The sequence below is a fragment of the Alternaria atra genome (assembly GCF_907166805.1).
Source record: "Alternaria atra isolate CS162 genome assembly, contig: 25, whole genome shotgun sequence".
In the NCBI taxonomy this organism is placed as follows: domain Eukaryota; kingdom Fungi; phylum Ascomycota; class Dothideomycetes; order Pleosporales; family Pleosporaceae; genus Alternaria; species Alternaria atra.
Genome location: NW_025091323.1, coordinates 508 through 71,681, shown reverse-complemented (window position 1 = coordinate 71,681; position 71,174 = coordinate 508). Strand labels below are relative to the sequence as shown.

The 71,174-nt window shown below is 46.5% G+C and overlaps 6 protein-coding genes across 6 annotated transcripts; 5 read left to right on the top strand and 1 right to left on the bottom strand.

Moving 5' to 3' along the window:
• Positions 1-11,238: 11,238 nt before the first annotated feature.
• ALTATR162_LOCUS5066 (uncharacterized protein) lies at positions 11,239-11,862 on the top strand (the record flags this gene model as incomplete). The annotated part of the gene is made up of 3 exons (XM_043312683.1): positions 11,239-11,371; positions 11,423-11,482; positions 11,528-11,862. 3 exons carry the CDS (start codon positions 11,239-11,241, stop codon positions 11,860-11,862), a joined length of 528 nt encoding a protein of 175 aa, XP_043168618.1.
• A 25,700-nt stretch (positions 11,863-37,562) lies between these two features.
• ALTATR162_LOCUS5065 (uncharacterized protein) lies at positions 37,563-39,359 on the top strand (the record flags this gene model as incomplete). Its single annotated transcript, XM_043312682.1, has 1 exon — positions 37,563-39,359. One exon carries the CDS (start codon positions 37,563-37,565, stop codon positions 39,357-39,359), a length of 1,797 nt encoding a protein of 598 aa, XP_043168617.1.
• Positions 39,360-43,883: 4,524 nt separating this feature from the next.
• Positions 43,884-44,531, top strand: ALTATR162_LOCUS5064 (uncharacterized protein; the record flags this gene model as incomplete). The annotated part of the gene is made up of 1 exon (XM_043312681.1): positions 43,884-44,531. One exon carries the CDS (start codon positions 43,884-43,886, stop codon positions 44,529-44,531), a length of 648 nt encoding a protein of 215 aa, XP_043168616.1.
• A 2,073-nt stretch (positions 44,532-46,604) lies between these two features.
• On the top strand, positions 46,605-47,613 carry ALTATR162_LOCUS5063 (uncharacterized protein; the record flags this gene model as incomplete). Its single annotated transcript, XM_043312680.1, has 2 exons — positions 46,605-46,926; positions 46,976-47,613. 2 exons carry the CDS (start codon positions 46,605-46,607, stop codon positions 47,611-47,613), a joined length of 960 nt encoding a protein of 319 aa, XP_043168615.1.
• A 2,151-nt stretch (positions 47,614-49,764) lies between these two features.
• Positions 49,765-55,875, bottom strand: ALTATR162_LOCUS5062 (uncharacterized protein; the record flags this gene model as incomplete). Its single annotated transcript, XM_043312679.1, has 4 exons — positions 49,765-50,636; positions 50,691-51,164; positions 52,247-52,364; positions 54,280-55,875. The coding sequence occupies 4 exons, from the start codon at positions 55,873-55,875 to the stop codon at positions 49,765-49,767; spliced, it is 3,060 nt and encodes a 1,019-aa protein (XP_043168614.1).
• A 413-nt stretch (positions 55,876-56,288) lies between these two features.
• On the top strand, positions 56,289-59,886 carry ALTATR162_LOCUS5061 (uncharacterized protein; the record flags this gene model as incomplete). The annotated part of the gene is made up of 3 exons (XM_043312678.1): positions 56,289-57,421; positions 57,470-57,539; positions 57,595-59,886. The coding sequence occupies 3 exons, from the start codon at positions 56,289-56,291 to the stop codon at positions 59,884-59,886; spliced, it is 3,495 nt and encodes a 1,164-aa protein (XP_043168613.1).
• Between the last annotated feature and the right edge of the window lie 11,288 nt (positions 59,887-71,174).

Below are 71,174 nucleotides of genomic sequence, written 5' to 3'. Positions count from 1 at the left end.
AATTTGTTAGTAGTATAGCATAATTAGAGGAATAATCCAAGAAATTACTTGATCCCTAAGCCTTGCCTTACAGTGCTAACGGTAACCTATTACAAAGAAGCTCTTGCGCTTAGAACTATTTATCGCTATGCAGCCCTTGCAACACGCTACCTGTCGCGTAGGGAACTTAGAAGATAATTGCATGCTTTAAATAAACGACATGCGCGAAGCGGAAACCAATTTCGGTCGGTACTGTAACCTGTTTGATTTTCAGCTATAGCGTTAACCTCTAATTACCGTAGTGAACAGTAATTGCGACTTCACCCCTACACGCAGTCGCGCAACGATTTTGCACAGCTCTACTTTCTGTACATGTTATAGCGCTTAAGAAACGTAAGCTGCTTACTAATAGGCGGGGGTTCGTCTACAGCATAGGTCTTGTAATAGCAGATATAGTAGCCTTACGTTAAGGTGCGGCCTTAAATCGCAGCGTGTGATCCCTTAAGTGATTATGCTTACCCCTAGGGGTACTTTAGTCGTAGCACAGTAGTAAGCAGCGAAGTTTAGTAATATCCCCTGCCTATAAGCGAGAAATGCCCCTTAGCAAGATAAGCCAACTTAACAGGCACCTTACCCTTCCCTATAGACTTTTAGAGATTTAAAATTGCTATGCATCTACATTTTAGACAATTTTGCCTCTTCTACTACATTGCAGTAGAGAAAATAGGATGGTTGTAGTCGAGCTGTAACGCTAACCAGAAGTCCGTTTAACACGGAGATAAGCGAAGAGTACATGTTCTCTAAGCTTAAGCATCCTGAAAATCAGGGACGATGTGCACCTTAGTGGCATTAATCGCCATAGCAGTTGCGGATAGCGAAAAATGGGGTTAGTAGTAATTGAGCAGGGGTAAGAGCTAAAGTGGTTCCTAGCGCAGCGCGCTACAGGACTGTCGTTGCGACTACAACTACTGTATTTTAGTTATTACAAGATACAGGGCAATAGAGAAGTACGTGAAGAGTAAGCGCGCATACATTGCAAGTCTATAAGTGAGTGTAGTAAGGATTGGTTTGGATTAAAGTTAGATTCGTCTTAGTAAGGGGCATTTCTCGCTTACGGGCGATGCACGTTAAGAACAGATTGTATGCGCAGTAGGTTAATATGCATGTAGAAGAAGCCTACATCTTTGTTAGTAGGTTTATTTAGTATTGTGCAAATATCTGCTGCTAATTTGTTCTGTCCAAATATGCGAGGCCCTTACTTACTACTAGCAATGCTCTAGCTACGGTATATACGCTCGCAGCCTGCTATGCACGCACAAGATCGATTACGCTATTAGTAAAGGAGGTTAGAAGCGTTACGTATGTCGCAGAGAGGTATATAGTATACAGAGCTCGTAAACTTTTAGGAATTAAGTTGATTTTGTGGTACTACACATGCTGCTTCCCGTTGCTTACACACGTTGTAGGCGCACCTAGTAAGCCTGTGTTATTCTTAAGTGTATAGCAGACGAGGTTACAGTACGACAAGTACAGTACTTTAAGGTCGAGAGATTAGAGACTCTTATTGCTGACCGACATAAAGACCGATTTTCTATGCACTGTAACTTTACTTTCTATTAACGACGCTCGCTGTATGTACACATAGTTAATGATGTCGCGCAGTTTCTGTTCATTTACCTGTGTTGTAGTTGCTTGTTTTCTCTTTAGCTACTACACAAATTTAATGCTCTAACTAAAGATTACAGCCTTTATCTAAAGAGTTTAAGGCGCTGTCTCTTACAGGGAAGGATATAATAATGTATTAACTACAGTTCTAAGATTAGTACTACATAAACTGTACTGTATGTTTGTCATGCGACACTCTATGTCCCCTTAGGATGCTTAGCGCACAGATGCTAATTATGCTTACAATTGTGCTCGTAATGTTGTTTATAAAAATACTTACTACTAGCTCCGTCTTATTGTTAATCTGTTGCTCTTTAGACTACTACCTCTAGGTAGCATCCTAATACTCTACTAGGACTGCAATGCGTCTAGTAAGAGGATACACTGTAATAAGGAACGAGAGGGTAGAACTCGAAGGCAGGATTCTAGTAGCTATTTAAGATAGTATAAGGTTCTTAAAGAGGTTACTTTGTAGAGAATTACTGTAAGATCTTTACGCTGTTGCTAAAACATCGATAGCTACTCTTGTTGTTAAGATAGCGTAGTGCAAGGGTAGAGGGAAGGTTTTGTTGTTCCTCACGTATGTGGCGCGGCGTTATCCTGTAATGATCGGCAAATAGTAATATTACATTAGTGAGTATAAGCAAGAATACCGTCCTTTAATTATTTATAATCGTACAGCCCCTGCACGTCGCTTGTATAAGCTAAAACCTAACTACAGTTAGCGCAATGTGCGTAGCTGCGCTTATCCTCTTAAGATAGTTACTCTATTCTCCTACACTACATTAACTACCTTAGAGGGCAAGGCTTACTACCTACACGAACTACGATGTAGGACTTTGCCTAACATGTTGCTCTAAAAGGGCTTGGGATACACTAAGTTAAGCGCTTTGTGCAGCGATATCCTAGTAGGCCATACTAAGATAGACGGCCGGCATACACGCCAATTGCCGCAAAAGTGTTCTAGGCAAGAAATACAGCCTCTACCTTAGCCTCCTATGCGGCAAAGTTAATTAGAATCATGCTTAGGCGTGTTATGTTTGTATATCCTGCTGCCTCTACTTCCCCTATTAATGTCTTAATAGAGTCTAAGACTGCTTCTAGTAATAGAGTCTTTAGAAAAATAACCTCTGCTTCCGAAAATCCTGTCTAAAGCTAAAATAGCAGGCAGGATAGGAAGAGGACCGCAGTTACGCTCCTTTTACTGTTAAGGTCTATCTTGCAGCTGTAGGCAAGAGTGGTAATTAGGAGGGATGAGCATACTCGCTCGATTCCTTAGGAATTAGCGTTATAATTTCTTATGCCTTAGCTACTATCCTTTTTGTGTTGTTTAAAAATTTACTTTTATTCTAAGTAATTCTTAGTCGGCGAGCCTGTTATGCAATTCTCTTCTATCACAACGCATAATAGATTAAGCCTAAACAACTAAATTTCTGCTAACTACTACGTATCGTCTAGGAGTACTGTACTAATAAGAGGAAAACCATCTTAGTCGCAGAGAAGCCGTGTTATTAGTAAAATAGGCTGCTGACCTAAGGCTGCTTTAAGCACTTTCTTTGCCTAGCTTTAATAGTTAGTTATCTAATTTAGCTCTATATAGGCTAAATCTAAAGTCGATATATAACTATTCCTTCCTTAGCCGCTTTAATAGATATACCACAGAATTTATACTTAACTGTTTTACTAGCTAATATCGCATCGCTCTAATTTAGCTATTGCAACTACGTTTAGCATGTCTGTTGTTCTAAGCTCTAGCCTAGAAGGCAAAGTTGTAGTTGTTACGGGCTTAAGTAAGCTGTGCTAATATCGTTATTTCGGCAAATTAGACTAATTGATGATCTAGGCTGTAGCATAGGAGCAGCTATAGCTCTCGAGCTCGCCTAGCGCGGCGCTAGGGTCGCTGTTAATTATCTTAACAGCGTAAGTAACGCTAAGCAGGTCGTTAAAAGGATTAAGGATCTAGGAAACGGTTCTAATGCTGCCCTCTTCTAGGCAAATGTCGATAACGTTAAAGAGATTAGAAAACTAATAGACAACGTTGTTGCCTATTTTAGTAGACTTAACATATACTGCTCTAATGCTAGCGTCTACTCTTCTAGCTATTTTAGCAATGTCAAAGCGGATGATTTTGACCGCACCTTTACAACAAACACTTGTGCTTAATTCTTTGTTGTACAGGAGGCGTACAAAAGAATAGAGGTTAGCGGCTGGATTATCTTTATAAGTTCTATTACTGCGCAGGCAAAGAGCATCCCTAAACACGCGGTATATGCTAGCTCTAAGGGAGCTATCGAGTTATTTGCACGTTACATAGCAGTAGATGCTAGGGAAAAGAAGGTTACAGTTAATTGCGTCGCTCCTAGTAGTATTAAGACTAACATGTTCTACTTAGGCTAAGATAAAGTCGTGCCTAATAACGAGAAAGGTAACGTCGATGCGTATATATTAAAACTTTCCCTACACAATCGCATAGGTAAGACTTACAATGTGTCCCGCGTTGTTGCCTTTCTTGCCTTACAGGACGGGGAGTAGGTAAACGGAAAAGTCATTAGCATTGATAGTAGAGCTAACATGTGAATGTAACAAGCTTAAGAACACTCTCTTTTAATTAAGATGTTGCTCAACGATTAAGTCTGAACACGAGGCAGCAGAGAGCAAAGTGCAGGAGATCTAGTATCCGTAAGACAGCAACTAGAAGACATAATAGTAGAGGATACTAAGCTTACTAAATATGCACAATTCTGTCCTATAGTTCATCTGTTTACTTTCATGTAACTACCTGTAATTCTGCTGTTATCTTAACGTAGCGTGGATCCCGCTTCCTATATTTTACTCTTACCTAAGTTCCTATGTCACGAGATGCTACGAGCACGTGTTTAAGAGCTTACTAGAAGCGTTAATTGTGGCTACGTACGATATCTAGTGTAATACAAGACGTTGCGTAAGGAAACAGAATTAGCATATACAGGCGGTAAGAAGTTATCGATGGGGGCCGTGCGCATAGCGCTAGGCCCGGCCGGCCAATTAGCAGAATCCTGGTGCTTGGCGGAGCACTCGGATTCTGTAGCGCGTTCAGTGTCAAGGGAACCACAGTAGTTACCGTAACATCCTGTCTCCTATTTTCCATTCGCGGCTAGTGCGCTCGGTTTTCGCTAGTGTAGTTAATAAACCGACCGACTTAAACCGGAGGCTTTAGTCGGTCGGTTTGATTTAATAGGTAGGCTTTGTCGGTTAGTTTGAGTTAGTTTAATAGAACGTCGCCCGTTAGTTTGAGTTTAATTAGGTTTGACAGCTTAACTTAAAGAAGTTAGCGGGCTGCCTAAAAAGGTAACTATCTATTTAGAGTGTCCTAAGTTTGTATTACGTTAGCATCCGTACATTAAGTCTACTACAATACTAAGCTGTTCCTAAGCTAGTGTTTCTGAAGCTAGGCCGCTTTGATAGTCTCGGGCGATAGCCTGTTACGCTTGTCTGTAACAAACTTCTTCGTCTAACTAAAAACCCTCTTACACTCAGAGCTTATGCTAGGTATTGAAAACAGGTCTAACGCCATCTTATAGAGGACTAGGTATTTGTGTCTATAATTATGCCACTACGTTAAAGGGTTAGGACAATCGTTGTCTTCTAGATAAAGTTCCCTCTCCTAAAAAGCGGTAAGTTCGCTAGCGACTTTAGACCTTTTTTGCTAGCGAATTAGTAAACTGCCTTTCCTCTTTCTAAAAGAGCTGTAATTGTTAATTACAGAATGTCTATCCTCGCTGTCTTCGTCACGCGCTAAGCTAGCCTGAGCTTAAGCTTCTACCTTGGCCTAGCGCTGATATTCGTTATACAGGCTTAATACAACCGTCTTTATGCCCTTAAACTAAGAAGGCTTTCTTATCGTCCCGTTCTAGTGTTCCTTAAAATAATTGTAACTGTAGGTAGGGTAGAGAGCTAGGGCGGCGCGATACACCGGCGTCATGTCTGTCAGCTTATAATATTCCTTAAGCTTTACCTAGCTACACTTAATTCCGCGTTTAAAGTAAGACTCTAGTTTGTCGCAGTATAAAGCTGCAGCATTGTTAAATGCAATGAACATATAGTCTATCGTCTTAAGAGTCTCCTAAACAGCGCTATGGCTACCTCCTTTGCTATCTCTGTTTGCATTTCCTTCTATAGTCTTTGTAAGGATATAAAACGGTTCTAGAAAGTCGCGGAAGCGTTGCAACTCGGCCCACCCTTCAGCATCGAGGAAGTCTTTCGTTAGGTCTTAGTGCCTTAGGTCGTTTTTTAGCTTTTGCTAGCGAATTTAATAGAGTTCTAAAGCGTCGCGAAGCTTAAGTGCTAATAAACTGTTAGCTTTAGAGTTAGAAGGACTGCAAGCCTAAGGTATTAACTTACTACGTTTTACTATAAGGTATACTGAATTCTAGCGCGTTTTGCCGTTAATAACAAGGTTAATAGTGAATATTATATCGTCGCTTGCAAGCTCGTCTTAAAGATCTCGAAGGACCTGTCGCCGTTAATCTAACTAACGGATATAGGTAGCAAGATTGTAGAGTCTGCCGACAGCCCCTTTTTGGGCCTAGATTTCGAAGCAGGTTTCGTCGCTGGCACCTCGAAGTTCGTCCTCGAATTTGCTTACGTTTTTACCGAAGATAACTGCTCGTACAACGAGATTGATGATATAGCTAATACAACGCAAGCGTTGTTTGTTAACGTCTATAGGAAACTATAGCGTAAGAGCCTCTAGACATGTATCGTTGGTGCTAGCGTTGTTAAGGACGAAGTAGCCTAACTTCGAACTTAGCTCGTAGCAATTAATAACCTTTTTAATATAGGTCGCGATATTCTCGCTAGAATGCGGACTAATCACGCGTGGTAGACTAATAAGGACGTCACGTTTTAAGCCCTTGCTGTTAACGAAGTGGCTTACAATGCTAACATAGTTAAACCTATTAGAAGCAGTCTATAAATTAAAGCTTAAGTGCACTAAACTTTTTGCGTTTTTGATTAGGTCGAAGACGATATTCCTGCGCCTCTAGAACGCATTATGAATCTAAGTTGATACAGACGCGTGAGACTCGGGCAGTAACTAACTAGCGAGCTCGCCGCCGTTCCGTATTAGCCACTAAAGACGCTTGCTAGATGCCTAACGAAGAGTAACGTCTTCTAGAATAATCTAGTCGACGAACTAGGCTTTCTACATAGACTCATTAAAACGCGAAGGAAGCCCTAATCTAGTACTTAGACTAACGCGATAGAGGCGCCCTGCATATTACTAACGACGCCGCAAGTAAAAAGGGATTAGCAGGCAGATTTGGAAGCTTACCGGATAGAGAGATGCGGTGCTTACGGATCAAGTGCTTCGCTGCGTAAGAAGTGCTAGCTGCCGAATACAGAGCCGTTAAGTAACTCTTCTTTAGGTGGCAAAGCTTACAGAGCTAATACCGCGCTCCTTCGTGTTCTAGGCTAGCGCCGTGTTAGAATATCTATAATTCTTTGGCCTTGGTGTTAACCACTCGCCTGTGGCGAGGCCTTAATTTTGCGCCTTTAAGCCGCATCGAGCCGTGCTAGATATTCGTCTAGTTAATATCAAACTCGCATTAAACCTCCTTGTTAATCAATACAGACTTAGAGGGTGTTAGGGACGTCTTGGAAGCGTTATCGACGCGAGCAACCTGTGAGCCAGATGGAAGAGAAGATATAGCAAGGCTAGTGTCTCTGCTAGAGGTTATATCGAAGCGACAATATTTAGCTAAATAAAGAAGTTTATAGAAATGGGGCATACGGAGATAGACAATGCAATATACAACTACAGCATGGACGAGCAAATTAAATTTGGAGGGTGTTTCTAGAAAGTTCGTTTGTTTACCTATACTAGGAAATGGCCCAAGAAGCCCCTCGTACTAGTAATAGCTATAGCAAATCCGCTATGTCAAACCGACCCAAACGCAGTCAAACCGACCGCTCTTATCGGTCGGTCGGTTTGATAACGAACTAGCCGTCGGTCGGTTTGATTACTAATCAAACCGATTGAATCGGTTGGTCAAACCGTCGGTTTGTTAACTACACTAGTTTTCGCTACCGAGTTGGACCTAGCATAAGGGCCGAGCATGAACCCTGATTACCCTAGCTAGCACTGCTGCTCCTTAAGTATAACTAATAAAACACTTGCCGAGAACCTATTGAATACATCGCGTTGTTGTTTCCGCCTTTACGTCTTTGCGCATGTGATTTTTTGTCTCTAACCTCCTTCCTTACGCAACGAACAATATCGTAGGCCGATGTTAGCTAATGTGAGCGCAAGAGTAGCAGATATCCCGATCTTGAACAACTTCTAATTCGCTGATATCGGCCTACTAGGTTGTCTATCGCGTAAGGACAAAGGGTAGGAAATTTCGTCAAGCTTAACGCTACGTAATCGTATAGCAACAGGAAAAATAACAACTATAACTTTAAAGAGCTAAGAGTTCCCACACAAAGGAGCAATCCTAACTGCTCAAACTTCAAAAAGCCAATAATTAGCGTGTAAAGCGAGATAAGCTTAGAAAGATAAGAAAGAATAAGCTATCTGCATAACTTAAAGCGATTAAGAATAAAATATGTTATTTGCGGAACTATACCACGGCTGTTCACAAGGGTCAAGCCTCAATCACTACCAACTGTAATTAATCTGTCTATCAATTTATTGTTGTACTAGGGCTGAGCCAAGCAGGCAATAGCATAATTCAGATAGAACTGCTTACGCTAACTCGATACTTGCGATAGCGTAGAAGGAACTACACCATGTGTCGCAGGCCAAGCGCTGTTATGAATATAAGCTTTGTTGCCAATTGTGCCGTGCGATGGTCTTAATACGAACAATTTAACACATCTACTCTTCTAACTTTCTACTGTATACATAATCCTCGTAGTCGCTAGGTTGTTGCAAGCGCCTCGCTACTGCCTACACACTGTAGCCTCGTTACATTGCTAAAAAGAAGTAGCAAATTAGCTAAGATAGTAGAAGCGCTAGAAAAAGAAGCTAGAGGACGGCAGCGCATAGAAGATCTGGAAAGGCCACAACTCGACAACTACTCTTACTAAGTTATTACCCTATCGAATTAATTAGAGGTTCTCCTAATACACAACGTAGAGACAGACAAGGCTAGTGCAGCGCTAGATGTTAACGTAGGCAGCTTTAGCGATCCGCTAGATATGCTAGGTATCGCACACGCGGTAGAGCACCTGCTGTTTATAGGGACTAAAAAGTACCTAGAGGAGAATGCCTACAGTCAGTATCTAACGCGCCACAGTAGATACTCAAATGCCTTTACATCCTCTACTTTAACCAACTACTACTTCGAGCTTTTATATCCTTCGTCCACGCCTGCGTGCAGTTAAACCGCATTGCTGGAAGTGTCACAAACAAACCTAGCAAGGTCTAAAGATAACTCGCCGCTATAGGAAGGGATAGATCGCTTTGGCTAGTTCTTCATTAGCCTACTATTCTTAGAAGACACAATTAATCGCGAGCTTAAGGCAGTAGACTTAGAGCACAAGAAGAATCTCTAAGATAACACTTAGCGGATAATTTAGCTTAACAAAGCATTAGCTAATCTAGGCTATCTGTACTACCGCTTCTTAACAGGAAACTACAAGACTCTACACGATAGCCCTGAAATGCGTAGTGTAAGAATCCGCGACGAGTTCATTAAGTTCTATTTAACGCACTACTTAGCGAACTGTATAAAGTTAGTTGTCCTAGGTCGAGAGAGCTTAGATACTCTAGAAGCATAGGTAGAGCAGATCTTTGCTAGAGTGCCGAACAAGAACCTAGGCCAGAATCGCTAGGATATGCCCGTTTATACCGAGAACAAACTACTAACGCAGACCTTCGCTAGACTAGTTTTAGAGTCTTAGTTACTAGAGCTTTAATTCGCGTACTGTAATAAAGATAAGTTTTACGAGTTACAGCCTTTAAGATATCTTAACTACTTGCTTAGTTATAAAGAGCCTAGCGGTATCCTTGCGCTTATTAGGGCAAAAGACTAGGCGAGCGAACTAGGAGCTAGAGGGTGCACTCTTTGTCCTAGCGCAGGACTGTTTACTGTCTATATTTTGTTAACTAAGGAGGGCCTTAATCGCTACAAGGAGATTACAAAGCTTATGTTCTAATACATAGGACTTATGCGCGATTAGCCGCCTTAAGAGTAGGTTGTTAAAGAGCAAATGCAGATTAGTTAAGTAAAGTTCTGATTTAAGGAAAAGAGCCCACCTAGCTAAACTACAAGTAATCTAGCAGGCATTATGCAGGGGCCGTACGACCGCAGGATGTTGCTTAGCAGACTAGCTACTATTAAGAAGTTTAATGCTAAGCTAATTAGCGAAGCTATGTCTTATCTCTAACTAGACAACCTTAGGATAACGATTGTGAGTTAAGATTTCCTAGGTAGTTAGGACTAAAAAGAGAAGTAGTATAGTACAGAGTACAAAGTCGAGAAGATACTAGAAGACTTCCTTGCCGGGATAAGAGAAGCATTCGCGGGCAAGAACTAGCTAGCAGAGTTACATTTCCTACATAGAAACAAGTTTATCCTAACCTAACTAGAAGTAGAAAAGAGAGACGTTAGACAGCTAACTAAGGCGCCTAAGCTTATCTGCTATAACGACAACGTGCGCGTCTAGTAGAAGAAGGACGATTAGTTCTAGGTACCTAAGGCTCATGTGCACATCTACTTCCGAACGCCTATCGCTAGCGTTACACCTCGTACCACACTGTTATGCACGCTCTACTACGAGCTTGTGAATAATGCTCTAGCTGGATGTTTATACGACGCTAGCTACTCTAGACTAATGTACAACTTTACTAATTACATTAGCGGCCTTTTAATTAATGTTAGTAGCTATAATAGCAAATTAGATGTGTTGCTAGGGAAGATTTTGCTCTAGGTACGGGATCTCGAGGTATCGGAAGACTGTTTCTAGATTATCCGCGACCAGATGTTGCGTTACTTACGCAATTTGGAGTACGAGCAGCCCTCTAACATGATTGGCTCCTACTCTAAATAGTTTAAGAGCAAGAAGAGTGTAATAAACGAAGACCTAGTCCTAGAGCTTAAGAACGTGACCGCGCGTGATGTCCAGCAATTCTTCCCGCAGATCCTAGCGCAATGTTATGTTAAAGTCTTGGTACTTAGCAATCTGTACAAAGAGGAAGCTTTGGAGATTACTAATCTTGTAGAGCGTATTGTCAAGCTAAGGGGACTGCCAGCGAACCAGGTACCGACACCTTAGGGACTTATATAGCTATCTGGAAGCAACTTTATCTACAAGAAGCAACTTAGGGACCCTAGAAACGTTAACTACTGCATTAAGTACAGCCTGTATGCTAGGCACCGCTATGACAGCATTATGCGCGCTAAGCTGCTGCTTCTTAGACAGATAACGGACGAGCCTTGCTTTTATTAGCTTTGTACTATCGAGCAGCTCAGCTACGTCGTGTTCTCTAGCCCTAGCTTTTACGACATTTAGTTAGGTTACCGCATCCTCATCTAAAGTGAGAAAGAATGCTAGTATCTTAAGGGTCGCATCAAGAACTTCCTTAATACGTTCGAGTAGACGTTAAACGACATGAGCGAGGAGGACTTTAAGAGCTACAAGCGCGCTATAATTAATAAGAGGCTGGCGAAACTAGAGAGCTTGTCGTCTGAAGCTAACAGGTTCTGGAATTATATTTATAGTGATTCGTATGATTTCCTGCAAGGTAGGCTAATTCCGACTCTCCTACATTAGTATAGGATTAATAAATGTACAGCTAACGTTAACGCCGCGACTCTTAAGAAGCTTACAAAGAAGGATGTGGTCGACTTCTACAGTTATTACATCTCGACATTGTCCTCTTAGCGCTCTAAGCTGTTAGTGCATCTCCTAGCACAGGCTAAGGCAAATAAGTCTTCCCTTAGTAAGAAGAAGGCTGCCGCTACTGCTGCGTTCAAGATTATCCTCGCTGAACACAAGATCGCAGCCAACGACGAGGCTTTTCAGACCTGCACTAAAGACGCGTCGTCTAACGAAGCTGCCTTAGATGCTGTTGCTAGCTATCTTACTAACAACCTTAGGATAGAGAAGGGAGTTGCTAACAAGGTCCTTAATGAAGCCAAGGCTAAGCTAGGTGTCGCAGACTCTGGTCTTCGAGCTGCTCCGCAGGCTCTCGATGTATCGCAACTAGTTCTTATCAAGAATGTACACGCCTAGAAGGCGAGTATGCAAGTCAGCTCTGCTGTGCGACCAGTACGCAACCTAGAAGGGTTTCTCGAAGTTACCCCAAAGCTATAAGAAAAGTTGTTGCGTTGAAGATTCTTCTAAGATATAACGTATCGTATCCGTGCCTACAATGCGCAGTAGTGTCTGTGAAGAACGCTGTTGCAGAGGCACGTGCGATATGTTATCGTGATGACTTTCATACTAAAAGGTTGTTAATGAACACAGTGTGTAGCGCTTAACTTTAGCCGCCCGTTGAACGAGGTGCGCCTCTAACGAGGACTAACTACTTAAATAACGCGTAGTGCACTGGCGCGATAAGGAGCTCGCGAGCTACATAGAAGAACTAACAGAGCGACACCTTATGCCTACAGGACGAACAGACAAGAACTTTGCTGCCCTAGTTATTAGAAAGGAGCTACGTGAGAGCCGGCTTACCAGCTTTATCGGCCGCAAGGACACACGCTTATTACAGCCTGCTAGTAGCCCTAGAGCTTTTGCAAATCAAAGGAAGCCCCCTTGTCTACATCTGTTACTAGGTCTATACTAAGACGTGCATCTTGCTATAATTCTATACGAAGATAGCATGTCGCGAACTACAGTACCTGCGCAGCTTGCTCTTACAGTTTGTAGCCAACTGTTAAATAGCTATAGATCTTCTGTCTCTATGCTAGCAAAATCCTGCGCATGTATTTGGATTTAACTTAGTCTTAAGAATAGGAAAGCTAGAATAGGTAGCGGGAGGCACACGGCTTCTAAAATCTCACTAGACTCCAAAGCGTACAAACAAAAGCCTGCATTAGCTTCTAAAGTAAGACTTCGAAGCGGGAGGAGCGAGATATGATGTACGAGTAGCAGATGTGTGCATCGTAGTAGTACCCTATTTGCCTAGTACTAGCTTCTACATTTAGTTAAAGGTTTGTTAAGTAGAAAGCTAATGTCAACTGCTAGCTAAGCGCAGGCAGAATCTATGAACTTATAGAAGATAGGAAATATATCTGCAGGTTTCAAACGCAAGGAGCAGTAGATAAGAAGAGTACATAAGGCACTTAGGTTAGCGTCTAGGACTGATGAACCTAATAGGCGATAAGGATAGGTAATGTAGGTTTATTACCGACTTATGTGTCTGTTGTGTGTTATGTGGTGTAACTATAACTTAAACGCCGCTTCTTCGCTAGCCTAGCCCTAGCGCAATGTCTTCTGCGCGGCCTCCTTGCTATAGCTATGCTTAACAGAGCCTTATTACTCTACCCCTTCTTTTACTTAAGCGCACTCCCCTTATTATTAGTTCTTGTATAGAGTATAGTGCAACTATGTAAGGGGCTACGCAAAGGTTGCTAATGCCTAGTAACAGGATTGTATTCGATAAAGAGGAAAACCTATCTACGGTGCTGCGATATTTATACACGTCAAGCTTGTCGTTCGCGTAGTATCTCGAAGCTTCTAGAGTACCGAGGACACTCCGAAGGTTCTACTAAGGATCGTTATAGCATCTAGGCTCTAGCTCGTTACAGACTACCTTTGTTTCTAGCTTTAACCTTAGCCTTCGTGTTCTTAGCCTTTGTATTACGCAGCACCTCTACTACTTTGTTGTAGCCTTTAGTAGATGCTATTTGTAGTAGCGTCTGGCTATCCTTGTCTCTAGCATTAGAGTCTGCCCCTAACCTAAGTAGCTCTTTTACTACTCCTAGGGAGCCCTTAGTTAATGCTGCGTAGAGTAGAGTGCAACTATCGCTGTATAGAATGTTAAGGTCAGCCTCGTGGCTAAGCAGCAATGCCTTTATCTTAGGACAAGGATAAGCAAAAGCTATATAGAGTGCCGTAGAGCCTTCTTCGTTTCTAGCATTCGGGTCTGCCCCCTTCTCAAACAGTAAGTGTATTATACGCGTATCGCGACGCCTTATAGCTTTAAGTAGTGCCCTAATACAATCTTCGCCTTTAGTATTAAAGTCCGCCCCTTTTGTAAAGAGCTACTTCGCTAAATGCGAGTAACTATAATCAAGTGCTACAATAAGTAGGGTGCGCCCTCTTTCGTCTTTAGCATTAATGTCTGCCCCTTTACAAAATAGCATTTTTACTACGTCTCTACTATCTTTAATAGAAGCTGCGTGTAGTAGGGTACAACTATTGCTATAGCCGTTTACAAAATTAACGTCTGCCCCTTCGCTAAGCAATTCGTTTAATACACTTGTAGAGCCTTTAGTGCATACTATGTAGAGTAGAATATTAGTTAGTTCTTTAAGCGCTACGTTTAACTTTTTAACATCTCTATCCTTCGCTGTTATAAGTAGGTCTATAACGGGACATAATAGCCACTGCACGTAATTTCTAGCGTTTCTGCCTATTTTTTGCTTTAATCGTACCGATAACCTAACTATAATCACGTTCTAGAAGGCTGTACTGCGAGGGTTGTTAAGTATGGCTAAGGGCAGAAATCACGAGGAGATAATACTTCGACAGCAAATAGTTTGTTAGAGATGTTATTAAAGACGGCTGCGAATAGGATATATAGTAAACAGAGGTTCTGCAGAAGCTATTTACGTGTAGGTCAGCGGTTATTTGCTTACAGTAACTAACTGTAAGCAGATAACTGCTAACTGTATAAGCGTCTTTAAGCTTAATGGAGCTGTTAGATTAAATGCTAAAAATGAGCTTAGGAGAAGTTGATGATTGCGATGATGGATTATGTCTTAATTATTGTTGTTTTTCGTTAGTCTGTTCTCTCTCCTTTTTGAACATAAACCTAATACGTTAGTAATACCTAGGTAATACATAGGTAATACCGTCTACGATGCAGTATCGCTTACTTTATCTAACATACCCCCTTAGCTTAGAAACTATTCTAAGCTAGACAGGAGCTGCTTCTGTTGTCTTCTAACGAACCTAGAGGTCGTGTGCAAGAAGCTTCGATCACAGTCTAGCTACGCCTATTTAACCTCTAGCTTCTTAATTTAGCTTTAGATCTCTTTAAGGCGTGTTGCTGTTATTTCTCCGCTTTTTATGCGCTCTGCAAGACCTATTTAGCCTAGGAACTGTGCCTATTTATTAGCTAGCAGCGCCTTTGTAAAACTATTAGCTAGCATGTCGTCTAATTAGACATATATAACCTGAATACTTCTTCTTAACACCTCCTGTCTTAGCTAATAATTGTAAATGTCTACATGCTAGAGCTTAGTTTGCAACCGTGAGACCTCTTTGTTAATTAGCTAGATAGTTTAAGTGTTATCGCATTGTATTGTGATTGTTTCCTTAGGCAGATTAATTTGCAGTTCCTTAACTAGTCGTGATATAAATATAGCTTCTTTTACAACTTGTAATAGCGCAAGAAGCTTAGCTTCTGTCGTAGAGGTTGTAACTATATCTTGCTTACTTGCTTTCTAAGCAATTAAGCTACTAAATAACTTAATTGTATATCCCTGCGAGCTCTTTCTGTCTAGTGTGTTATTAGCAAAAGAGGCGTCGCTCGCGACTTTAAGTCGACTATCCCCGCCGAGCTTAAGCGCTCGATTTCTAGTGCTCTGCAGGTAGAGGAGAACTCGATCGGCTGCATTATAATGCTCCTGTCCTAGATTCATTAGAAAGCGTGCTAGTCGTAATGTCGCGAATGCAATATCTAGACAAGTCGTTACAGCTGCAAACATTAGGGATCTAATCTTTCGCTAGTACTTATTAATTTCTAATAGAGTAGCTAGGCCTTCCTAAGGCTTAAGTTCAATAGCCGCTATTAGAGTGTCGTGTCTAATGTCCTTTCTGTCGACTAAGCGACTAATCTTATCTGCGTACGCGGCTTGTAAGAGCTAAATCTTACGCTGCTCTTAGTTTCTAATAACTTTAACTCTAAGAAACTATTAAAGATTATCTCTGCTAGTTATTAAGTACTTGTCTCTAAGACGTTAAACAGCTTATTGAACCTCCGTCTCTATTTGCTTGCTATAGGCGAGAATAATGTCGTTGACGTAGAAGAATATAATAATTCTATCCTTAATTAGACAGCATAGCTTGTAGGGAACGACTTAAAAGTTTAGGGTCTTAAGAGTCGATGTAAATTCCTTCTGCTAGAGGACTAGTAATATTCGGAGCCTATACAAGGCCTTGTTAACTTGCAGCACTGTCCTAGGCTTCCGATAGCTATGTAGCATTCTTATGTAGATCTCTCGGTCTATTGCTGTATAAACGAAAGCGTTCGTAACGTCGTACTGTCTGAGCTCAAGATCGAAATAAGCAGCGATCGCTATTAGCATTCAAAACGACTAGCTCGCAAGAGTAGCTGCATAGGTTTCCTAAGAAGTAATATTTCTCTGTTAGTCTCCTCAGACGACTAATTGCGCCTTACAGCTCTTAAAGCGATAGTCCTTGTCGAGCTTGTAGGTGTACACCTACATGCAGTCTAAGATCTGTTAACCCTTTACTTTTACTTTCTTTACAGGCACTTTAGACTATAATTTTATCTGCTTATAACTCTTAAGATGCACTCTCTAGGCTTCCTTCTAGTAGTCCCTAAGCGGATGTCCTTCTACCTGCCTCTAGGTTAACAGTAGCAGTAGAAGTTAGTTAAGATAAGGCCTTAGTCCTTGTGCCAGCATTCGTTTCATTTGAGCTTTATCTACTAGCCTGCCTTCGTGCGTTCTGATGTACCTAGCCTATGTCCTAGCTATAAATGCGGCCTTCTATAGGATAGTCTTTGATAAGGCATCTAAGTCCTTAGTGTCTTCCTTATAAACGCCTACTAGCAGATGCGCAAGCAGAGCTACTAGCGGTAGAGTTACTAGTGGCGTAGGATAGGTGTGCCCTATCTTCCTTCCTTAGTAGTCTCCTAGGCTATTATGTTCTTAGGTTAGCTTAGTATCCTGTGTTGTATCGTCTTTAAAGAAAGCTTTAGTCTCCAGTTGATCGTAGGTAGGCTCTAGAAGCTTAGCGGATCTTACCTATACAGCTATCTTATTTAAGGTGCTGTGTATAAGGTTGTCTATAATGTCTTCCTTCTTCCCGTTAAACACTGTTTCTTTATTAAAAACTACGTCTTAAGTGCTAATTACCTTGCCTATAGTTAGAATCCAGACTCTGTAGATATTAGACGACTAATATCTAACTAGGTATCTAATCTAAGCTCGCGGATTAAGACGTTAGAGTCGTAATCTGCCTTAAAGGGTGTTATTAGTTAAGGCAAAGGCCTTGCAGCTATATGCTTTTAGGTGTACTAGGCTCGGCTTTCGAGGTGTTGTTACAATGCCGTTTTGGAGAGCTGTAAATGTAAAGAAGACTTCGTATGGTGATTTCTAATGATTTGAGTAGTTCGGCGTTCAATTGTATAGATACACCGCTGCCTGTGTAATCTCTAGCCACAGCTGCCACGGCAAGTTTGCGTCTAGCCTCATCGCGCGAGATTTGTCCTTAACTACACCCTCTAAGCGTTTAGCACTACCGTTCTGTGCTTAGGTATCTAGAGCTAAAGGCTCGAGTCGTATAGCTTGCGCGGTACACTATCGTGCTACCTCCGGCTTCGTAGTTGCAATCTTACTATCGCATTTAATCACTTTAACAGCAATGTTGTACTACTTCTTTAGGAACTAGACAATAATATCTAGGAGCCTAATAATTGACTTCCTAGGTCGATTGTCCTTGAAGTAAAAGTCCTATAGGATACCGGAGTATCAATTAGTAATAAGCATTTAACTCTTCTCCTTTGTCGAGCTTCTCTCCTCATACGAATGGAAATTAATAGCTAGTCTTTCTCTAGGGCCTTCGTAGTTTGATCGAGACGCGCGTCGAATTTGCCGCTTAGTTTTGGCTCTTCCGCACGCGTCGCACTTAACTGTTGTAACTCCCTTAATGCGCACCCCCTTAGATTGCTAGACTAGGTGTTCGATAGCTGCCGGCCCTAGATGTCCTATGCGTTTATGCTAGCGCATCGCATTAGCTTTCTATAGTGCTCGCTTCGCTCGAGAATTGATTGTTCTTGTGTAAAAGACTGCCTAGAATGCGTCTTGTTGCTTAAGTATCTATTGTCTATATGCTTCTTTTAGGCATGCGATCGTTGAGTCGTCTCGCCTCTTAAGAGTCGTTAGCTTATTCTTATTGTCCTACTACACGCCCTGTTGCCTAAGCAGTCTAAATAATACTAGATTGCATAGGATTTCTAGACACTATGCTACATCTTTTAGCACGAGCCTAGTTAGTCTATATAGACCTCTTAGGTTGAGCTACACTATTCTATATCCTTGTATCTAAATTCGTGTGTTCCTAGCTAGTATGCAATCCGCTGTAACAGGAGGACGCAGGCTTTAGAGTTGAGTTCGGTCGTTTGTGACGTAGATCGTTAAGCCTAAATTAAGGATAAAGGAGTGTCGTAGTAGGTAGTCTAAATGCTCGACTTAGAAAGATGCAGCAATAAACGCAGCATTAATTGTTGTAATCTTCTAACCTTTAAGTTAGTTAGTAGATATCTTAGGCGTAGGAGTATAAGAGTTCTTAAAGCTTAGTGTTTGTGTTCGTTGTCTTTTCAATGCCCTTACTTGTTCCTGTACATTAGGATCGTGTTGTAGGCGTAGCTTAACTAGCTCTAATATTAATTCCCTTAGCTTAAACTAGTCTAGGGTATTGTTATTGTTAATATAGAGGCAGTTAGTAAGAAGATAGCGTAGTCTACAAGTAAGGCATTTTGTGCCTCTAGCTGCCGCTTTATCCTAATTCTAAGACTGCTTAGATATAGTTAATTAACTAGCTAGGCGTTTTTTTAACAAGGACTTCCTCCTTAACCCCTATTTAGGTTAGTTAGATAATGCGCTATCAGGCACGAGAGAGGCGTCCCTGTCCGTGTCCTAGGTAGATACACTACTGCTAGCGAGATATGAAGCTTCACTTATAGTAAAAGCACCCTTCTGCTGTCTCCCTTTTGGGTAGTATAAGCTTATGTAATCTTAGAAGCGTTTTATTATTTCTTTTTAATTTATTCCTAGCTCGCGTCTCCCTTAGTCTTAAAATGTTAGTACCTAGTTAGGGCTGACCTTGCTAACTGCGTTTAGGAAGTCTTAGATCACATAATTGAGTTTTTAGACTTCTCTAATTTCTTTAGTTTCTGCGATAGTTACTGCGTAATTATACTTAGTTAGCTAGCTATCCTAATGTGTTAGTTGTCTTATTAGCTTTAAAGCTGCAATGTATTAATCCTAAGCGCGCAGTTGTTCTTCTTTATTGTTAATGCCGACTGTGCTCTTTAGACTAGCTACCTATTCTTAGATTAAGAGCTTTAGTCTACAGCACGTCTTCTTTAGGTAGACAGAGACTGTTGCTCGAATGTAGACTAACAGCTTATCTAACCTTACATCTTCGTCTTTGTAGTTTGTTGCTGCAACTTTATACGAGTTAAGTCGCGTCTTGTAGTAATCTATATTAGTTTTAAAGGCAGTTTGTCTACTATTTATTAAATTAGATGGGTTCGCTAGAGGCCGGTCTCCGATCGCCGCCCGTTTCTTATACGTTTCGATGTTTAGCTCGGTTAGAGGGGTCGGCTCTGTCTTCAGCACGGCATCGCTCGTAGGGTCGACGAGGTGCTAAACCCTAAGTGATAGGCATCTAGCTTCTAGCTGCTCGTACTAAGGCTTCCAGCTCATATAATCTGTAAGAATAATGTTGGAATCGCGGTTTGTTAGTTGCGCTATTGCTCTCGCGTAAGGTTAAGGCAGTAGGACTCTTAATTGTTAGATTAAATGCTAAAAATAAGCTTAGGAGAAGTTGATGATTGCGATAATAGATTATGTCTTGATTATTGTTGTTTTTCGTTGGTCTGTTCTCTCTCCTTTTTGAACATAAACCTAATACGTTAGTAATACCTAGGTGATACATAGGTGATACTGTCTACGATGCAGTATCGCTTACTTTATCTAACAGGAGCACAATCCGTGTAAAAATAGGCACAACGCTACAGTACATTTGTTAGCGATTGCGGCTTGAATAGAAAAGAGATTGTGTTCCCCACGAAGACAAAAACGTACACATACGTAAAGTTCCCACCTAATCCTTCGTTCTTTACCTCTCTTATCTCTTCTTGTTTAGTTGCACACGAGATCGCGATACAAGTCGCCAACTGTCCTAGTCATTGCTTAACTATAAACTTCTAGTCCTCAGATCGAGCAGATATAGCGATGCTATTGTCCCACCATAACCTACTGCCTCTTACCTAGTATATAATGCTTTGCGAGTCGAACCCCGAATTGCAGCGTGCGCCTCCTCCCCGTTGCATTTGAACGTAGCGCTCTACGCGGTAATATACAGTATAATATGAACATTATGCTCGTTTTTCTGTCGCTGCTTTTAGGCACTCCTCTCGCATAACGTATTGCACTAAGTGACAACCCTAACAGTACGTTTGCCTACTCGTTGACTATATAGGCCACATATAGCGACACGCACGACTACGTTAGTTACTAAATCGTCTGCTCTCCCGTGTTATATTAGCGCGCAATATATAATATGTTCGGTAATAGTTAGACGGACATTTAGTAAAGCAACATCTGGGGTCCTTACGCGATTTTAGGGACAGCCTTACTAATGTATGCATAAATATATAGTACAAGACATCACGGTTAAGAGACTAGCTTCTATCCAAGTACAAGTTAGGAAATCAAGAAGCTGATTACTCTACTGCTCGATTCGGATCCATAATCCGCGCTAACTCCAACATAAGGCGATAAAGATATATAGTAAAATCCTTCTTTCGCAGTGCCTTCCTATGCTACTCCCAACCTGCACGAGCTATCTCTTTCGCTCTCCTCCTTCTGTCTTCGTAACTCGTTATGTATCGCATAATCTCTAGTAAGTCGTCTATAGACAGGCTAACGGGGATGTAATGCACCTAAGGTACCAAGCGCTCGTCGTGCCATTCTCGCAGAATCGTCTGCTTAAGCACCGCACTCTCTAACTGCAGCAGCGTATAGTATCGCCTACTAAACGAATTTCCGTTAATGTCGAACACAAACTAGGACTAGAACTGCCCGCTTTGCTCCTCTCTTCCACTAGGGTTAAAAAACTTCCTTTGTTCTTTGCAGTCCTTCTCGTTACATTAGAGCACAGCCGTGAATTTGACATTATATAGACTGCTGTAATTTTTAACTGCATTATAGGGTGTCCATACCCTGTAGTTGGACTGCTTAAGATACTTGTAACTGATTTAGTTAATGGTTTAAACTAGCTTTACAAACATTGTTAGTAAGAATACTGCCAGCTACTATTAGAGCTATAGCTACCCGTTGTACTGCTAGCCTAGTAGAGATCGTTAGTCTTTTCTTCCTAAGGAGGATCTTCTGCTTCCTTGTAATCCCCTTAGTCTATCTTATCCGTATACTAGGGACTAGGATACACAATGTTACTAAATGTCGAAGGTGCTGCTTGCGATAAGATAGGTACTGGAGCCTTAGTAGTTAGGCCAGTCACGGAGGAGGAAAAGAAGCCGTACGTAAGTCTAAATTCGGTGTGCGAGCAGACATCTTTTGCGCGCAAAATATCCTAAATAAACGGAATTCTGTAGTTAGAGATAGTGGGTCTAGAATTAATACTAGATGCGACCGAGCATAGACTATTAGTTATATCCCACATAGGGTTGTAGTTTGCGTCCTAAAATAAGGGATATAATGGATTACCCGCATCGAGCATATGCCGCGTAGTAGTAACCCTAGGTTCATCTAATAGATTAAGAGCAAAGTCTACATTAGGGATGTTATGTAACACTTTATAAAAAAGCTCTCTAAAGTTATTTACAAGCTAGTCGTTACTTGTTCTATTGAATCGTCTGCTCGCGAAGCCGCACTTGCGCAGGGAATAAAGATTAAGTTTTGTCACATGCTGGATATTTTCGAGCAAACGGCGAGGTTCGACCTTCTAGAACGGCTTGAGGTCCTCGTGGATTATATTGAAGTTATCGATCAGAGGAGATTGTTTAGCCTTAGCGTAGGAAAACTACTTCTCGAATCCGGGCAGTAGTTCGCGCAAGTACTGTCTTTGGTATTTCTCTACGGCGGAACGAAGCGTTTTAGACTGCTAAATCTGAAGATTTGCAAAATCTTTGTAAGCCTTTAAAATAAGCTCCTTAGCGGGATGATGTGAGTTTAGGGGTATAGTGCTAGTCGACACATGCGGCCATGCTGCTTTGGGTAGAGAAAGAATTTGTGTTTCCATCGACGTAAGCCGCACAAGCGATAGCAAAGGCCAAATAGCGAACATGTATAGTATTAAGCGTCCTTTAGTACTCTTTAGTAGGAAAGACACGACTTAGTGTAAACATAGAACGGCAATCTTTGTACAGGTAAGCGTCTGAAGTATTCCTACTAATGTAACTACGTCTAGGGTAAAGGAACTAGCTAAAGATGCGACGTAGGCCTAGATTAAGGGCGCAACTTCCTAAGGTACTTCCTGTGTCTACTTAGATTAGTAGGTAACTAATAGCAGATAGAGGCAGCTACACATACAAACTAGAACACGGCAGTCTAGTGCACAGCTTTTAAAATGCTAGCGAATAGAGCTTTAGCGATAGAAGAGGTGCCACAAAACAGTAAGATTAGGATAATAATGACCAGCACGGCGCAAAGCCTAGCCGCACGTAACGAGATAGAACGTATCGCAATTACAGTTCTTAGCTAAGTTTCTCTACTAGTACGATGGTTTTCCTAGTTAAAGACCTTAGTAAGCGATCTATAGATCCCTACAAGGCCGAATGCGGTAGGAACACCAAAGACTAGACTCGCAGTAACGTGTTTTATAAGCGAGTCGTCCTTACAAGCGAGTCGTCTACCCTACTAACTTTGATCACCTTTGAAGATTAAATCAGTTATGCCTCAACGCCAACAAGCTCTATTGCGCTCATCTGAAGCTGATATGCAGCTTACTATATCATCTCTTAATAGCCACCAGATCAAGACTGAGAGAGCTGCTGCTCGCGCGTTTAACGTCCCTCGAATGACGCTACGCGACCGACGCGCTGGCAGGCTTGCACGACGCGATTGCCAGCCCAACTCAAAGAAGCTACCCAGCTAGAGGAGGAGGTAATTATTAGACATATACTCGACCTTGATCAGCGAGGATTTGGGCCTACGTATACAGCTGCGCGCGATATGGCTAATAAGCTGCTTGCTGCGCGTGGCGCAGGTCGCGTTGGCGTCCACTGGCCGCGCAACTTTGTCAAGCGTACAGACAGTCTTATGACGCGTTTTAATCGATCGTACGATAGGCAGAGAGCTCTATGCGAGGATCCTGTGCTAATCAGCCGCTGGTTTAAGCTGGTAGAGGAGACAAAGGCCAAGTACGGCATCTGTGATGAGGACGTCTACAACTTTGACGAGGCTGGCTTTATGATGGGCAAGATCCAGACTCAGCTAGTTATCACAGGGTCAGAGAGGAGAGGCAGGCCAAAGACTATCCAGCCTGGCAACCGCGAGTGGGTGACGGTAATTGCTGCAATCAACGCTGCTGGCTGGACAATCCCACCGTTCCTCATCTTTGCTGGCAAGTATCACCTGTCAGCCTGGTACGAGGAGGATATCCCACGCGACTGGGCTATCGCAGTTAGCGACAACGGCTGGACAACCAACGAGATAGGAGTAGAGTGGCTAAAGCACTTTATTAAGCATACTGAGGGCAAGGTAGTTGGAGCACGCCGCCTGCTTATCCTTGACGGCCACGAGAGCCACCAGTCTCTTGAGTTTCAAGAGCTCTGCAAGGAGAGCAATATCTACACGCTCTGCATGCCAGCTCACTCATCTCACCTACTGCAGCCTCTTGACGTAGGCTGGTTCTCGCCTATGAAGCGCGTACAGCCGTGAGATTGAGGCTCTAATGCGCTACAATATCAACCATATCACCAAGCTCGAATTCCTGCCAGCCTTTAAGGCAGCCTTTGATCGATCGTTCACCTTAGCCAATATCTGCTCAGCTTTTCGAGGCGCAGGCCTAGCCCCTCTCCAGCCAGACGCTGTTCTATCAAAGCTCAACGTGCAGCTGCGTACGCCTACTCCACCAGCTGCTCTCGCAGAGTCTCCCTGGGAGGCTCGTACACCAAGCAACGTACGTGAGCTTGAGGCTCAATCAACGTTAATACGTGATCGCGTGCGGCAGCATAAGAGCTCATCACCAGCCTCGATTATTGAGGCGATTAACCAGCTTAAAAAGGGGGCTGAGGTGATGATGCTCTCAGCCGAGCTTATGCGCGATCAGATTACCTGCCTTGAGAGAGCCAACGAGGCAGCAACTAAGCGTAGGCAGCGCAAAAAGAAACGGATACAGAAGCGTGGGACCTTAACAAAGGGAGAGGGAGAGGATATACTAGCTCAAAAGGAGGCTGACCAGCAGATTGAGCGTGAACAGCGTCAAGGTAGTGAGCGATCAGGCCTTAGCCGCCAGGCTATTGCGCGCTGCAGGAGGTGCAGGGAGACTAGGCACAACTCACGAACGTGCAAAAAGGATGCTGTAGATACTATTTAATCTACTATATTAATTGCTTTGTTCTACCTTATTACGTTGTTGCGTTGCGTAGCTTTAAAGGTGATCAAAGTTAGTAGGGTAGACGACTCGCTTGTAAGGACGACTCGCTTATAAAACACGTTATTAAAATTTAGTATACATGTTATGATAAGGGCAGCTCCTATCCTAAACGTAAACAATGTGTATCGTGTGTATGCGAACAGCGGTTTCTGCAGCCAAGAAAAGAGCAAGGTGTAACGTTAAGCGATAAAAGCAAAGGCGACTGCGGGCTGTTAAAGGTATGTTAGAAAGCTTTCTAAAGAAAAATGTAGCTAAATCTTACTGTAATCTACGTAGAGCTTACGACTAAGGAAAGCGCTGCTATAATAGTTACAGAAGCTGCGAGTATCTAATAGAGGTACTTAATCGAAGGTTCTACTTCTATAGTCTTACTCGTCTATAAGACTATTTGGAAGCGCGATAAAAACCCAGAAAGGATAGCGACGAGACCCTAACAGATCACTTCAGCGAACGCGAGGGCGTATCTATCTAGATTTTGAGGGCAAAACTAGGCTGTTAGGAGTGCGATCGCTATCGCTCTAGCTGAACTACTAGTTCGAGTCGCTACTAACTAGCTCATGCTAAGACCAAGGATAAGTTGTATTAGGTAAAAAAGGTAGGCGGTACTTGACACAGCGATGAACTGACGTTTAGATTACCTAGTACAATTAATTTTCTATTAGCACAACTCTTTAGACGCTGTAATGTATTAGCTAGGACAGAACGCTTAGATATATTAAGCGCTTGCGTAACATTATGTCCGTTACAATTAGGGCCTTAGTTGATTTGTCCTATGCAGACGGTTAAAGCAGTAACAGTGCGATAGCATCTTTCTCACTTAGCTTCTCTATTAGCTAGTCTGTTTACTAACATCTAGACCCTCTACTTATTAGCAGCTATAGCACGACCAAATTGCTAGATACTACCCGCAGTTGCAGAGTAGGGTCTAGTTCGTCTAACATCGCCTATCCTAGCCAATTAGACAACTATACATACTCTAACCCTAGACATAGTCGGGCGCAGAGACTTGCAGAGGACCTGCGGCAGTAGCAATAGCACTTGTTTGCATCGAAGTACTCCTTTACTTATTTAGTTATTTAGTCGTAAACATAGCGTTATGCCTACTATCTCTTCTGCCTACTCTAAAGGATTTAAAAGACTAACTATTGTAATTTAACGCCTAGTCTTAGTAATACAGAGGAGTAAGATTGATTGAACATATCGAATAGGTCTAGGACATCTATGCGGAGCGATGTCAAGATAGGCGATGAAGACAGTAATTATGTAACTGATGTTGCATGACTAATTAGCGCTAGTACTTAGTCTTAGATCTCACCTTAACAATACGATAACTCTTACACCCCCTAAGTTTTGACAAGCGAGTCTGCTAAAAATGCTAAGAATAGCGTAGTATAGGCTACGTAAGCATAGTAAGCTTGCTAAGAAAGCAAGCATAATGAATCGACTGCGAACTAGATGTAATCCTGTAATTTAAACGAAAATAATTCAGACAAGACTAAGGCATTAGTGTAAGCACTTTGCAGAACCCTTTAGCTTAGCGCAAGCCTGTTATAACAGGAACCGTACCGCAGTAGTGCGACTTCTAACTAGTAAGTAGCTTACGCTGCTCGCGCGGCTATGCGCGCAAAACCATGTGACAGAGTGCTTAGTTTCTTACCTTAACCTTCTAACACATCTTTTCCTATTTACCTACACTTCTTATACTAAGATAAAGTCTTTGTTTGCTATTTTTATAGCTACCCTAAGCCTGCTAGCTAGCACAGTAAGTGGCTTCCTGCTACCTTAAGCGGTTATTTACATCGTTGCCTAACTAAGCCTATAGATTAGCGCTACGGCCGTACCTAGAAACTACGAGCTCTCTATAGACAGCCTCGAGACGTCTACTAATAACATAGCTGTCGGGAACTTGGAGGTAACCAACGACCGGTTCCCTAGCGTTACCTTTACAGGCACAGCGCAATCCGTTAACGAGCAGATAAAGGCGCTTAAGCCTAAGGCCTTTACTAACGTGGACAACATAGATATTGTTAAAGCGCGCTCTTTAGCTAAGCGATTAAGTGTAATCCTCTAGGGTCTTAACTATTGTTTGTTAGTAACGTATACTAACTCTGTTGTTAACAGACTAACTGCAACTAAGGTAGTAACATTCTTAGAGCGAAGTCTTGCAATAATAGCTACTATCGCCTAAGAGACCTCGGTAGCGCTACGTGTTGTGTCCGTAGCGAACTTAACTACTGCGCCTTAATAAGCTGCTCGTACAAGTGCAGTGTTTACTTATACAATAAGGTATTTCTTAGTCGCTAAGCTTGTTTTTAATTGTAGGGAGCTAGTCTAACTACTTGTTTTAGCGCAACACCCTATTCTGTGCTGCCTGTAGTAATATTACTAAGGATATAGCGAAGATTATAACAACGTGTAAGGCTAATCTTGCTACCTAAACTCCTGCTAGAGCATTAGACTTTCCTAATTACTTCGTTAGCTTAGCTTCGACTGTAAGCTGTTAGAGTATAGCAATTAGGTTTCCCTTTTAGAGCATTTAAGGCGTTAGCAAGAACCTTATAGTTCTACACATTACATGTAATAGACGCAATAGAGGTCTACATTATTATATCTGCCGCTCAGCTCCCTAGTCTGAAATAATGCAACAGCAACTCTAGGTTTAATATAACCCTGTCTAATCCTAACAAACGCGTCTCCCTAGTAGTATTATCTACCCTCTCGTAATAGAGCTCAGACTAGAGAATATGTACTCTAGTTAGTGCTTATAGCAAGAACTAGCTAAGTCCTCTTAGACGTTAGTCCGCTAAGTCTGCTATAACCTGCAACGCTTTGATTTTCGTGCGTCTTTGCCACTTTCCTTAGGTGTATGCAGACATAGTGTAATGTCGAGCTAATGTAAAAGTTAAGGTTCGTCTAGAGGGTTTAGTAGAGCCGAGCCTGTGTAACCGTAGCCCTGCGTGCTAATGCTAGGGATAAGATCTGCCTGCAGTGGCCTTAGAAGGTCTAATTTAGTAGCGATGGCGCATAGAGGTTAGGTATAGGCGTAGGTCTATTGCTACTATCAGGCAACTAAGGATGCTAGACCTTCGCGTTCCTAAGTAAATGCTATTACAGCATCGCGTGTGTTTAGCTAAATTTTTAGGAACAATTCTCGCATAGCTCTTAAATTGTTGTTACACACTACTTTAATTAGCCGCTAGATACTGTTGCAATTAATAAGCACTGTTATGTTTCCTATGCGAATTATTAAGTAAAGGAATGTCAAGATTAGTTCCGTGTTATCGTAAACATAGTCTTTGCGAAGTATAAGTCTAACAGCGGTCTTGCAGAACAGGTAACAGAGGAGTTTTCTAGTATAAGACATTAATTCGGACAGGCGCACTACAATGTCGACGGTTGCAAGACGCAAAGGGCGGAATTCTTAACAGGTCCTTCAACAGACTTGCGCTAGACTTAACTATCTTGTTTTTTAGACAGTAGATTTGCTAAAACAGCCCTAAGTAAGATCGATCGGTCTTAGGCAGTATTTATAAATTCTGTTGCGGAGTTCTGTGTTATTTCTTAGTTAACGTGCTGAGCTATACGTGTGCTTCACATACCTAGAGGTAAATCTAGAAACTGAAATAGGTGCAATGGCAATTCTTCGCGTTTACTTTGCTAATGCGCGTTTGACTTGCGCTGCTTTTGTAGGCGCATCTTCTGCATAAGACTAATAGTACCTAGTTTGCTGTTGTAGAACGAGAGAATAAAATAAAGAGATAGAACGACGAAGAGAGAAGGGGATGCCCTACTGATATACATGTTAGCGCGCGGACGAGTATTACTGTCTGTGCGCTCTGCATATTAGTAACACCCGTGCGTTAGGTTAACATAAATAACTCCTAGATAGTAGACACTACCTGTAACGCAGGCGACGCAAGATGCTGTCTGTGCGTGTGTTGAGGCTAAAAGACAGAGATGAGCTAACCCCTAAGCGACTGCCTAGAATCCCGCTAGGATTAAGGCAATTTTAATAGCAGCGATAACAAGCGACAACAAACAAAGAGTAGGATCGAAGTACTTACTTTTGACTATTTAATGTGATATTAGCCATTATCAAAAGGCTATTTTATTTACAATTACTGTGCAATTCTAGCCACTGCAGCGACATATTAGCTATACTATTTTAATAAGAAAAGTAGCGCGATTCCGCGCCTAAAGGTAGGCATAGCTGTTGTCACCAATAATATAGGCTATAGCGACTCTACCACTGCGTTAGCTCGACCTAAATCGCACACAGACGCAAACACAATGCTTTTTGGGCTCCCCCCTAGGGGCCTTGCAGGTAACATGTAAATGTCTTGCTTCGTGCGAGCTAACAAAAAAGAGTCTTTGCGCCTTCGCGTGTACGAGCAAAGCCTGCCTTAACATTACGGTTCCAGAACAGTTCTCCTACACACAGATCCGCATTACTAATAACGCTACGCAACTTAATAAGGTCGTCTCCCTACTATAAGAGTGTCTAAAGGGTCGTAAGGAACATGTCTGTATACTCGAAATAACGTCGCTAAGTTAGGCAGATAGACGAATAGCAGAAGACGGTGAGGAGGTCGATGAGTGCCTAGTACAACGCAACGGTCGACAGTAAGATAACTATGAAATCTGCATGCTAGTCGGAGACGCATGGGGACTAGTAGTGTTCCTTTTATAAAGGATGTTCGTACGGGACGTTAGTTTCCTACAGGACGTCGTATGGGCATGTCCGCAGCCTATGCCGACTTGCGTCTTAAGGGCATTGGACACCTACCCACCGCAGTGCCGGCTGCATGTCTACACCTTTAGTCTGCCTAGCCTGTACGCGCTAGAAGATCATGTTAGCCCTGAGAACTACCCGCTGCGCCTAGAGACGGAGGCAGAGCGCCTGCTAGCCGCTTCGCCGTGCCTGCATAGCATGATAGGACTATGCATTTACCTAACTTTTAGTTCGAACGACGGGAAGCTAAAGCACCTCTGTCCGTTCGCTTTACTTAAGCTGTTGTCTACGCTTAGTCTACAAGTGCGCTACGTCTACAAATACACTATTGGCAGTGAAATCCCGCTGGCCTCGACATTACTATAGCACTGTTTTTGTACATCTAAGGAAGCAGGGGGGGGGACACAAGTTCTATCCCAATAACCAAGGCCCGCCTAGTTAGCCTACACTTAAAACTCTGCCTTAGCGGTATTACACAGCCCGGTCTAGGGGACAGGCTAGACCTATCTGCTCTCGTCTTGCTTACCTTATATGCTACAGGGATATACGAAGAGAGAGAAAGGGTTAACTACGTTAGCTGCGGTAGCGGAGACGGAATTATTAAGAGCACTAGAAGAGCTTGCTATAGAGGATAGTCCCTACTCTAGGGAGCCTATTAGTCTACTAGACACGGTCTGACGCGCTTGCTATGCGCGCTGCCGCCTCTAAAGACCCTATAAGTACTTAGGGCAGGGGACGAATTACTCGCGGCTATAGTGCAGCACTACGGCCCCCAACTGCGTGTCCTTATCTTTTGCAGCAGCTTCTAACTCCTTTGAACGACAAGAGCCTAAGCTAGGTTTGTTAGTGGGTTAACGACCTACGCGTGGGGATACTGCGCACGATGGGAGACGAGGCGCAGGTTGAAGTTTACAGACTCTTGGGCGGGGATGCTAGACTTAGAGAGGCTTACGCTAGAACTGCATGTTTTTAAGGACTTTGTCTGTACAAGAAAAGCGAGCATTTGTTAGGCGCTGCCTAGTGCAGTGTTAGATGAATTACTCGCACGCTCTATCTTCTATACTGTCTAGCACGCAAGCGGTCAAGCACAGCCCGTGCTTGCACAGCTCTTTATGTAGTTAGCGGATATAAACGGCATATTAAACGGCATAATGCAAGACGTGGTAATAGGTAAATTAAATTATAGGAGCTTGTACAAGCCCTAATGACTATTGCGCTGACATAGAAAATCGAACATAACCCGCGAGGCACGCTTAATTACTACCCTGCCTTAACGAGGCTAAAGCGCGCGCAATAGGACTAGAAAGCAGACAGCTTCTACGCAAGAGACCTGGACTAGAGTGAGGCCTCTTCGGCAAGAAGAAGGAGACCCTAAAGCAAAAGCGCGAGCGCGAAGCTAAGGAAGAGAAAGCGCTTAAGGAAGAATCCGGCATGGATTTAGAAGAGGTAAAACATACTGCTAAACTAGTACTAGCCGCTAAACAAGAAGCGTTCCCTAAGTTAGAGCAAGAATATAAGCCTAAGCTAGAATCAACACTAGAAGAATACATGCTAGAAGCTTTAAGCATATTCTGTCCTCGTCGCTCTTACTACCTTTCGGGGAGCGATAGTTAGAAGTCGTGCGAGCGATGCCGGGCGATGCTAAGAGGGATCGCGGTTTAGTTAGCAAAGGAGAACATAGCAGTGTTGCTTTAGGAGTAGTAACTATTAGCATGCTAGGTCTGAATAGAGTCGCTAGTTGATATAGGAGCGGAGTATTACAACCCTAAGATATACGCACAGATTGAATTACTCCTTGAAACGGTGATAACGAGGATTGTTACTCTCACTAAACCTAACCTAGTACATAATGCTTTACGAATCGCTATCTGATTTAAACTAGACGGACATAGCGCGATTGTAAATTTCGGGTCGCAACCTGATTTGTCCTGTTTTGGTATAACGCTATGCAGCTTTGCGAGTTACACTAAACCTCTATCTAGTTATCCTATGCCTTGAAGATGATTATGTCCTATCTACTATAACTATCGCTTAACGTACCCTAGTCGAATGCTAGGAACGAGTTCCACGATGGGTATGAGATCTATTTGGCGCCATTCTTCGGGGCTTGTAGCAGTGATGGAGTGAAACCGTTGAGTTTGAGCAGCAACGCAGATCTTTCTTATATTACCTCGTTCTTGGTGTAGAAGCCACTAAACTGGGGCAGCAAGGCTGCTTTAACTATCTCGCGCTACTAGCAAGCCTAACCGCGACATGACTCGGAGACGACGTAGAGGAGCCATGCAGTTAAACTAAAAATGGAGATGCTAGATTGGTTATATACAGTAAAGTGCGTCTATTAGAATGCGGGATGTTATGCAACGCTACCAACAGGCTGCAGTGGGGACAAGGCTAGTACCCGTGGATGCTTTTTACAAGCTACCTAGCAGAAATACATGAGCGATACTATCTGCGACCCCGGCAATTCCCCAAACCGAGATTTGGATTTAACAGAGTACTAATGTTTTCATTACGTAATCTTAACGCGAATCGCTCCTAATTCACTAGTACATCTGCTGTTAGGCCTGGCTAACGATATATACTATCCTGCACCCTGATCAGTAGTTCACTAATTATACGTACCTTTTTGGTTGCAAGGCGTAGTGGTGCAGGGCTGCGTTCTTGACATCTGCCTGCAAAAGATGCTCTTTGATTTCGTTGGTCGTCAATGGGTATTTCAAGCATCCCGCAATCCGTTTAAGGATTTTCTTCTTATATTTGTCATAGTCTAAGTCCTGTCTCGATCTAGTCGTAGGGCCCTAGACAAGAAAGTCGAGGTTCGCCAGGATCTCGCGTAGGATTGGACAATGGCCGGAAAAAAAATTTGGGCGCGTGAGTTTGAGCTTCTGATGCGGCAAAACTTTATCGAGATACACGGGCGGCAGGCTTCGTGGTCTTTTCAAAGTTTGCCCGCATTCTGCACACTTTAAAGGATTCGTTATGAGCCTTTCTAATGGTGGCTAGCGCGCCTTTACGGGGCCTGCTTGCATTGATATTGCCAAGCAGGCAGCAAGGTTGACTCTCAATACAAAACACTTCCTAGTACTCCTGTGTTTTTGCTAACGTCAACATGGGTGCTACAATCTTGATTTTTGTAATCTCGACTTCCTTTCTAGCAGACTGAGCTGTCTACGGATATGTCCTGTCGCGAACGAACATGGGAGTGTTAGAGGAAAATTAGGGACAGCGTGGACAGAACGAGCGACAGCACGGTCAACAACGCGCTTTTTGGTGTCAGCGACTAATGCGCTGGGAGAACGAGAGCTGTAGAATAGATGCACATTGCACTTGTTTGTATTTAAGAACACTAGGGATAGGCGAAGATCTGTCTGCTTGTCTGTTTGACAGATACAGATTAGTATGTCACTACGTACATGAAAGTCTGTTCAGTCTCTGAGTCCGAACAGGGACAGTAGCTCTGACTTACTACGCATGAAGCCAAGCTGCATCTCGTAATCCATAGCCCGCGCGAAATAGCATGCCCGATTAGTCGTCTAGCGCTTAGATACGAAGAACGAAAAGTCAGGGGCTCTGCAGGTATATAAATAGAAGTAGTTGCACACCCAAAGTCACTACCCTTACGCAGCATATTCCCCTGTGAATTCATTACAGCCATCTGATCTGCCACTCGCCACTCTTGACACGTACTTTCGCACCATTTTCACTCACCAGCACTTCTTTAATCGACATCTAGGTTAGCAGACGTGAGAATAGGCTTAAGAACTCCAGCCTCAAATGTATCTTACAGAGATACTCAGCTCCGAAAGGTAGCGCAAGGGCGATACAACCCTTCAAAACCGCTCCCTCGTTTTCTTCAACTACTAGCGGGTACGTCACAACGTTCAAAAGAGATAAAACTTAGTTAACGTTGTTTTGAAGAGATTCGACTCCTCATCTACGATCATTGCCTCGGTTTCGGGCCGGCTACACTAAAGAGACACTATAAGACTCGCAAAAAAGACAAGGGAGTGCACGGCCTCAACCTGGTTTCAAAACAGATCTGAAAGGAATTCTATCCTCTATATTTGAATTCCAGGTTCCAGTATATCTATAAGACAGCGCCTGCCTTAAAGAAATTTCTACAGAGCTTTTTAACGCCACATCCCGAGACTATCAAGATAAAGCTTGTCATCAAGTTCAAGTATTCAACTAAGGACTATCTACCAATCTTCAAACTCATAGCCGCGAAAAAATGGGAAAGGCATAGAATTCGCTTCCAGTGCGAAAACTGGCATCCTACAACACAAGAGATTATAGATCGAGCATTCCAGCAAAAGGATTTGTGGCAAGGATCGGCTTCAAAAGTGCAGAAGATTACGTGTTATTAGAACGTTAGGACACCAACCGTACAACTACACTAGAACCCTTATAGATCATGGCAGGATGGGGATTAGCGGGGGAAAGATCGTAATGCGTAGAGCAAGTTGGGTTGCGCAGTAAGATAAGGGATTCAGCAATCACTTCCAGCTCATCAACTCCAAGTGCTTCATCAGACGCGCTCGCTTGGAAGTCCAGAAGGCGCTATCAGGCGTTAACTACGATCGGGGACTCGATTTTAGTTCCAACAGGCTCGTCAAGATCAAAAAGACTAGCAGTCATAGTTGCTAACAAGCAAGTATACTTGCAAGTATTTAATAACTCATTTGCAGATAATCGAATTAATAAATCAAATAGGAAGCTGTAAAATAACCAAACAAATTAAATACTTGTGTTATACTTGTGTTAGGACCTAACCAATATGAGGAGACGAACGAGGCCTATATTACCATCCTATCCCGCGCACTGCACTTAAGCTCAAGAGGTTGTCGTGCGTCTGTGCTAAATGCAAAACCAACTCAAATTGAGAGCAGGGCTAAGTTTGAAGCCCTGCCGTAAAGCTCATTACAACGAACACACCTAGCAGCGAAACCGCAATCAACCTCTAATACAGCCATCATGCAGCTTCGAGACATAGTGTAACGCACGACTATAGCTAACGCGAAAGCTTCTATGCTATGGAGATAGACTGTAGCGCCGCCCTACAGCCCCGCAGACCCGCTGTTAATCCCGCGTCCGACCTACCACGTTCTTGTAGTCTCTAGCACATCGCGACCAACACATATACCAAGCTGTAGCCGAATACTGATTTAGCTCGTTGAAGGAGAATGTCATAAGTTATGTAACGTCTAAAGAACAGAGTAGGCAGGTCTTACACAGCGGGCATAGCAAAAGCCAAAGACTAGCTAGCATAATACAGAACACTAAGACCCGAGTCTAGGCTCCAGCAAGCGGAGTCAGTGTTACTTAAAGGATGCTATTGTTGCAAGCACATACAAAGGTAGAAAGGGTCTGCATATCTTGGGGATACAGCTGTCGTACGGTCATACATCGAACGGCTCCTTGCATGAGCATTGCAATCACCAGGCCGGAAAGTGCTTCAGCTCGATTCCCGAGGTGATGAGGAGTTTGGATTGTCGATACTTATGAGCGCTAGGTAAGGGTAGAGCAGAGATCTGATGGTAGCTATGCTTAGTAAGGTACTACGCTATCTAAGGCTGCATGCCGTCCTGTTATCGATACTGTAATGCAATGACCTTTATGTTTCTTCGCAACGCCATCCCGTACGGACGTTCATAGCAAGGTTATGGCTGGTGCGGGTCGGCCATCGTCCTTGCTTGCGGTGGCGGAACTGCGTTACACATCGCTCGTAAGCATGCTAACATTTTTTGTGCTTCGTGGCCTCCAGATGAAGCAACCTGGAGTGCATTGCCGAAGTGTCCACCCTGCGCGTTGACATCCACGCCCTTGTCGAGAAGCATCCTCACCGCCGCCTCATGGCCTCTGACTGAAGCCGCAACGGATCAGCATCGCGCGGCCATGCTCGACTATGAAGTAGACCGGTATAGACGGTAGCATGAAATAAGGAAAACGACACGATGTTCGATGTCGCCACTAGCGACAGACACGATGGCCGACCCGTACCAGCCACAGGCGGCGCTTTTGCGATCGTGGCGGAGACAACAGCTCGCCTCTCCTATACACGAAGCTCCGTCAGTCAGGAAGTGGTAGCGCATATGTCGAGAGTCTGCGAATGGGTGTTGGAGATTTCTCCGAAGCTTTCTTCACAGAAAAGGGTGGTTCCCGTCTGGGAGCTGCAAACGACGACTTCCTTCGTCGATGCGCACTTGCGATAGAACTCAATGATGCGAAGGACCCTATCAGCTTAGGGGACGTACTTGATTTGTGCGAGACGAGATCATGTAAGGACCCAAGAGATACAGTGTACGGTACACTTGCGCTTGCAAACTGGAGCGATGCAAGAGAAATGACACTTGATGGAAAATGCCACCGACCTACTGAAAAAACGTTGCGGCCTGACTACACCAGGTCGGCACTGGATCTGGCGAAAGACATCCTGCCTTATTTCAACACCATTGATCAGACACTGCAGATCTTCAATATGCTGAAGCTTCATCTAACTGGTACCAGAATTTCAGACGAGTTGGTTAGGCGACAGCACAGTGTATCGTCTGATCTCATTGAATCTGATGATTGCGTTCTATCGTCGGCTAAGCGTTCAAGTCAAAAGCATGTACAAGTGGCAGGGGGTTGTGTACAAATCACGAGGGACGGACCTTGGAGGTTGAAACACTGTGAAGGACAAAGTGGGAGATATTGCCGCATTCTTGACTCGAATGCTGCACTATGTGGTCTCGGAAACGCTGGAATATCTACGGGAGATTGGGTATTTCCAACGTTCTCAGGTTTTGGTTTTGCACTACGGCAGATCTCCGCAAACAGTCTATTTTACGCTGTTGTGGGAAGAATTACTTGGTTGCCGCAAGCTATGCTTGACGATGCTCAGGTTACCGCTTTCATATTAGTCATAGGCATTGACGATATAGTGGCTCACTTGATGCAGAGCGATGAGTTTTGGGATAACTGGTCAGACCGTACTGGACCGAAGCAGGCGTTGCAGGTTGCGCTGAACTTGCCCTTCTGTGCACCGTCGTATTCTTCGTTCGCTGTAATACCCGGTGAAAAGCGTAAGACTTTGCGTGAAGCATTCAAGGATGATAAGAGTGTTGAGTTTATAACTATTACCCTGCTGTTAGAGTGGCGTCATAGATTATCAGAAATGTAGAGTTTGTTGAGGTCCTACCTCCACGCGACCCTCACGACAAGGGCCTAGTATATGATGCACCGTGGCATCAGCGCCCGATTCATCCCAATGAGGGAATTACGCATCCTGCCTCAAGACGCGTGCATTCAACGCGAATCAGATGCTAATTCTTTCTGGTTGTAGTCTAGTGTGGTGCCACCCCCTAATCTCCAAGCATTTGGTCCAGCGTAGATGTCCTCAACTGTCATTGATAACTAACAACAGGATTAGGAATATGTTAAACCTCGCAAATAGAAGACATTATTATTATTTACTTCTATCTAGGATTTGCGGACATATTGGTTGAAGAACCATTACAACACCACGTCCTGTGGGTAGGCGGCGATGAGATGTTGTACAAAGGATTACAGTTCAACATAGCCCACTTCGGCGGCATGGTGGACGGGCTAGCAAACAAGAGCCGGCGGTCGTTGGTGGAGGAGTTGTTGTTTGGCAACAGCAAGGCTACCAAGCCCATACCCAGCGTCCCCAGGGAGAGCATACAAGACAACTCGACCAACGAGCGGTCCAGATGGATTTTTTTTAAAAATCACTGCACCCGCATGCCCGTAGGTGGCGAGAGGTGGTTGTTTGAGCGGGTGGGGAGAGACGCCAGCATCGGAGGCGGGCTCAGCAGCGCAAGGAGATAGAGGCGCGCAAAGCTGAACGACAACGCAAGAAGGAGGAGAAAGACCACAAAAAAGCTGCAGAATTGCCCCAAAGTAGTAAGCGTAAGGCTATAAAGCCTCTGGCGAGGCCAAAGAAAAAGCAATATGGTGGTGCGGCTGCGCTTTGTGGTGTTCGTCCTGTGGAGCCGCCTCGGGCAGCCCCCACTAAGTTAGCATGCTCGCGTAGCGGGGTAGGCCAAGTCGCCCTTCGCGGCCACGGCGTCGCCATAACGCTTCAGTAACAGTGGGTGCTGCCTCTGAAGTGCTGGCGGGTTGTAGTACGTGTCAGGCTAATTTTTACGTGCGATATACTGCGTTGCTTCCAAAAATTGCAATACTCGCTGTTGTCGTGTTTCCTGGTGTTGCAGTACCCCGCGTGCGCTGCCCGGATAATTACGTTATTAAGCCTAATGTTGAGAGCGCCGAAACTTCTATATATTTTGTGAATACTTTCCCTTCCACCTTTCCCCTGCACTCAAAATCCAGGTGTTCAAAATATCTGGGCAAATCCTGGACAACAACGGGGAGGCAGACACGAGCCCCAATCCAATAGGAATCGATTCAAGGAGACCTCGATCATGAAGCGATGAGCCTATATTCCAATCTTCCTCTTGATTCGTCGAAAAGCGAGATCCGGTTGATCTCTCTGCACGACAGCGACGATGAGAACGCTCTCCTTTCTGGGCAGCTCGAGCGCGCCACCTTGAATGATGACTACTCTGCCTTGTCGTATGTCTGGGGCGATGACCACGACCGACGTCCAATACAGCTCAACGGTGTTAACACCACCATTACAGCCAACCTAGAGAAGGCTCTGAAGCAATTGCGTGCCGAGAAGAAGGCTACAAAGATTTGGGTTGATGCAATCTGCATCAATCAAAGAGACAACACCGAAAAAAGCCACCAGGTTCAGATGATGGGCGAGATTTACAAACATGCGAACATACGGACGGTTCTTTGGTTGGGTGATGCGGAGAATGATAGTCATGAGGCGCTCCAATTAATCGCCACCGCGGATGCTCAATTCTTCGTCGATTACGACCCCAGCGCCGCGTCACCAGCACTGCAGGCTTTGAAGATTCTGCTGAAGAGGGCGTGGTGGAAGAGAATGTGGGTCGTTCAAGAGATGATGCTTTCCCCAAACCCCGTTCTCAAATGTGGCGCCGACGAAGTAGATTTTGAAAGACTTGTCATCTTCAGGAACCTGCACTGGGAAGCGCAGAGTGCAGATCTTGAGCGATTCCAGCCTCTTCGTAACCTTTGGAAAGAGTGTCCGTTTACACCTATGCTAGAATATCATCGTGTGAAATGGCTTGATGGGGAGTTGTCGTTGTGGTTGATGGATGTGGCTCCGTTTCAATGCAGGTATTTGAGGGATAAAGTTTATGGACTTATGGGCCTGATTCATCCGGATATCAGAAAACAAATTACTGTTAGTTACGACGAAGAAGCTGTTACTGACAAGATGGTGTTCATTGAAGCAACATGGATCTGTTTCCATAGGGAATTACTGATACCGCTTCAGTTTGGACAGGTAGAGAAGAATACCTCTTTGGGACTTCCATCGTGGTGTCCTGATTGGAACTCAAAGCAGACACATGTACCCTTAGTTGGCTTCGAGTTTGCTCCATACCCAGTAACGAGCTCTTTTCGCCCCCCAGCTGACAAATGGCTGTTCGGAGGAGAAAAGGAGATAAAGCCTAGGTTCGCATTCTCTGGGGACAAGGAGACCCTTTTTCTCCACGGATTTGTCGTTGATACAGTTGATTTTGTCAATGGGGTTGGGACTGAAGAAACACCAGAAGTGACCGTTTACACTGGAGATGACCTCGCAATCCAAGCACAGTGTCGGCAGGAGAGATTGGAAAGCACAAAAAAAGCCTGTTTGAGGTGGGAGGAGCATATTCGAACATCCAAATCAGTCAACTACTTGGATTCTGACGGTGGCTACGAGGAAGCCTTTTTTCGAACGATAGCGGCGAACCGGACTTTCAGCCGAGAAGCGCTCGATTCTGACGTGAAGCCCATGTTCGACGCTTGGATTGGTCGAGAGATTGCTTCCGACGGTGCCTCATCGTCGACAACAGTGGAAACGAAAAGAATTAAGGACTATAGCAATTCCGTTGTCAGTCTGTGTGCGAAACGGACTTTCATAACTACAACGACTGGATATTTTGGTCTGGCACCGCAGATAACAAAGTCAGGAGACTTGGTATGCATCGTATACGGAGCAGATGTAGCTTTCATCTTACGCAAGCCCGAGCCCGAGCTTGGAGATGTACCCGGAAGCTTTATCGGGGAGGCTTATATTCACGGGATTATGCAAGGAGAGTATCTGGAGAAAGCAAAGGTTGAAGACTTTACAGCCTTTTGGATGGAATAATGACGTACTTGATCCCCCTTTGCAACGAATGCAAGAATCTGCTCGGTCGCGATTTCGATGCCGAGGGATACATATACCCCTACTTCATCCTAAGATACATGCTTACTTCGGGTCAACCCTCATCCCATTTGTGGGCCAATCGGCCAAGAGCTCGGTCCCATACTGCCTGCCTCGGCTCTGGGAAGCCCCGTGTGATAGAAGGGCCGTGACGGAACACGCAACAAATGGTAGGCCCGAGTACGCGTAGGAAGGACCGCGTCTTAGTCGTGTCTAGTATTGTAATGCGCCAACCTCTTCGCTCCATCATAAATCTCGCACCGGCGACCACATCCCGTCCCTATACTACGCGTTTTAAACCGTTCCCCATCTCACTATAGATTTGTTTACATTCGTACCCTAATACCAAGTTCTAGTATGCAAACCCTGTGCCTGCGCCGTCGCGCCCCTGCATCTTGCCAGCCATATCAAGAAAGAACACGCACGCGAGGCAACCCGCAATGCCGGCCTCGATTTCGCGATGTCTCGAGCAAGTAGACCTGCCATCACTCTTGCCAAGCACCTTCAAGAGAAATAAGACCTTCTTGACCCGAGAACTCACGAAATCCCGCGACCGTCGCCCACAGACCCGCCTCTCCCAGATCTAAAACTCTTTCGCGGCTATCAATGCACCCGCTGCAAGTACGTGCTCTTAATAACAAAGTCGTCCCAGGAATCTATAAAGCGGCACTTCGGTAAACACCGACTGCTTGCACGGAGAAAAGGACGACCTAGAAAGTCAGCGACTATACCAGAAGAAGACAGAGGGCCAATGTTCAAAGAAGTCTATTGCCAGCGCTTTTTTATTTCATGCCACCAAAGCTCTTTTTTTGTCGTTCATGTGCCGTCTTAGTTGCATAACCAAATGGCCAAACCGCAGACGCGCAAGGTAGATCTTCGGGCCATCATCAACGAGCAACTTCATGCTGGTCAACTCGAGCAACAGGTCATCGCGCAGACGTACAGCAGTCCAGTCGCAAAGACGGAGGTCTCCCCTTGGCTTGAGATAACAAGGTAGCCCCGCTACTTTGATGGTCTGGACATGACCAAGGTGGCGCCCTTAGCGTACGGGCCCAATCCCGTTACTAAGGCGGCTCTGGTCATCATAGGAGAGAGTTTTGATCGTATTATTGAACAGGCTTACCGGTCTATCTGCGAGGACCGAATTAGCGTGTTCGACCAAGCCAAGATCAACAGTTTCATATCAGATCGATCAGCTAGGCAAGATCGCATGATTATGATCAAGCTCCAGAAAGGAACGTTTCGGGCATACAAGGGGTTATGGAAACGCCTTCTCTGCTTTGTATACCGTACCAGTCTTCCTAGCCAGGAGATCCGGCTCCTCCATCGATCTACTAATGAACAACTCTGTCGACTAGATCGGACCATGAATCTTGTCAGCGACCTCCTGCATTTAAGAAGCCTAGGCGGAGATGACAAAATCTTCAAGGACGAGGAACACGAGGTGGCGAACGATATGGACCAGGCATGTTTATTACTATGCATCTCCCTCCTCGACCATACTTTGCGAGGAGATCATTTCGAAAGTGTAGTGCTTAGCTTCCTTGCCGTTCTGGGGATTGATGAGACAACTGGCAGTGTCTTTCGTAGCACGCAAAGTTACTCGCCAGACCTTTCCAAATTCATCAAGATGGCACAGATGCTTGTTGTGCAGAGGGCAGTTACTGGGATTGAGAACGGCGAAGCAGAACATCCATCTGATCTACTAGATGAGATGAGAGAGCGCTTCATGGTGCGAGGCACTCGGACTGCCTTTGATTGGGCCTATCGTCTTCGCTCGTACGCAAAGAAAGTAGCTAGTAACACGACAAGTCTTGGCTACATAATGTGGACCGAGGACGCGGAGACAGTCACATATAGAGACACCAGGCTCAGCATGGGCTCTCTTCGAGACTTTGTCGCTATACAAGTGGAGCGAACCCAGAGAGCGTTGGAAGGTCTCCTCCTCCTGCATCCAGAAGAGCGCCGAGAGGATGTTGTCCCCAGCGTCTCACTCCATCGTCTGAAAGATGACCATAGCAACAATCAGAAGGGTTGGAACTTCCTTGAGGATCCACGAAATGCAGACCAGCTTCGTGACGGAGACGACTGGCTGTTTAACAGAGTGCTTGATAATGACCGGCTGAAGGACGAGATGGTGAGCTTGACACAAGAAGAGCAGGTGGTTTGGAATAAGAAAGCTGTGCAGGCATACGTCTCTAAGCTTGATCAATTCCTTGAGCAAATGCTACTCCTCATCCATGTCACGTCTGGACAGCCTGCACGTGGTACCGAGCTTTTGTCTCTGCAACATAGCAACACGGCGCAAGGGCACCACAGGAGTATATTCATTGAAGAAGGCTTGATTGGCACGGTCACGTCTTACCACAAGGGATACAACATCACCGGATCCACCAAGATCATCCACCGATATCTTCCTAAAGAAGTCAGCGAGCTACTTGTGTACTACCTCTGGCTGGTTCTACCCTTCTCGCAGAAGCTTGACATGTTAGTGTAAAAGCGTATAGCATCACCTTCATCCTTTCTTTGGCCTAAGGGGATTGAGAGCTGGAAAGCAGGGTTGCAAACAGATAAATCGAATTCAAATCTATCCAAATCAAATCAAATCAAATCGGGTAAACACTACCCAAATCAAGTTAAATTGCAATGCCCAGATTTATTTGGATATTTGATTATTTGGATAAGCCCCGCAGATGAGGACTCGTCCAATCACTGTCCGCCGTCTGCTCAGTTGAGCCAGCCAGTTTGCGTACCGTACGGCGGGTTTGCTTTTTATCAGGGACATAGCAGGCTTGCTTTTCACAAGCACGGTTACTAACTATAGAATATATGTCGAGCCTGTGTCGACCATGCGCGAAGAGTGGCTCGGCCAATCTATCCTTCTATTCCACCGTCCATCAGAAAGCCCAGCACTCAACCTGCACCTTTACCTTCAGCTACGCACGATGAGTACACAGCGTGGATTGCCACTGCCGATCCAGGCGACTGCTTGGTGGATGATCCGATCCAGTATTGGCTTCTCCGAAGACGCCAGTATCCACGTCTGTCGCGGATGGCAATCGATCTCTTTTCAATTCCTGCGCTGTCGTCCGAGCCGGAGCGAATATTCAGCCTTGCAGGACATATGGTTACAGCCCAGAGAGGCCGACTGCAAGCGGATATTATAGGAGCAGCTCAATGCCTCTCCTCGTGGGAGAGAAGTGGGGCTATCCAAATAACCAAATAGATCCAAATCGATCCAGATCAAATCAAATCAAATCAGATCGGCCATGAGTCTAACCAAATCAAATCAAATTGAAGGTCCAAGTTGGTTTGATTTATCTGTTTGCAAGCCTGATCTTGTCTGTCACGTATCCCAGAAGCATTTCGTCTTGCTAGAGAGTACTCACTTTCTAGTCGTATTCTCCTAATGCAAACTTAAGTCTTTCAATGGCTCTCGCTCCGTAGTCTTTCCTACTTGGATTCGTCCAACTAGCGCGATAACGCGAAGCGCCCTCGCACAAGGCTTCTTATCGATCAGCAGAAGCGTCAAAGGCTGTTTTAGGAATTCCAAAAGTGGCGTAACGTGCTAATAGTGGATTACATTCGTTTGCGATATTAATATAGCTGTATGCTGTGCTGCATCGTGAAGTTGTTTGACAGCTATCGGTTGGTTGGTTGATTCCTACACCGTTTCAGCCATACCTGCGCACATGGTTATAATATGGTTACTTGGATAACTGGTCAAGCAGACGTTAGCGTCCCAAGGTCTTTTCTAACCAACCAGAGAAAATCTTGTTACTAATGATATCTGTCCGATTGGCTGAAAAGGGCTTTGGTACGCTAATGTCTGTTTAACCAGTTATCCAAGTAACCATATTATAACCATGTGCGCAGGTATGGTCGGGACCGACTTGGTGGATAGATAACACGGACCACTTTGGGCGGTCCAGCGCGGAACAACCTTGTTACATTGTCGGCGATCAATACGCTCTGATATTATAGATCACGACCTTACTACAGAACCACCATACATACTCCTTGTAGCAGACGTAAACGACAGTTAGGTCTTCTCTAATCAAGACCGAAGATAACATCTGTTGCTAGCACGATGACACTGCTGCTAATCCCAACGATTTATCAAGTGGGGGTGCGGCTGAGATGCGTAGCCCCGTCCAGCTTGCTGAGCAACACGTCAGCTGTCTGTAGCCTGATGACCGGCGTCCTCAGTGCCGCAGATGCAGCGGCGTTCACTGTGTCCGGCTTTTCAGCTGCTGCCCGATCGTGGCGCGAATACTTGTCAAGCTCATACCCCGCTGTTACGATTCCACAGCGTTCCTCCTTCGCAAACGCTCTGGACACTCAACAGCAGTCTCGTTGATGTAAGTCATAGAGGCGCCTTTCACTGTGTTGTCCATTACTCAAGCATTGCTTTCGGACACCAAGCGCGTAACATACGTCCGCCAAAATTATTGTCAACTCCTCATCATGAGTGGCGCCGAGGCTTTGTCTGTCATTGGCCTCATTTCAGGCGTGATTTCAATCATCGAAGCGACTAAAACCGTATATGATGCCGCCAAAGACGCGCAAGGTCAGCCACAGGCATTTCGTCAGGTGGCTGCACGGCTGCCACTCGTCGTCAATATCCTTGACAACGCCAGAAAGAGAGCACATGCGCTCGATGAGACCGCGCAGGAGGCATTGGAACCAACCTTAAAGTCGTGCGAAGCCAAGGCTAAGGCCCTCCAGAAGATATTCCAGAAGGTTGTTCGAAAGGATGACGACAAGTGGTACGATCGATACAAGAAAGCCGTAGGAGGTACACTGGGAAACCAGGGTAAAGTGGAGCAGTTAATGGAGGGGATACTAAAGGACGTCCAGGTTCTTGCATACGAAAAGCTGACAGGAACTGCCAGCGATGCCGAAATGGAGGAGATCAAAGAGGCGATCAAGCAAATGAAAGATATGCCTTCCTCTCTTCAGGAAGAAACTGAAGATGCTCTTTCTCAGCATCACCAGGGTAGCGGCGACAATATTGGAGCTACAGGGGGGGCGACCTTTAACCTCCACAAAGGCACTGGGGATCAGTATAATAACGACATTAGAGGGGACGCGCATTTTCGCAGTAAGAACTAGAAGCTATTAAGTCTACGTCTGAATCTGATGGGTATGATTAGTCAATTTATCTGATTCGACTTGGAAATACATCCAAGACTTGTTCGTAACTGATCCACGTGACGACAAGAAGCAGAAGTTTCGGGTGCGGGACTGTGTGGAGAACTTGCAGCAGAAGCAAGCGACAACGGCTGAGTATCCGGACAAGACCGGACAGTGCCCAGAGCTAAACCGAGCCGAAGGACCAATTTTGGTGGAAGCTACAGGACTCAAACAGTATGAGTTGGCACCCTGCTGTATGACAACCTAAGCAACATTAGTATTTCTCTGCTCTAACAAATCAAAGGTTCCGTGAGGTCCCTAAATCCGAAGAATTTGGAATCGAATGTTCGATTCGACCATGGGCATGTGCAGGCGATAAAGCTGCCTCAAAGTGCCGAAAACATCAAACAGTGTAGTTCGGCCAAGACAACCAATACGAACTTAATGCAGAAGTTGGTGACCAAAATTGGAGACTTAAGCAAAGTTCAGGACTTCGCAGGACTCAAGTAAGCCACACATCACGGCGCCAATTGCTTGGAACTTTAGCTAAAATTTGTGTAAAGAGCGCACCTACAAAGGAACTTCCAACAAACGGGCCATGAAAAGAAGTTTAAGGAGACCATTCACTTTCCTGTCAAAACTTTCTGCATCTCGGGGTGGCCGACACCTCAGGAAATCGAGGCAGTCAAGGAACGCTTTCTTGAATTCGTTGCAGACAAAGATTTCTGTTCCGCTACACGTATAGGTTCCTTCTGCGAAAAGGATAGCGATCAAAGTCTAAACGAAGACAGTATTTTCAAAATCCCCGTAATTCAGGGGGCAACGATAACTTCTTCACCGTGGTCGTTTTTCGGCAAAGTTGAGATACATGAAAAGAAAGAAGAAGAAATTGGGATCTGGCTGAATCCCTTGCTAGATGCCGAATTCCATGTAAAGATTTGGAACATACGGGTTGTCGCAACAAATAATATCGCACGGATGACTTTTGTTCATTGGGGTACCAACCAGCTATACGTCGAGTTTGACATGGCCTGTTTTAAGTTGAAATGAATAGGGTATGGTAACCTCACTCCAGGGGTGGCGGAATCCCGGTATGACTGCGGGAATTATACCCTACTTGCGTTGCTGCTAGAGGGCTGCAGAGTTCGCGTAGCGGGCGTTAGCGTCGGCTGCTGAGGAAAAGGATGAGCTCTCACTAGAGCGTAGACACTTATACATACAGTATTACGTTAAAAGTTCGGTTCGCTAACAACCGAATAGGCAGAGTTGTTAACAAGCAAATCAATCAAATGGTGAGGCCCTTATTTGCTTTAATAGGAGCGTAACCAAGTAATTACTTAGTGTTTATTTATGTGATGGGCTGGAGCCCAGTTGGTGAGTCCTCGATGATATCTCGGTCACGTGCGCGAGGCGCACTGTCTACAGAATCCGGGTGCCCCCCTGAGCACCCGGATTCTGTGCAAGCGAGCCCGGCAGAAGGTTATCCCGAGCCGCCGCCCCCTGAACGACCTTCAGAACCCTAGCTACCTGTAGTTCTCTTCTCTATCGAATACAACTCCAGTATACCTGTGCGATAGCTCCCTGAGCGTAGCCCCTTACACTAGGTGCTTAGCTTAGCACCTAGATTCTGCTAATTAGCTAGCTAAGGCCGAGCGCCGCACGCACAGGCCTTACCTATAAATTCCTCACCGCCTTTGTATTCTGCTTCTGTTTCCTTACGCAACGTCTTGTATTACACCAGATATCGTACGTAGCCACAATTAGCGCTTTTAGTAGGCTCTTAAACGCGTGCCCGTAGCATCTGTAAGGGGCTGCGCAAAGTATGCCGATGCCTGGTAACAGGATTGTATTCGATAACGAAGAAAACCTATCTATGGTGCTGCGATATCTATATACGTTTAGCTTATCGTTCGCGTAGCATCTTGAAGCTTCTAGAATGCCGAGGAGGCTCCGAAGGTTCCACCGAGGATCACTATAGCATCCGGGCTCTAGCCCGTTACAGCATCTCGTGACAGAAAGGTTCAAAACGTCATCAACAACACGAGCGCCGACATGGACCTCGTTCAAAGAAACCGCGTCAAGACTCTCGATGCCCTTCTAAGCTCAGGTCAAGCTCAGGTGCTTAATGAACTTCTTGTATGGGTTGCCGGCTTGAGCTATCAACCCTCCACCAAGTTGCTCGAAAGCGTTCTTTTTCTCACTTCTGGCGAGGAATTCCTGCTTGCAGATCAGATTGCTACTACCTACTCGCCTGTGCTCCCGATTAGCAAAGAGGGTGATGTAGGATTCAAAGATGGCCTTCGAGACATTCTATCCGCAAGCGGTACCTCCGATTCCGAATCCGCACTCACTCAGTTACATGACGAAGCGATCAGTGCGGCCGAGGTCGACCTGTGTCGCCGCGGATACTGATGCTGTTGCAGCATGGCAGGCAATTGAACCGTACCAACTGCCGCAAGTCTCGGTAGCCGACACAGGCGTCCCAAGTGCTGGAGATACTACAAAGACAAGCGCTGAAGCATCTTACGCGAACGGTGTCCCGACGACACCAGACAAGAAGTCTGAAGTTGACTCAGACGCTTCTTCATCAACTACAGCTAAGACCAAGGCGTACATCTCAGGATACATCTGCGACGGAGGCTGCGGGACAGAATGGGAGAACGTACTAGCCGACTGTCACGTCTGCAAGCACTGTCTCTGCGTACAATTCTGCTCAGCATGTTACAAGAAGCTCCAAGCCGGCGACCTACACCCTCTGATATGTAACCAAGACCACAAGATGCTCTTTCTACCGCCGTTTGACTGGGATGCATGGCGTACCATGCCGACAGACATGATGATCATGGACAAGCAGCTAGTTCCTCGCCGGGAATGGGTCGACAGGATTCGCAAAGAGTATGATGTACAGCAGGAACAGATTGACATGACGAAGCTGGAGAAGGCGAAGGAGCTGAAAGCTGCCAGTGTCATTGCAGTGCGGTGGCGCAGCAGGTTGAAGAAGATTAGGGATAAAAACACGTCGACGGCGCCTACACTTCGACGAGTGAAGACAGTCTGGTAGGTGGTTTGCGGGATGGACGCACAGGATTGTGGTCTCATGTATATTGTGCGTTCTACTACGATCCGGTCTCCTACATTTGCTGTTTTCTTACAAAAGCACTTCATACCGAGGATTGTTTGCATCCCATTCACTTGCTCGCATCATATTTTCTGATAGTTTGAACATAGATCTAACCAAGCCTCTCCGTCCAAGGTGGTTTATACGTTCCTCGGGGATCGTAACTAAAACCATAATACAGGACTGCCGCCGTAATATTGAAGAAAAGGAAGTACATCGATAAAGCAAAATCCATCGTTTCGAACCATCCGGCTTTTTCAGCGCCAACTTGCCTAAACGTAAGCGAAGCCCATACCAGACAGGTGGTGGCCCAAACTGCAATCATGAACGGCACAAGAATCTAACCCAGGGCGCTAATGACATTCAGCCCTATCCCAGGGCGCTAATGACATTCAGCCCTCCATGTCGTTAGGGTATTATTTTAGTTAGTGCTCAGATATCCAGATTCCGGCGTAATTTTAGGTACGTAGGCTCCATGGCGTTACATTTAGAAGCTGGTGTCGTTAGGTTCCCGCAGGCTGATGTGTCCAAAACTTAAGTATGTTAATTAGCGCATCAAGTTGCACTATGCGTCCGATTTGCATACCCGTCAGGTGTGTAGTTAATAGTGTTAGGGTTTGGTGTTCGTAGTTAGGGTTAAGCTAGTGGGGTCGCAGGGATACAGCAGACGTCAACAGTCTAGGGTTATAACGCTTTGCGAAAGACCAGACTCACCCTTAGCCGAGGTGACCGGGACCCCCGGAACACACCCCGCCACCCAACTTTACTAGTATAACGATGCTGGCTAGGTCGCGCAGCACTTAGTATTGTTAACCAGCGTCGTGGATCGTTTTTACAGCTCAGATTGTACTTATATTTGTCATTTCTGGTGTTTTTAAGCTCCAAAATGTCGCCCGGGAGCGGAAAACGCCTTCAGCCAGCACTTTTGCAATCAGTAGTCGATCATATTGCCGCCGGGGAGAATAATTCCGAGATTTCTCGAGCGACTGGAGTTACCCGCAAATGTATAGGCAAGCTTCGAGTGAGCTTGGAGTACTGGGGAGTGCCATACCCGCCTCGAAGTGTTCGTATTGGGCGACCCGCGACTCTCCGGCAGCGCCATCTCGACGCTCTTAAGCAGTACTTGCTTGGCCGACCGCAGGCATACTTAGAGGAGATGAGGGACTGGTTATATGACGAGTTCGACATCCAAACAACTATTTGGACGGTGTTTCGGGCTCTTGAGAAGCTTAAATGGTCAAGGAAACTCGGTTCGAAACGCGCAAAAGAGCAGAGTAGTCCTCTCCGTCGGGTGTACGCTGCACGGATCGCTCAGCACTACACTGCTGAGATGATCGTCGCGGTTGATGAGAGCGCTTGCAATGAGCGTACGGGAGATCGGAAGTATGGTTGGAGTCCTATTAACGAGCCCGTGGAGCTCGTGTATAGCTTTAAAAGGTCAGAAAGATGGTCGCTGTTGCCCACGATGACGGTGGACGGCTACCTCAGTTATATGATCTTTCAAGGCTCGATTACCTCGGGAATCATGGAGCATTTCCTCGAGTTTGAGGTGTTGCCGCACTGCAATCCTTACCCAGGTCGCAACTCAGTAATAGTACTTGACAACGCGTCTATACATCGGTCAGTAAGAGTTCGTGAGCTTTGCGGGCGAGCTGGTGTTGTACTGGAGTACTTGCCGCCGTACTCACCAGATTACAATCCGATTGAAAAGAGCTTCAAGCAGCTGAAAAGCTGGATAAAGAGAAATGCGAGGCAAATGGAGTTGTTCAACGGCTTTGATTACTTCCTAGAGTATGCGGTACAGCGAGCGTGTTGTAATATTGACTGCAGAAGCTGGTTTCTTAAGTGTGGTTATCCGCTAGATTGAGGTTAGAGTTGAAGTTGAAGTTTAAGCTCAATATTGTAGCGTCGCGGTTTTCAAAGGTCTCTAAGGTGTTGCGCAACCTACAATCACGATTGTTTTTCCTAGAAAAAATTGTAGCTACATCTACAACACTATGTCAGTCTATTCTGAAAGCACAGCTAACTTGAGCAGTGTGGGAGGCTAGAAATAATGGGGGTGGGCAGGCTTACTTGGTCGAGCAGCTCGCAACTTTATGAAAGATCTTCAATATCGCTACTTGGCTCGTGTACGCGATCTCGCTGCTTCGCAGCTTCAATACGCTCTAGGTCTTGCTCAGTAAACCCATCGTATTGCAACCTCCATCGTTTCGCTGCATCTCTTAACCGAATTAAAGCTCCGATCGGAAACTCAGTTTGCTCAACCCACAGTTTCATTGAGCAACCGTTGTCCGTATTGTCGAGCAGGATGTTGATATCCAACCTCATTACTACGCAGACGCTGCGATACATGGTTTTGATGTAACTGCTCGCGAAACCGGACGTACGCTGGCCCGCCCACCAGTCGAAGAAGTTCTTCGTATGACGAGAGATTTCTATCCAATTGGTATACTCGAACGGCTCCCATGATAGCGAGCTTTCCGGTTGTTGAGCTTGCACAAAAGCCTGGTTTGTATGCCCGGTTAGCTGCTTCAACTGGTTGACAATAAGCAGTTTCGTCAAGCTCGCGATCTCGTTATCACCACCTCCACCACTATCAACAGCGCCCCGTCGCCTAGATTTCTCAGCATCAGCGCGATCCTTAGCTCGCACAATAGCCAGGCGGACGTCGTCGGAAGGGTTGTGGACGCTGCCTGTTCCACCAGCAAGCTCGCGCGCCCACATCGCGATGATATTGCCATTAACTGGAAGGTGTTTCTCGAAGCGATCTGGCTGTCCTGGAGTGCGCGGGAGCCAGCAAACGTATGGGTGATTGCCACAATTCGCATCTTGACACCTCCACTGATCTCGTATAGCCATCGCCCACCCAGACCCAGCTTGCTCAGCTGCTACAACACCAGCGAGACCTTCCTCTTGTATCACCGTCGCCGTACGAGCTCTCGCCGGCGCTGGACGAGCTGCCTGAACTGGCGTATTGTCAGCCAGTATGAGGTCGAAATCTACATAAACGGGCTCAGTACTGTTTACGTCAACGCCCTTCACGACGTCCTTAAAACCAATCCAGTTAAGTATTTCGTTGCGCCGCAACCGCTTGTTTCTACGCTCTTTTTTGGCCTCCTTCCGCGTATATACAACCGCAACAAGGCTGACAACTATGGCAACTCTAGGCAGAACGTCCGCCAACACGCCATCAACCCAGTCCCAGGTGCCGGTGGACGTGAGCCGCGACAGGCGGATCGCTGGGTCGCAATCACAGGCCTGCGCGATCGCATTCCTCTCTAGGTCACCCCAACAAGCTCGCCAGCGTACGTCGAGCATTGGATCAAGAATAATTTCCTGTTCTGGTGTTGCGGGCGTAACTCTAGTCTCTAAAACAGCGTTTTCAGTGTCAATTTGAGCATCTCTAGTGCCTCCAACAGCGTCTGCAACACCAGTTTCGGCCTCGTCGTCGCCCTCCGGAGCTTCAATATCGCTGCGATCTTCATCGTCGTCGCCTACAATATCATCAGCTTGCGCGTCGATTGCGGACTGCGTGCAGCTAGGCTCAAATAGTGGGAATCTTGAGCTCGCGCGAGCGTTGCGGGCGGCGTCAAAGGTGTTACCGCCTTAGCAGTACCTCGCGTAGGCGTAATATTGGCTTGCGAAGGGTTTTCTGAGAGCGCCTTCCGCCTTTTAGATGCTCGCGAGCTTCCTGGAGGTGGGTTAACACCCTGTTCAAATGGCTGAGTTGCATAACGCTGGCGTTTGGCCATTGGATTAACGATTTCCCGCTCAAAAACAAGCTGACGATAACTTCAACTTCAAAAAATCTCGAAATACTCTAAAAACTGGCTTGCGAGCAGCCTTACCAGCCCCAGCCTTATCGCAAACATCGCTATACAGCTTATTTACAGTAGCGATCGATGATCCGACGGTTCCGGTTACCTCGGTTAAGGGTGAGTCTGGTCTTTCGCAAAACACCCATACCGTGCCCGTGCACTCAACGCGCCTGTTCGGTCAACGCGCCGCAGCACCCTCATAACGATACTTACAAAAATGAGGTTATTGAGCCACACACAAAAGCTGTTATTATGAGATTTTTTGGTGGAGTAATCTATAGACCTATGCAAAACTTTCCATCGTTACAGTTTTCTTCGTGGAGCAATTTTGCGGCCGCGGCTGTTGTATTTTGGTGGAGGTGTTGGTGTACGAGCCTCAGCAACAAGACTACGCTGCGCAGCCACTGCACCACGCTTTTGCTTCTTGTTTGGTGCAGGAGCTTCTGATGCCTTGCGCTTGCCCCTTCTAGCTAATTGTATAGCTTTTTGAGCGTCGTGGGCTTCTTTATCCTTGCGTCTTTGCTTCTTGCGAGCATCGATTGCCTTACGCTCTTCTGCGCGTTGCCTGTCACGCTCTTCTTTCTCCACTGCACGCCGCGCACGCTTTGCCTCATCTTCCTGCTGCCTAAGAATGCGATTATTCTCTAATCGCTGCTTCCTAGTAAGCTTTTCTGCCTCCTGTTCTTGTTGATACTTCTCAAATGCTGCTGCTCGCGCGTCTGCCTCACGCTTGGATGAAGGAGACCACCACTTCGCACTTCCAGGCCTGTTGAGATCGCGAAACATCAGAGGCAAGGTCTTGCCTTGATCCTTCTGCTTCTTCTGCTCCCGTAGAGCCTCTCTTGCTCCAGCGAGCTCCCAATTCCGGAGTTCTAGCTGCACGTGTAGCTGGTGGATGAGTTGTTCTGCAGCTGCCAGCTCAGGACCTGCATCAGGCCTTGCAATTGAGCGCAACAACGCTTTGGCACTAAGCCAGTTTGGTGAAGTTAGGGCAGCAGAGACTGCTGTTTGTAGCGGAGGTGTAGCTGGAGGCTCAGGTGTTGCTGGCTTGAATCTATCAAGGACTTTGGACGCATCTTGTGGGAACAAACCAGTAGCGGAGAAGGCTTTCTGCACCAACTCTACACTGAAAGTCTGCTGCCACGCGCCCCAGAATAGCGGGAAGAAGTCGCTCTTCTTCACCGGCACCCATCCATGAGTCTTCTGAGTTCGATTATCGAGCGCTGTAGAGTAGTTGGTTGACAGCGGCTTGAAGCACACAACGTCTAACGGCTGCAGCGTGTGGGTGGCGTGTGGCGGAAAGATTAACAGCAGTATCTTATGAGAGTCGCAGTAGTCGATAAAATCCTTTGTTACGTGGCTGCCGTGGCCGTCAATGATGAGCAACCTCCACTTTCTTCGAGCCTTCGGCTTGGTGTAGCGCTCAAAGACCTGGTCAAGCCATGTAAGGCCTAAGTCATTATCTGTCCAGCCATTTGGAGACGTCGTGAAGTGTATTGAGTGCTTTTCTGGGTTGATTGAGCTGACCCAGCTGGCCTGTACGGCTCTGCTGGCTGCCGCGTATATGATGCATGGAGGGAGTGTTGAACCATCAGCGCAAATCGTTGCCAACAGCGTCACCCACTCTCTGTTGCCATCGTGGAATGACTGCTTGAACTGCTTCTTGCCGTACAGCTTCTTATCAAAGATGCGCTTGCTCTTGCCAACGACTCCAATAGCGAATCCCTTCTCATCCATATTGTATGTGTGCTTAGCTTCCAGCTCGTACTCAGCAATTTTGCGGTGCGCAAGTTCAAAATACAGGCGACATTTATCACCAGAATCAGCTTTATGGCGGGTGCCCTCCATGGGGGTGGTCCACGCTGTTATGAGTACATCTTCGTGTCGGTGGAGGAAGCGAGTAACCCAGCTATCGCCAGGCTCATAACTAAGTATTGGCGCTGCGAAATTCTTGATCATCTGCCTCGTGGGCATTAAGTGTCGCTCTGTGAGTTTCCGTATATACTCTACAAGCTCCACCTCATCGCGTGGGTGCATGGCGCGCCTGTTGAGTCCTGCGTCTGCACGCGACGCGTGAACGCCCTGTTGCCTCCGCGTCAACGTTGATCTCCAAATATCATGTTTCTCAGCTAATTTTGTATAGGAAATATCTTCATCTGAGTCTGCTTGCTCAAGTTCTGCAAGGGCTTCTTCAACGGTCATGGTGGCGTTGAGGTGTAGTGGGTGCAAAGATGAGATGATTACTATGTTGGGGTGCGCGTTGACCGAACAGGCGCGTTGAGTGCACGGACACGGTAGCGTTGGGGACAAATCTCATCTTGGGGACAAATCTCAGCAGCCTTTTCACAAACTCTTTACAAACTTTTTAACTTCGCAAAATCAGGTCTCAAACTTGACGAATCAGAGGCTAGGGAGAACGAATTTGTAATATAAATTTCGTGTTCAAACTCTTTAAATCTCTTCAAAAATTCAACTTAATTTCACAGCCCCACATACAGTTGGAAACAGAATTAAATTCGAAATTGCCTGCGAGTCAATCTACGACACTGTAGATTGGCCCTGCGTGTCTCGGATGAAGTCTGGCTCAAACATGACACCGCAAACCCCAGTTTTCTTTCTACAACGGCTCGTCTTCCATCATCTCAGTTCCTTCAAAAGAGGCCGTCAATCTTTCCAATGGCTTGACAACGTAGCGAAAGAAGAGAATTTTCAGCTCCTCGTCACTTAGCCTATTAAAACCATACTTATAACCAACGCACATTCTTAATATGTCGCAATACTTAGTACCCACTCGAAATACCAGGTCAGTGTCCACCTCGCTTAAAACCTTCTTGCGTAGATCCCACGAGCTCAGCTTTCCCCATTTCCTAGAGACAAAATAATCAAGCGAGCGCCAATGTGCAATCTCGAACAACACCAGCCCAAGGCTGTAGACGTCGTAATAAAAGCAGTACTTGTTCGTTGGCTCGCCGTGGTACTCAGGATGCTGGTAGATCGACGGCGGAGCTACACCAAGACTCTTTATTAGGCCGCCCTGGCGAGAGTACTCGAATCCGCCGACGAATGGATGAAGCAACGAGGTCTCGTCAAAGAAGATGATATTCTGGCTGCTCACGTTTCTATGCAGCCAACCAGTGGCCTGGAACTCAGAAAAGCAGGCGACCAGTTTGCTTGCGAGCGCCAAACGGGTTTCCAAGGGCGGAGCTCCGCTTGCCAGGCGGTCGGAGAGCGATACAAACTTCACTGCAAGGGAGTCCCCGCCGCTTGTGGTGTCGGTTGAGGTCACTGGAGGGTCGAAGACGAAGCTGAATGACTTTCGATCCGTGAAGAATCCACGACAATGGAGTGCACAGAGCCCAGAAGGCTGTGGTTGCTTATGGAGACGAGCAGCGAGTTCTGCTAGACGTTCGGAAATGCGTTGGCGAACGATGGAATCTGCACCTGACTCATATAGTCGCCGCTCTATGAAGACTTGCTCCCCACCAAGGCGCGCAACTATTCGCGATCCGGCCTCCTGGGAAAGAGACAGGTCCAAGTGAATATTTTGCATCTCTATGTCCTTCCATAGAGGCTCGTCAACATTGGGACTGCCCTTGGTCGTCCGCTGCAGCTCAAATACTTTCGGCTCGATTTCCGGTCTCTGCTGAGAAAGGCTGCCGGTTTCCAACCGTAGCCCAAGAGCCTTCTGGCCTGCAAGGGCATATAGATGCGGGTAGGAATGTGCCGAGGCATTCTGGATTTCTGTGAGCAGTTCCGCATTCTCGGAACCAACGAGCTCCATCTCCCACTGCCGAAAGTCGTTGTCGCTCTTTGCTCTCTGCGACTCTTGGAGAAGCGAGATCAAGGAGTCATTGAACCGCCTCAAGTCCCCTACAAGAATTTCGAACTTTGTCTTATCAGCAACTGCCCAACGCAGCGACTTGAAAGCGTTCTCGACCGGCTCAAGGGATTCGGAAAGGGTCTGTCGGATGTGGTGTCGTTGCTTCCTAAACAGCGAGCTCTGCAAAGCCATCTCGGCTGTCCCGTCGCCACCAACGGCAGGCTCTGCCTCCTTCAGATCCTCTTTTTCAGAGTTTGGAGAGATTTTGGAGATATCAAGACCGTATTGCGTTCTCAGCTTCGCGGAATCTTGTAGTGTAGTTCTCATTTCTTGGAGTATCCCAGTGATGAGAGACGCTATACTGTGCAGCGACGGCTTTAAGGAGCCATCGCTCACGCCTGAATTGCGGCCCCAGAGCAGGAGCCGTACTTGTTCAATGACGAGCTCGAGAAGATATTTCTTTGAGACAGACCCCCGTTTATACGCAGTGGCCAGAATATGATATGCTTGAACGCAGCCTGTAAACAATTGACCCGCGAGGGACAGTATGGCAATAACCTCAGCCATGCCAGTTATGAAATAAATAAGCTGTTGGCTCTGCACAGCGACTCTGAATCTCGCAGAGTCGGGGAGAGAAAAACTGGGGGCATCAGATTGAGGCAGAAATTATTAGGCGAACTCAGACCATGAGCAGGCCAATGACAAGATTGCAGTGACATCAATTCCGTCACAATTACATCGCGTTCTTAGGTTGCACGGGATTGGCTCGACCCCGCACAGAGCCTTGCGGCTGTGCCAAATCATTGTTGAGATGGAAAGAAAAGCTGAGATCTCTCCTTGGCACGGGTCATTCCGATATTCGAGAGGCAGACTTCCCTGTGGCCCGTCTCAACTCTTAGAAATGCAAGCGGCGAACCCACGCAGTGTTCTATCCCAAGGAATACACTTCAGTTCCTCCCATATCACTCCTCAAGCTACGCATGGCAAGACCGGAGTCTTCTCGTCGATTTCAAACCCTGCCCCAACAGCCGGGCGCGGCAGCAGAGTCGAGTCCACTGGGGGCAGCTCAGAATGTTGCCGCGTCAGCATCGAGCAAGGCTAGAGCTCTCCAGGCTCTTCTCTTGAGGACCTCTGACACGATTGGAACGGCCCTCTTCAGAGAGGACAGCCGCATCATTGATCAAAGCGCCTGGCTAGACGAATGCACTGTCACCCACGTGGGGCAAGGCGGATCCTTCCTCGTCCGACGGATGGAACCGAAGTCATATCCGCCTCCAAACACCGTCTTGACAGATCACAAAGTATTTATTGTGAAGTCAATCAGCGTAGATGCAGAAGTGTCCGACGACTCGACACTCTGGGACGCGATTGATATTGAAGTGAGGGCCCTGTTACACCCGCCCTTTCGCTCTCACAGAAATATCGTCACCTTGGTTGGCCTCATCCTCGACCCGTACCGGCAAAGTGCCACATATTTCCCTGACCTCGTGCTAGAGCATGCCACTCATGGATCTCTTGCGGATTTCCAAGCCTCCAAAGATGACCCTCTGCCAATGAGGACCAAGTTGCAGCTATGCTTGGACATATCCCGCGGTCTGCGCATTCTTCACGAGTGCAATGTTGTGCATGGCGACCTGAAAAGCGAGAACGTGCTCGTTTTTGATGATGGAACAGGAGGATATCTCGCGAAACTTGCTGACTTTGGAAGCTCCTTCCTTGAAAGCAGCAATCTTGCCACTGCGCTAAAGGTGGTCACTAAGCCCTGGGAGGCGCCCGAATATGCCACAACAATGAGTGCTGAGTCTTTGAAACTGACCGACGTTTACAGTTATGGCCTTCTTTTCTGGAGAACTGTGATGGATGGCAAGAATCCCTTCACTTTGGCACCATTATGGCTGACCGACATTCGGGCCATGGACGATTGTAAGCGGAATAGCCATTTTTCGCACAAGGCTGTAGAGGTGCTCCAATCGTATATCCCATCTTCTGTGTATGAAGAACTCGACGTCTGCAAGTCAGTGTTTGACTGTACGCTGCAATTCGATCCACGTTACCGGAATATGGATCGAGCATATGCCATCCTTGAGCGTAAATTGTCGGGGACAGAGAACCAGTATGTTGCCTCGTCTGGTTTGTCCGGATGGTGATTGATTCGATATAGATTTCCAGACGTGCGGTCCCTAGCAGGCGCTCTTCCGCAAAATGAAAACGTTCAGCCGGTGACGTTACCGGTAGGCGATATCTTTGTGTAACCGTGAAAGTCTTTCGCTGACGCGCTACGAACAGGACCCTGCTTTCGACATCTACGAGCTTAGTCACAGGCTTTCTTGGGACGTACAGGTTCAATTTGTAGAACATTTTGAAGAGATTGCCAACGTACCAGAACGCGCAGCTTCCTCTCAGTCCATGTCTGTAAGAGGGGCTAGCTTTGCGCTCTTCAGATGCTACCTTCACGGCTTCGGGGTCATGGTCGATGTAAAACAAGCCTGCTTCTGGCTTACGAAGGCGGCTCAAAAGGAGCAAGAAATGGCACTGCCATTACTATGGCGCTTCCACGATGCGCTGCGTTGCCCACTGACGATATCTTGGCGCGAAGTCATGATGATCCTCAATCTCGCGGTGTCACGAGGGTACAAAGATTGCATGAAAGACATGGAACGCATGTGGGAAACATTGACAGAAGAAGAAAGGGGGGAGGCGGGGAGGCCCTGGGTCAAAGCACAACAGCTATACCGCACATTTGGCTGCGGTGCGGGACTGACGTGTTTTCTTGAGAGAAATATCCGACAGAATTTCCACATATTCGATCCGGAACAGCTGGTTCAAGAGCTAGACGCGAGTCCCCAGTCAGTCAGTCAGGTTGTTGTCAATAACTTGGGCCATGGCATTCTTCACTACGCGGCTGCCAGCGGCGCAGTTGAAGCCGTCGAGTTACTCTTGGATGGCTACAATTGTGATATCAACAGCCTTAGCACGGATGGCGAAACCCCACTCTATTGTGCTTGTCGCTCAGGCCATTTCGAAACGACACAGGCACTCCTACACCGCGCGGCCAATCCGTGCCTCGGCACCCATGCTGGAGCAACCCCTCTCCACTGGGTATCTCAGTTCGATGAAGACAAAGTCAGACTCGTCGTTGATGCGCTAAAATGCGCAGGAGCGAACCTCGAGGCGGAGGGTGGGGTACCAAATTCGGGTCCGGAAGGGATTCATAATCCCGCGGGAACGGCACTATTACGTGCGGTGGGGAAAAACAGCCTAGCAGCGGTTCACGCTCTCCTGGCCGCCGGGGCGGATCCATTAGCAGGCGGGAGGCTTACCAGCCCGATTGCATTTGCTGCTCTTCTTTTGCTCCCGTCGATCTTGGATACTCTTCTCACATATGTCGGAGCTTATCGGGGGCCGGATTCGCTGCTGGACAGGCTACCACGCTTGGACGAGATTATCGGCATTGGCAGTGCTCGAAGCATGCACATTGAAAATCGTGTGACGCTCTTGGGACATCTCTTTCGTTCCAATGTCTTCGATACCTTTGCAATTTTTCGACGTCTTCCCCTATCTTTGTGGACTCAGAGGGACTGGCAATCGAAGCTTAGCACGGCCTGGAATACTGGCTACGAGGATATCGTGGAAGCAGCTTTGTACCATTTCCCTCCAAGCTCAAGCCAATTAGTCGGCCCTCTTCAAAAGGCAGTTCTGAGAAATCACGAACCCATGGTCAAGATACTCCTCGACTTCGGGGCAGATGTCCAGATCCCTTTCGAAGACAGTCAGGGTCGGAGATTTACGCTCCTACAGCTTCTTTGCCAGAGGCTACCGAATATTAGACAAGGTATCGGCGTCGCCAAATTCCTCATTGATCGTGGCATTCGGATCGAAACCGCATCAGGAGGCACGTGGCCCGCTCTCTCGCTTGCCATTCTGGCGCGAAATTTTGATTTGGCAGACTTCCTGCTCACGCGAGGCGCCGATATCAATCGAATTTTGGAGACGGAATACGCTCTGCCCGGGCTCCCGGGGCCCATTAACGTGACCATCTTTGGACGTGCAGCGTGGATCAAGAAGGAAGAGGACGTAGGTTCTTTCAGATATCTCATAGATAAGATCAAGTCCCAAGACACGCCACCTTCCTCCCGTCCATCTTTCTTCATCGGTTCGTCCAATGCAATCACCATCTTCCACGCCGTGGCTATGATTTCATCCAGATCCTCCCCCGGTGTCATTGGCACCGCTACGAGAACCATGATGGATCTCCTGCTTGCGATACGAGAGTTCAATGTAAGAGAGAAGCTAGACCACGCAGGAGAAGTGGGGATTACAGCGCTCCATGTTGCAGCGATGTCCGCCAACGACGAAGCTGCAATTGCACTGCTCGAAAACGGGGCGGACCCGAACCTCATCGCCATGGGGCACTTTACCGCGCTGGACATATTGCTCCTCACGCCGCGCACGGCTCCGCTTGATGCCCAAGCCGCGGCAGCTTTGAGGGATCGGATTTCGATTATTGAACGGAATATTAGAGTGTGTGGTGGTAGAAGAGAGACACTGGGAAGCTCTGCACAGCAACCGCTAGTGTGAATTCCAGGGAAGAAAATACCGAGGAAGCCTAGGAACGCGCTAATGACATTCGGGAACTGGGAACGTTGCAATGTAAGTGCGCTCAGGTAGACAGCAAAGTTGAAGTTGGGACCAGGGAAGGCTTGGATGATAGCGAGCAGACCTCCCAATAAGCATATCAAATCAACTTAAAGCTTCAAGTTGAGTTGATTGTCGGCTCGAGTCGCTCTGATTGATTGTGAGTTGATTGTTAGCCTTTTGGAGCAAGTTGATTGCAAGTTCATTGTAAGTTGACTCAAAAAGATGCCAAGAGATTAATTATTGTACAAATTACTGCGAGAGAATATCCCACTCTTTGATGTTATAATCTCGTACAATTTGCTCTTCAGTCAGCCTACTCTCATCGCTGCAATATGGTGTTTTAAAGCCAGCTCTTACCCAAGATCTTACCAACTGAAGAGCTGCAAGTTGCTGGCCGCCAAGACAGCGACGCTTGGGCGCCATATTGGGTAATAAAACACTAGAGAACGCGTTGGAATACATGGCAGCGAACCGACAGGTTGGAGTACCAGCACTGACCTTTCTTGCCTTCCTTCGTACTAGTCCCGGATCGACTCCGCGACTACCCCTGCACTTACCCCTTTGAGCCATCTTGACTCCGTAACCTCCGCTGCCGTGCTGAGCCTCCCATCTCTTGCAACTGCTGCAACCACGGGGCGTAGCACTGATTCTAGTCCATGTCTCGTACGTGGAAAATCTACACAGGGAATCCTGTCGATCCTAGCTGCTTCACGTTGCAGTCTGGCCTTCCAGACCCCCCTTCTCTTCTCGCTAAGGCAGGTATGCGGGCAAAAAGACCAGTATCCTCAGGTTCATTGACTGCTTGCTTCTAGGTAGAAGCGAGAGAAACGCCGGACATTATCTCCTACCTGCCATCATATGGCTATCTGTTTTGCACGCTCTGCAGAAGCGCTGTTCCCCGAAAGGTGCTCTTTAATCATGTCCAACGACATCACGGCATCAGCAGCAGGCTGTCTACAGCTATACTTCGCCGATACGAACATCTTCCTGTAGCGCAGGAAGACTCGGACATCGTTCCACTTCTAAACGACACCCGGGTGCTGCCGTTCCTGGCGGCTCCTGTCTGGGGGTTCAGCTGCCTACATTGTGTCTGGCTCACGGTTAACTGGGGCGAGTTCCGGAAGCATTTAAATAAGACTTATAGTCTGAGGAATACAATAGTCTATAGGAAGGATGTTTCATGCTTCCTTCAACGATGGGTTGCGCACAGGAAGACTGGGCAATACTGGCGCGTAGACCACGCCCAGACGAACAGCGTCGAGTCTGTAAGAGGACAAAGCGGGGAAGAGCAAGTGGATGAAGAACAATCAATGCAGCTGGAAGAAGAAGAAGAAGAAGAAGAAGAAGAAGGTTGCTGCGACCCAGATTTGGCGGAGCTTCTCCGTATGGAGGAAGATGAGGAGCATCGGCTTGCTAATGAAGCCCATGCGAACGTATGTCTCCTGGAAAAATTAGAGCATGACGAGAATACGCGCTGGCTACGTGAGTGCGGGTGGCCGCGTTGGTTCGTACGCAGACCGCTTTATGTGATTGCTGCTACATCGCAGCTTCCTTCGCATAAGCACGAAGCCCTCTACCTAGGATCGTGGAACGACTCCGATTGGAGCAGCTGCTCAGCTACAGAGGCAAAGCTCTTGACGCTCGTTGAGCTTGCTAGTCGCGCGTTGGACAGATGCGAAGAGACCCTGTCGTCTACCTCGCGGGTTCTCTGCTGTTGGCTACGTAGCTGGGGTCCGCATTATTGCCCTATCCCGTTCGAGCTGCCAAAGCGACAAGCTACGCGGAAAAGATACCGCTCGTACTGCTACCGCTTCCTTTGCTATGTCTTCCGAGCAAGGCAGGTTTGCCTAGCACAGGGTCACAACGCGTACGACATCTACGGTCTGACACTTACTGCATCCTAGGCAGAGATGGTAGATACTATCTGGGCGGAGCTGGACAACTACTCGTCGAACGAGGCTGGGAGAGCCCTGCCGAATTCTTTGTCGCTGCTGCCTCCTCTATCTTCTTGCATTCTCGAAACCATCTTCCGGCTGCTCGTTCTCTTCTGGACAGACATTTCAATAGACGGCGATCCGGGCGTTAAAGCAGTCATTCACTTCTCTGGTGTGCTTGGGATGCACCCGTATAAGCTCACTCTCCGTACCGCGTACGACTATACACCGTATCTCTCAGCCTTGATCTGGGTAGGGAGGCTAGTCACACTGGAGTATGCGCTCCTGTCGCGAGCCTACAGTTCGTGGGACCCTCCCCTCTAGGCACGCTCGACATATCCAGATTAGGGGTCAAGACTCCTGAGAGAGATCCGGCCAAGGTATCTCCAACGCGGTACCTTCGCACCTCTTGGGTATTTTATCGAGCGCCTCCAACATGGCAGAGCTATAGCAAAGAGGGAAGGTGGGAAGACAAACATCTCCTGGTCGCCTGACGGCCAGATGCTCGAGATCAACGGATCCCAGATCACCCTAGTACAGTTGCGCTTTACGGTGCACTCTCTTCTGGATAGGATTAGTCGGGAAGCTCGCGAGCTGATGTTTTACTGGTGGCCTGATGTCGATTTGAATGGGATCAAAGGCGAACTCACAAGCTATCGATCGGGCTATTCATTTTTAGCGGAGCCTGAGAACAATCTACGAATGAGCTTTAAGCATCTTTACCGTCGAGCGTTCTCTTCTCGAGAAGGGAGGCTAGCACTGCAGGGCGATGGACGCAAGCGAGCGCTGGCGTATCTGCAGAGACGTGACAATTTCAGTCGACTCCTTTTTGCGGGAATCCACATGACTAGTGGCATGCCCGCCAGGGGCGAGGAGCTCCGCATTATACGCTGGGCGAATACTGTTGCTGTACAACGTAACATCGTGATACACAAAGGACGCATCATGCTACTTTTCGCTTACAACAAAGTGTCTACGACAGCGAATCACTCGTTCTACATCGTTCGAGTGCCTTGTCCCACAGTAGAGCGAGCTTTGTTCCTATACCTTGCCTATATAAGGCCTTTCACCGACTTTCTCCTTCGGCAATTGAAGCTCGTCGATGCGGAAACAAAGACGAATCTGCATCTTTTTACCTTGAGCTGTCATCCTAGAGGTTGCTTTAGTGCGACTGACTGCTCGAAGAGCTTAGAGCAGGCTACGCCAGACTGTCCTATTCGACTTTAGCTGAGTATCTATCGTCACGTCGCTGTTGCTATTAGCAAGAAGCACATTCCGACGTTGCTGGAGCCATTCGACCCGAACGTCCTAAAGGACCGAGATGGCTTCCTTCGCCTATTGGCCTTTCAGACGGGCCACACCCCTTCGATTTATGCAAGCGCTTACGCTCTCGAAAGAGGTTATCTAGCTAGACTGTAGCTAGAGCTAATTGACCGCTACTTCGACAACAGCTTTATCTGGCATCGATTTCTGGAGATCACTGAGGAGATACCTATAGACAGAGAACTAAATACGGGCACGTTAGATGAACAGATGCAAGAGGCAGTGACGCTAACAACGAAGCCGGCAGATCAAGCAGCAGATGTCGGTGTGTTAGATAAGGAACCCGTCGTGTTGGGCAGCGGAGACCAAGAGATAGCAGAGGCAAGACGGCTTCAAAGGGGACCGCTGCGACGAAGCAAGCGCAGGCTGAGCAGCGACCCTTGTGACGTGCATTAGGACCAGAATGTATTACATTCAGCTAGACTAACAAGAGGGGGAGTCAACAGCTGCTGTGAGGGCAGTGGTAGGAAATATACAAAGACAAGAAAAGATTAGGATATCGAGACGGAAGAAAAGGAACACCTGCTAAGCGAGCAAAGCCGTTCGGTAGCCTAAGTGACTAGCTAGATCACAACAAGAAAACTGACTAGCTCAGAGATTTCGTGAAACGGTAACGAAGGAGACGATCGCACAAACACACGCGCCTTCTCCAGACGTTGTAATGTCACAATTCGATACTTCGGCTGTTGCAGAAGATGAGCAGTCTCGGAAGCGAAAGCGCGATGCGGATGAGAGCATGAGTCCAGTACAGCGAAAGATCAATGCTTTACGAGCAGATCTTGCAGCCCTAGAGCACGAGCACAAGATGCAAAAACTCTGCAAGACTGCTTGTGGAGAAGCGCTGACGAACAGCAATGGCGGAGATCCGGATAGCACGCTCCAGTATCGTAAGAGGGGATCACGAGTATCATTGAGCAATTGCGCTGATATATTCTGCTTTCTAGAAGACTTTGGCGTCTTCATATGCAAGCAACATCATACCGCAATTGTAAGCCTAGTATATGATGCTTTTGTGATTCGACCCCTCAAACATCCCAATTAAGGAATCACACACCCCGCCCCAAGATCGCGTGCATGCAACGCGAGCTAGGTGCTAATTCTCTCTTGTTACAGTCTAGCGTGGCGGTACCCCTTAATTTACGTGCTCTAGGTATAGCGTATCTCGCTAGCTCTATTATATACTACAACAGCCGGACGCATAATAAAGCTACGCTCCTTAAGACGCGTTTGTTTCTGTTTTTCGTTTTTTGTTGTGTTCAAAGCGTAGAGATGGCGGCAACTTGGATTTTGTCAACACCAGCGTCTATTGCTAACCAAATCGTATATAATGTCAGTTGCCAACTTGCTAAGCTCGCTATCTAAACGCTACAGGAACATGAGCCGATTGCTCTAGACTACGTCACGTTCGTCGCTAGCGAGAAAGTAATTATCTGCACACCTTGTTGCACCGCAGTACCTGTTACCGGTTTAGACACTCACTTGCGGACCTGCCACTATGTGCCTGCCAAGCTACGTCGAAAAACGATAGCACGATTCCACGGCATGCCTGCTGCAAAGTCCTTCAATGATCTAGTGCCCCGCCCAGACGGATCCACGGCGCTCTCTTATCTTCCTCCACCCGTGCCTGGATTTTGCTGTCCACACTGTACAGAGGGAAAGACAATCAACTGGGATCAAATACGACGGCATGCAAAGGCGGACCACAGCATCAGTGCCCCTGAGTGCTTTCAAGACCAATCTCGATATAAGTGTCATCTGCAGAGCTGGACAAAGTACTCGCCGAAGTACTGGGTAGTGAGTCAAGACAACAGCTCTTACCAGCATCAGAGCGACAAAAAATCACTTTATACAAGCAATAGTGAGTGCTTAACACGTGTAGAGGATAAAGAAAGAGAAGAAGAAGAACGCTTTGTAAGGGTGCGATGGGTTGACCATAAGTGCAAGGTATAACAGTAATGAATTCGATAGAGAAGCTACACTACGCTTGCGCTGAGTCTATGTATCACGTAGTGCTAGGTTCGAGAAACTTCTAAGGGTCCGTGGAGCGCCGATGAAGCCCCGACAACGCTCCGAGGGTTGCAGCCTATCCCAACCAGCTATAACGAAGGCCACAGGCCAAGTACTACTAACCAAGGCTTCAGCCTCTTACAGTACCCCCCTTCTTAGGCTTAGATCCCTCCTGTGTGGCGTGTTTCCAATCTTTGAGAGCATCAGTCTCTTTCAGATTTACGGCTGGTTCCCAAGTTGGATCGGGATAGCCTTCCCATTTTACCAGGTACTGCTTTCTGTGCCCCTGGCCTCTCTCCTCCAGGATCTCCTCTACCAGATACATCTCTTCTCCATCCACCTCAATAGGCTCTGGCTCGTTATCATCTTGTGGCTGACTAGGTAACGGGTCCGATGAAGCGAGCCTCAGCATGTTGACGTTGAATACTGGATGAACTCGTCCAGGAGTGTTTAGCTTGACTGCGCTTGGTCCTACAATCTCAAGTACCGTATACTTCAAGTTCTTCCAGTCAAGTTTTCTGCTTGGCCTCTTAGTCTTAAAGTGGTCGCCTAGCTTTAACCATACTTTGTCACCAACTCGCAATTGAGGAGCTTGTTTCCGTCTCTTGTTAGCCTGCAGTTCTTGGTCTTGTTGGGCCTCTCCCATAATCGCTTGAGCTAGCTGAATGCTCTGCCTCAATCTTTCTACGATGTTCTCAGCCTTTTCATGCTCGTCTTGCACTCTCTTTCCCTTGGGCTTGTTTTCCGGGCCGTACTTAATAGCAATCTGAACAGGGTCCACTTCGTATCCGTGCTGCATAAAGAATGGTGACATCCTTGTAGACCGCGCTTCCCTTGCTGTAATTGCGATTTTAGCCATTCCTAGGTTGGATTTCCAATTGCTCTGATTCCAGTCGCAGAAAGCGCGGAGGTAGGCTTGTACTGTCGCGTTCATTCTCTCCGTAGATCCATCGGTCTCTGGGTGGTATCCTGACGATAGTCTTCGCTCAATACTCATTAGTTCACAAAGCCTAGCCCACATGTGGCTTACAAACTGTGAGCCTCGGTCTGAAGTAATGTAGTCCGGTAGCCAGTGGTATGCAACGACGTGATTCATGTACGCCTTAGCTACACCTCTGTCGTAATGTCTGCTAAGCCCATAAGTACTACGTCCTTACTAAGGCGGTCTGTTACCACCATTAGGTTGGTACAGCCCTCACTTTCAGGCAAGCCAGTTATAAAGTCCATAGAGACTTCCTTCCAGATGCGTTCAGGAATTGGTAAAGGCCGTAGTAGCCCTTGGAGGCCATCTCTCCAAGGCTTCACTCGTCCGCAAACAGAACAGTTCCGTACATACTGGCGAACTGAGTTGCTTAATAAAGGCCAGAAATACTCCCGTGCAACAGCTTGGTATGTGAGGTTTCTTCCTGGGTGTCCTAAGGCCCTTGACGAGTGCATTTTGTGTATGATGCCAGTCCTTAGAGGTTCACTGTCTGGTACCCATTTTCGATCTCGATATAATAGGTTACCAGAGTCGTCCAAGCGACACTCTGAGATCGATAGCTTGAGGTCTAAAGCTGTTGGAAACTTGCGTTCACCGTCCCTAACCGCTTTCCAGGCCGCTTGGTACACCTGATCTTTTTCCCTAGCTTCCTCCCATAGTTGCTCTAACCTGTGTTGAGCTGGTGGGGTTGGGGGTGCAGACACTGGGTAGGAGAAAACTGTCGGTCTCTCAACACTACACCGAAAGATCTTCAGTGCTTCGTCGTCAGCTGGGTCTTCGTCTATCGTAGCAGTAGCGGGTTTAAAGACCTGCAGGAAACGTCGAGAGATCCGTGCATCTGAACCATTAGCTGGCATATCCTGATGTCTTCTTGAAAGAGCATCGGCTCTGACATTGTCAGCTCCAGGCCGGTAGGCGATCTCCATGTTTGGGAACTTTCCGAGAAACTGGGCCCATCTCATTTGGCGTTCGCTGAGCTGCCGAGGCTTCCCAAAGTACTCTAGGTTCTTGTGGTCGGTAATTACCGTGAACTTCTTTAAAGACCTCAGCATTCCGTCCCATTCAGCTATGCAGCAGATTACTGCAAGCAATTCTTTATCGTGGATTTCGTAATTGCTCTGAGCGCTAGTCATCTTTTTGAGTAGTAGGCGACTGGTCGTAGCAGCCCTTGGTCATCGTACTGAGATAGTACTCCAGCAACTACGTAACCAGACGAGTCAGTCTCTAAGATAGTCTCTCGATCCGGGTCCCATTGAGCGAGTACTGGTTCGGTAATAAAGATCTCTTTTAGCTTGTCGAACGCCTGTTGCTCTACTTCTCCCCATCGGAAGGTAACATCTCCAGTTAACCTTGTAAGTGGAGCTGCTATCTCTGAGTAGTTCTTGATAAAACGTCGGTAGAAGTTCGCAAATCCTAGAAAGCTGCGCACTCCCTTTACGTTCACTGGGGGTTCCCATTCCTTAATAGCCTTAACCTTGTCAGGATCCATTTTCAGTCCTTTGCCAGCTTCAATCACAAACCCAAGGTACTTTGTACATTTAACGTCGAACTCGCATTTCTTGATATCCAAAGGTAAACCAGCTTTGCCCATGGCCTCAAGGACCTTGTTTGTGTTTTGCTGGTGCTCCTTCAGGGTACCGTTGGTGTAGATCAAGACATCATCCAGGTAGGCTGAGCAGAAGTCGTCCATGTACTCACGAAGCGTCCAGTTGATATACCGCTGAAAGGTGCTAGGTGCGTTTGCCATACCAAAAGGGGTGACTAGCCACTCGTATAATCCAAATCGGGTGCGGAAGGCTGTCTTCCATTCGTCTCCCGCGTTGATCCTTATCCTGTGAAAAGCAGCTGATACATCAATCTTTGTAAACCATTTTGCTTTAGCGATGTTGTTAAAGGTCTCCTGGATTAGGGGTAACGGGTATCGGTCCTTCTTGGTGATTGCGTTAAGAGCTCTATAGTCTACGCAGAAGCGTAGCCCTCCTCCTGGCTTCTTTGCGAATAACACTGGAGAGGCAGCTGGGGAGCTGCTTGCTCTGATCCATCCCTTGTCGAGGAGAGATATCAATTCCTTGCGTAAGACTAGGAGCTCTCCTCTGCTCATGTTGTACAAGGGGCCCCAGGGTGGCTCCTTCTCCTTGCCATTCTCATCCTTCTCTAGTTCAATCCGATGATCAATCTCCGGTCCGCGCAGAGGAGGCATCTTTGCAGCTGTTTTGGGGTCAAAGATCCAGGCCATGTGCTGGTGTGCTTTAGGAAGATAAGACATAACATCAACCTTCTTCTTTGGGGCTAACGCTTTCTCAATGTCTTGAAGAGAGGCTGCGAATATCTGTACTGTCTTGTCGTTCTTCGAGCGCCGGATGTACGTGTAATAAGCTGTTGCACCAATGCGCTTCAGCCGTAGGTCCTTCGGGATAGGGCGGTCCTCTGTGCTAATAAGGCGGATCCTCTGGTGTGATGAATGGATATAGATAGACTTCTTCGATGGAGCAATAGTAACTTGTCTCTTGTTCATCCACGGGCGTCCAAGTATAAGATCATACCCTGGGTGTGAAGGCGCAACGTATCCCCATATAGTGTCCTTGTAGCCTTGAATGTCGATAGTAAGCCTAGCGACTCTTCTAATAGTCCCAGGCTCTTCGGTAACTCCTTCCAACACGCGGGGGGAGATAGGTAGGCACTGTAAACCAGCACGTTTAACAAGGCGGGGGCTTATAAGAGAGTATGAGAGATTTCCAGTGTCAATTAAGGTTGAAGCAAAGGTATGCTGGTCAACTAGTGTCTCGACAGTAATCCCATTGCTGCCCATGTCCTTCTTAAAGGATGCCCACTCTTTTGCCAAATTGTGCTGACTTACATGCAGCTCTTGCCGGTGACTTTGGGCAAGAGCTAGTCTTTTCCCGAGTCGCTGTCTTCTTCTAGGGTATCCACACTACTTAATTCCTCGTCACTACTTGGTTCCTCCTTCTGGGCTTTCCTGCTCTTCCTTTGCTCTGTAGTCTTAGAGCTAGAGGCCTTTAGCACAGCTGTCTTTTTGTTCTTTCCCTTCTTCTCAGGTAAACCTTTATCCTCTGCACAAGTAGCAGACACATGTCCTCTACGTTTACAGTTAAAGCAGCGTCCTTCACGGCGTAATCGGTCATACTCAGAGCTGCTGAGTCGGCGGGGCCTCCCGGATCTCCCTGTGTATTCTACACCTTCCATTCTATCCTCTAGTACTGGGGAAGGAGAACGGTGCTTGTTCCCGTGTTCTTTGTTTAGGGATCTGTCTTCCCGACGGCGGTTCTTGGTTCCCTTGGTATGCAAGTCCATCCGATACAGCTGGTCGGCGATCTCGATTGCCCTGCTCTGTAGCTCCTCTAGATCCTTGCTCTTTAGGCCTACAAGCTTGTCCTGGAGCTTGTAAGCGAGGCCTTTTCTGAAGATCATCATCTTCGTATTCTCGTCCAGGCTGCTGTTGGAAAGCAGTAACTGTTCCCGGAAGTCCATCACGTAGCTACGGATGTTCTTGTTCCCTTGCGACATAGACCAAAGCTTGTCACGAGCTCTCTCCTCCTTGTGTGGATCTCCAAACATCTGATCAAAGAACTCAAGAAGTTGGTTAAAATCCCATTTGCCAGATATTCTCATCTGGCTTATGTATGGCAGGGTCAGAGTAGCAGCTGTTCCCTTGAGTCTCGCGAAGGCATAATCACATGCCATCTTATCGTTCTCGAAATCATTCTTGTCATTTTCCACTTTAGCTGTCAGCTGCTGGTGGAAGACCTGGTATTGCTTCCTTGTACCATCGAACATGTCCGGGTCAGGCTGTCGGCGGCGCTTTGCGGCGGTATTAACGGTGTTTGCGGGTTGTATCGCAGCTAGAAGGGTGGCTAGCCATGCCGGCGGCTGTTCGTTTGGGTTTATGGTTGTAGTTGTAGCTGTAGTGGCTGGAAGATGTAGGTCTCCTGTCTCCATGGGCGCTGAATCCTCATTGCTCTGGGGAGTAGAGACATTGCTTGAACCAGCCCTCTGCAGCGCAGTTCTCATCGTACTCCAGATATGGAAAGCTTCCTGTACTCTTTCCTGGACTGCAGGCTCATCCATCCCCTGGGCCCTACATAGGTTCTGGAGAGATCCTCGTATCTCCTCATTGCTTACACCGTCGTGGTACAGTTGCGTTATCTGTACTGCCAGCCCTACTGCAGAGGCATCCGCTGCTGCCATTGTGCCAGTGTAGGTAGGTCGATTTCTTGGGCCACGCCTTGAGTAGTGGACTTATCTAACGGTCTTCGGTAGACCTTTCTCGGTTTCTGGTGCTGCCTAATGTCCGCGACGATGGCAGGCTTATCCAACGATCCTCGGTGGACCGTTCTATATTTCCGGGTGCTTGTACGTGTACCAAGCTGTGTAGCACTGCAGCCAGTTGCAAGTGCTCTTCGTTAACCCTCGATGGGTTCGAAACGGCTTAACTGAGATCGGTTCTTTGATCACTCAGTATCTTCAATATATCGCTCTAAAAGGCGTCCGTCTAGATGTAGCTCTAGGGGGCTTCGGTCGTCACTGCTATGGAGGTTACTCCAAAGAGGCTAGTTCGACGTAGCGGATGCTACAGAAGGATCGAATTCAATTGTAAGGGTGCGATGGGTTGACCATAAGTGCAAGGTATAACAGTAATGAATTCGATAGAGAAGCTACACTACGCTTGCGCTGAGTCTATGTATCACGTAGTGCTAGGTTCGAGAAACTTCTAAGGGTCCGTGGAGCGCCGATGAAGCCCCGACAACGCTCCGAGGGTTGCAGCCTATCCCAACCAGCTATAACGAAGGCCACAGGCCAAGTACTACTAACCAAGGCTTCAGCCTCTTACACAAGGAATATGTCAGTTCAAGGTTGTAGGAGCCAAAACAGTCGCAGGAGTTGGGTCCGGTCCCGGATGCAAGTCAGGTAGGGTTATCCGCATGTACGGCAAGCAGATAATTAATAGTATAGACAATAGGGTA